Below are 72089 nucleotides of genomic sequence, written 5' to 3' on the forward strand. Positions count from 1 at the left end.
AACCCTATACCATATACCTTGTTTGATGGAACTGAATAGAATATATATATCAGTCATATAGCTCCATCAATAGAATTATGAGCAAGTGACTCAAATTTCCCAGGATATACTATTGCCCTTTTCTAGAAATTCCTGTTTTGTTTCTTCATGTTTCCTCTTCCATCCAGTTAGATTCACCATACCATCCGCTATTTTATTAATTCATTTAATTAATATTTATTGTTTACCCAGACTACTTATTTTAAACAAATTTTCAAAGACTGGCAAAAATGTCCCGATTTTTGTATGGAGATAAATTTTAAAAATTAAGGTGAAAGTATTAATCCATATAGTGAAAAAAACAGGTACCAATGAATAGCTGAAATAGATTGTTATGGTAGACAAATTTTTTCTTAAATTCACTTCCACAGGGAGAAGATTTTTTTGATCTAAGGTTGGTACCAGGCTTAAAATTTTGTTATTTAGAGTACATTAAATTTAATAACTCAAACTTCATTTTTTTATAGTGGAATTATGACAGTAACATGCACATACATATATTCTTTATATGTATATTTGTAGGTTAATTTCAATAAAACTAACAGTTTCTGTGAGTTTTCAATCATTCACATTCCAGTGTGAATTAAATTTTCTCTTGCCTTCTCAACTGGGAGTAAACTAGAGTATAGAGTTCTCATAGATATGCAACAGTGGTTCATAAACTGTAACCAGCATCATGAAACATCACCTAGAAATGTATTAGGTCTATTGAATCAGAAACTCTGTAGTAGGGAAATCCAGAAATCTGAGTTTTATAAAGTCCTGCAGGTGATTCTAATGTTAAAGTTTGAGAACCACTCTCCAATAAGCTAATTGGGCAGGCTCTTTTTCTTTTCTCAACTCACTGTCTTTAGTAAACCAATTCCAAAACTTTTCTGACTAGGCCATTGTTTTCCATCCATTGATCCTTCTACTAACTGAAAGTTAATATATGTGAAACACATAGAAGAATGCCTGGACTATGTGTATCCAACTCTGTTATAATTTTTGTCTTATTTTTCACTTGTTCTTACATAACTCCTTATCTAGCTTTAACTCCATGGTTAATCTTGACAAACATTATTTTGCTACTTGTTCTACTCTCTTGGCACTTTCTTACTTCATTTTACTAGCTTGACAAAGCTATGAATACAATTCTCCAAGTGCTCTGAATAGGTATCTGCAGAGCTAAATGGAAGAAGAGACAGCCAGGTGACTGGTCTCACTCAAAATTCATGATCACTAAACTCAAGTGGGACATTATCTGAGCCCAATAATCAAACTACTATTTCCAAATCCCCCCCTCTCCCATTCCTCTGGCTAAATACTTCATAAAAGTTCATCTTTCAAATTTCTAACATCTCTTCCACTATTGCCAATCAAATCTGATAACTGTATTTCACTAAGATAATTCAAGCAATAAGAGAAATTTCCAGAAAATCCTACCTCATCTACTTATCCCATCTAGTGCAGTATTCAGTATGCTCTAAAAGCATTATGGATGGACTATCCATGATCCCACCTAGGGCCACCTCCCTATTGGTGTTAGATCCCATCCCTTCTGACCTACTAAAGACATTGCTTCAATAATTCTCCCATCTCCAACCTCTCCAGAAACAGTAAATTTTCCCTCTTTAGTGAATCATTCTCATCACTATACAAACAAACCATTATTTTTCCCATCTTAAAAAAAAAAAAAAAAACTGTATTCATCTCACCTTCCCTCTTTATTTCTTTTTGTTTTTCTTTCTCTTTACCTCAAACTTCTTAAAAGAGTTGTGTATACTGGTTCTCTTTCACGTAAATTGGATCCACTCTGATGAGACTTCCCCCTGCTCCTAATACCCTACAAAAACTATACTTAACATTACCAATTACATGTACGTTGCTAGATCCAATCGTAATTTTTTGGGCATTTTCTTTTCTTTTTTCCATTTTTTTTTTTTTTTGAGACAGAGTCTCTCTCTGTTGCCCAGGCTGGAGTGCAATGCAGTGATCTCCACTCACTGAAACCTCTGTCTCCTGGGTTCAAGAGATTCTCCTACCTCAGCCTCCCAAATAGCTGGGATTACAGGCACGTGCCACCATGCCAGGCTAATTTTTTGTATTTTTAATAGAGACAGGGTTTCACCATGTTGTTCAGGCTGGTCTCCAACTCCTGACCTCATGATCTGCCTGCCTCACCCTCCCAAAGTGCTGGGATTACAGGCGTGAACCACAGCGCCTGGCCATTTTCATACTTTGTTCTCCCTAAAGAACGTATTGCACTTGACTCAAATGACCCTCTATGGGCCTAGTTTACCTGTTACTTTCTGGCTTCCTCCTCTTTATCTCTTACAAGCTTCTTTTCATTTTCCTGAACTTTAAATTGCAGAGTGGCCTAAGACTCTGTTTTCGTACTGGTATTTATACTCATTATTGATATTATCAAGTAGATGACTCCCTTAGACTCCCGAGTCAAATATCCAAATGCTTACTGACATCTTCACTTGGATGACTAAAAGGCATCCTAAAATTAATATATTCAGGAGCTTTCACTTCTGGTCATAGTGAAGCATTAGGAACTAGATTTATCCACTTAATGATAAAATTAACAAACAATACAAAAATATATATAAGCAATGATTTTTAAATATTGACCTTCCTGTAGTACAGGACAGAGATTTCTGAGAAAAGTGAAACCAATGAGTTGAGTCTTATGGTTGCCCCAAGTTATTGTCCAGGGACTGTTCCAGGATGCAGCACATACAGGAGGAATCTAAGTGGAATCTAAATTTCCTTGTGTTGAAGAGACAGAAATCCAGGAGGGCTAAGGTAGACTGAATTCACAGTGCAGAGTGCCAGACAGAAGACAACCACACATAGAGGGATTCTAGAGATTTGAAGAGGGTCTCCTCAAGTTTCCAACTGAGTATTGATCATTGTATTTGTGTATGCAAACTACTTCAGACCCAGGGGTGTGGGAGGCACCCAAAAGGAGCAAAAAGAACATTATCTTTGGCATTTTCATAAGACCAGTAATGGTTTGTGTTCTCACAAGCCAGAGTAGAAAAACTTCATAATTCATCAAATATTGGATAAAGTACTCAGAATAGTGCTGACTTAATAGTGGAACAAAATGAGTCCTGAAGAAACATTGTCCCAAATCAGCCTCACAAAGCACAAAAGGAAGCATTACAAAGATCAAAACATTTCTAAATAACATAATTGCACCCTAGAACAATGCTCAAGAATATTTATAGTAATGTCAAAAAATCCAGAACACAAAAAATAAAAGTCACTATGCCCGACATCCATTCATAAATTATCAGCATGAAGAAAGATGAAAAATCAATCAACAGAAATAAGTTTAAAAATAATTTAGATAATAGAATTAGTAGACAAAGGTTTAAAAACAGTTATCATAAGTTGCATTCCACATGTTTAAGAAAGAAAAGATTAAGCATATTAAAAAAGTGAGAGAAGAAATAAAGATACAAATTTGATTCTAAAGAGGAAAACTACTTGTCTAAGTTAAAAAAAAAAACACAATGAATTAGAGTTTGAAGAGAAAAAATCAAACTTAAAGGCATAGCAATAGAAGCTGCAAAACAACAATAAAACCTCGAGTGACAACCAAGGAAACCCCAAAGTATTAGTGAGCAGTAATACAGCATCAGGTGGCCTAATATATGTATAAATGAAGTTTCCAAAGAAGGTTGTAACACTAAGAGAAAAAAATAGGAAATAAGGCAATAGTTTTTAAATTTAATAAGTAATCTAAACCTACAAAGTCAAGAGGCTCAACAAAACCCGAGCACAAAAAAGTGGAAAAAATGTATACCAAAGCACATCCTAATCAAATTGCTTAAAACAAATGATAAAGAAAAATACCTTAAAAGTAGCCAGAGGGGGGAAAACACATATTCAGAGAGGAATAGATAATGACAGCAGACTTCCCATTGGAAATAATAGAAGTGAAAAATCAAGAAAGTAGTATAGATAATTTACTAGGGGAAAAATTATCTAATTTTCAGTGAATATTAAGATTTCTGCTGGTAGCGGTGGCTCACACCTGTAATCCCAACACTTTGGGAGGCCGAAGTGGGTAGATCCCAAGGTCACGAGTTCCAGACCAGCCTGGCCAACATAGTGAAACCCCGTCTCTACTAAAAAATACAACAATTAGCTGGGCGTGGTGGCGTATGCCTATAATTCCAACTTCTTGGGAGGCTTAGGCAGGAGAATCACTTCAACCTGGGAGGCAGAGGTTGCAGTGAGCCAAGATTCAACCACTGCACTCCAGCTTGGGTGACAGAACAAGACTCTGTCTCAAAAAAAAAAAAAAAAAGGTTCCTTTACAAAACCCTCTTTAGTCAACCTTCTTCTACAGACAGGACTTAAGTATTAATATTCATTTATATAATGAATCAAGCTTAGTACATCTCTGTCCACTATAGCATATACATTTCTAATATTCTTTTTTCTTTCATGGATCTTTTCATCAAATCTGTGTACTTCTTAAAGATGGAATCTATTTATCAATCATCTTGACCAGTACTTGGTATAAACTGGAATTTACTAAATCATAAAAAGGAGCAGAAGGTAAATTACTTTCATGTTGTAATTATAAAGATAATAGTTCACATTTATTGAATATTTACTATTTGTATATGAAATACTTTGCACATTTTTACACAAAATATCTAATTTAATAATGCTACCAAAGCTATAATGAAGTCTTATGGTTTGGCTTTGTGTCCCCACCAAAATCTCATCTTAAGTTGTAATCCCCAGAATCCCCATACTTTGAGAGAGGAACCAGGTGGGAGATGATTGTATTATGGGGGCAGCTTCTCCCCATGCTGTTCTCCTGATAGTGAGTTCTCATGAGATCTTATGGTTTTATAAATCAGTTTTCCCTGCTCTTGCTTGCTCTCTCTTGCCTACTGCCATATAAGATGTGCTTCTTCCCCTTCTGCCATGATTGTTTCCTGAGGTCTCCTCAGCCATGTGGAACTGTGAGTCAATTTAACCTCCTTTGTTTATAAATTACCTAGTCTAGGGTAGGGGTAGTATCTTCATAACAGTGTGATAATGTTAAAAGTATGTAGGTACTTTTAACATTCATCTGTTTTTAGTGTGCCTTTATTATTGTTAAAGAAACAAAGCTTTGAGATGTAGCAAAGTAGATATTCACAGCCAAATGTTTTCTATAACAAAGCATCCCTTTCAGAATTTGGGTCCTAAAACCTAAATTCGAGGGTATTATCTGCCCCTTAATAGTTCTGTGATTTTTTAGGAAGCTATTTATCTTTCAGCTTTAGTTTCTTCACTTACAAAAATAGGATAATAATATATTACAAAGTTTCTTCTAATGATTAAATAAGATCACAAGTTTTAGAGTGCCTAGTATAGGACAAGTAGCTAACAAATATCATTTACGTATTACATCATAGTTACAGAAAGCTCTAATGTGGGACGGCCCTCAGCAGGCCATCAAAGGAAAGGAACTCGTGTAAATACAAGTGCAAAATGGATGGGCAAAACACAACCCTCTCTGTGGTGTCAGTGCTGAACTTACTTATTCTATCTTCAATAGTTCCATGTTGTTTTGTTTTACTTGTGTTTATTTTATTTATTTATTTATTTATATTTTTTGAGACAGAGTCGCGGAGGCTGGGGTGCAGTGGTGCGATCTTGGCTCACCGCAACCTCTACCTCCCGGGTTCAAGTGATTCTCCTGCCTCAGCCCCCCGAGTATGTGGGATTACAGGTGTGTGCCACCACGCCTGGCTAATTTTTGTATTTTTAGTAGAGATGGGGTTTCACCATGTTGGCCAGGCTGGTCTTGAGCGCCTTACCTTGAGTGATCCACCCGCCTCCAGCTCCCAAAGTGCTGGGATTACAGGCATGAGCTGCTGCGCCCAGCTCCATGTTGTTTTAATAAATTGATGCTCTTTGAAACATGGGGAGATAAATACTCTTTTTAAATATATGTCTTTTCTACAGAGAAAGAGTTAAGAGAAGCCGGCATCTGTTGAAATTTCTGGTCTGCTATGATGAAGGGCTCATAAGGCATAGGAAGACCATTTGGCAACTATGGCTAATGGTGCCATAGCCACAGGACCACAATCTCAAAGAAAAGAAAGTCTACCTTTTGGGGCTGGTTGAAAGGAGGATTTAGCACTTAAACACTTTTATAGGCCAATATTTTATGGGAATCAGTGCTCCTTTCCTGCTGATCTCTTTGGTGTGCATTCTTGGCCTAACCTTAAATAAAATTGTCTTAGAATTAAACCACCTCAAATACACAACCTTGTGTTCAGTAACTTTTGAATGAAAATTGAACAAAAGCCAATTAAGAGCTTGGTTTTTACCTATCCGGATAATACCTCAATTAGTTGCATTTGTGACATGAATTTCCTTGGATAATTAGTCTCATGGACTTTTGCCAGAAGGCATATTTCCCTTTTCCCTCCGCACTTTCTAGCAGTGGCTGAGATATTAGATGAGCATTCTTACCACAAATTATATTAAGAAGTTTAATTAGTAGGAAATAAATATTACACTGATATTAATCATTAAGTGGTTAGGCTGCATCTAGACACTAACAACTACTTGATCTGTGAAACCCTTTTAACAAACCGGCAATTGTGGCCTCTTTGTTCCACTGCTGGTTTGTCAAAATAATCTCCATCGAGTGGCTTCGCTTCTTTGTTCAGTCTTGCTAAATTTCTAGTGATTCTTTTGCATTTGTTGGCTTCTGTGTCCTAAAAGGCACATGAGTCTTCATAGTCATTAAGATACAAAACTGATTTATTTTTGAATGCTCTCATTAACATACACTAGACATCAATATCTTTTAGCCACTTAGAAATCTTCTTGTAGCAACTTCAACTGAGCACCATATTTTCTCTTTACCATAAGTGGCTCAGATCTGATCTTCCTCTAATCTATAAACCTTGTAGTCCTTCCTCCTTTCTAAACTACATTTCAACTGAATTAAACAAGGCTGAGATACTTTCTGATGTTTCCTATAGGAGGAGAAGGATTTCTTTCACTGGCTGATGCAATCAAATTTCTCTCTGCCTATCCCTCATCCTTTGATAGTCTTGTGTTTTGCTTTGTCCTTTCAGCTTTGTATCAGGCTTTTTTCTTTTCTTTTTCTTTTTCTTTTTTTTTTTGCTTGAATATACCCATAGATTCCTTCTTAGAAAGCGCTTAGTGTTTTTAATTTATATTTTAGGTTTTCAGCTGCCCATTGTGTAATCAATGATTGGAATTACTGTTAATATCTTTCAGGTCTTTATATAATATAAATATTTTAAATGTTAGAATCTTATTATTTATATGATATGTGCAATCTACCCAAATCTGGAAGAATCTAGAGGTTTGCCATTATGTTGGCAAGACACACTTGTAGCTCAAATTTTAGTGTGTGTGTATACACACACACACACACACACACATACACTTCGTGTCATTGCAAAACAACTTAATTTCTTCCTTCAGATGATAATTTTTATTAGTAAAGGGTAAGTTTCCTGGTAAATTTCTCATCAAGCTGACAAGCAATACACTTCAATTTATTTGAAATTCTTACTTTTATATCAACATTAAGCAGATTGACCAGTATACACCTGTCTTTATCAGTTAAAAATTATTATTAAAATAGACAAGAGTGAAGCATGCTTTTCTCTACTGAGACTGATTTTTTACATTATTACATATATGTGCTCTAATGTTAACCAAATTCATAACAATAAAAAAATTAAAAAGCTAATGGAATGTTGAGTTGCTCAATCAATTGTATTGGAAAAAAGATGACAAAAATTTATTTGACTGTGTAAAGGTAGTATTTTGAACATAAGCCTATAAAATTGAATAACAGAAAGGACATAGGAGAAGGAGTAAAAAAATATTGTGTTTTATCTTCCTCTGCATTCATCATACATTTGGTTTGGGTAAGTTTACTCACCTTATTCAGTCTTCTTAATTATTCATTTGGAAAGATAAACAGAAATATCTGTGGGTATTTTGTCTGTTCTAATAAGGACATTCAAGAGTGCATTCAATGTGCATTAAAAGTTAGATTAAATCAATCACAAAAAATCAGAAAATATATTAAGACACCATTTTTAATATAACATGAAGTAAATATCTAAAATGATGAATGTTGTATTAAGCCCTTGAGACAATCTCATAAGTAGTTGTAGTATGCTGAGATGTATTATATGGCCCACCTATTCTAAAACACTCCACCTACTGGGTCCTCAGAGGGGAAACAACCTAGAATAATCTAAGCTGAATCACAGAAGCACGGCAGGCAACCTCTAGAAGCTGAAAAAGGCAAGAAAACAGATTCTCCCCTAGGACCTCTAGAAGGGAACACAGCCCTGCTGACAGCTTGATTTCAGCCAAGTGGGACTGTGTTAGTCCAGTAGGACCTGTGTTGGACTTCTAACCTGTAGAACTGTAAGATAATCAATGTGTTATTTTAAGCCACTGAGTTTTTGGTAAGTTTTTATGGCAGCCAAAGAAAATTAATACAGATAGTTACAAAATAATATTTAATATTAATTAACATTTTTCTATTAGAGAGGGTAAACATACTTTTTTATACATGGTTGGCCATTTATAGTTTTTCTTATGTACATTTCTTGTTCATAATTATTACAATACTTCTGGTTTCGCCAAGATTCCTTTTTTGTTGTTGTTTTTTTTCTTTTTTTTTGAGATGGAGTCTCACTCTGTCACCCAGGCTGGAGTTCAGTGGCGTGATCTCGGCTCACTGCAACCTCCACCTCCCTGGTTCAAGCAATTCTTCTGCCTCAGCCTCCCAAGTAGCTGGGACTACAGGCACCCACCACCATGCCTGGCTAATTTTTTTTTGTTTTGTTTTGTTTTGTACTTTTAGTAGAGATGGGGTTTCACTATGTTAGCCAGGCTAGTCTCGAACTTCTGACCTTGTGATCCACCAGCCTCGGCCTCCCAAAGTGATGGGATTACAGGCGTGAGCCACTGCACCTAGCTGATTCCTTTTTTGTCTTATCCTCGGTAGTCTTTTGCATAATTTTGGAGCAATTATATTTTCTTACATCTTATGTCTCTGTGTAGCTAATGCAGTCTGCCGTCTGATTTTCAGAAATTCCTTAAAATGTGTGATTTTCTGATGGTACTCTTTTTTCTTCCCTTGCTACTCTTTCATTGTGTAAAATGTGTTTTTTGCCATTTGATGGGAATTTAGATGGCAGGCAAAATAGAAATATCAGCTTAGCCTGCCTTCTTGACCCAACTACTATCATTTAATTTTTATAACAAATCTGTGATAAAGCTTGTAGAATTCTCGTTATACAGATGAGAAAACTGAGACTCAGAGAATTTAAATAACTTGTGCAAACAGACATATATCAACATGGAATCTGGGTGTGAAATCAGAAGTGTTTACCTCAAAGTCATTTTTTTACGTTCACTTCAATGTAATGTAATGCCTGATGAAACTGATATATGATCTAGGTACTCTTGCTTTGAGGTATTTATACTTGTTGGCAGAGATGGGACTTTTTGAAGCTCTTTTCTGTCTAGTTTATTCTAGCAATGTCTAAATGAATAAGAGTAACATTTATTGGAAGTACTATTAATACACAAGAAATCATGGGTTCAAGAGATAAGCATGCATTTTGGAGTATAGCGGATTCCTATTTAAATTGTGGTTTTCAGTTCCAGTTATTAGCTATGTAACCTTGGACATGTAACAATTCTTTTCAATTTTCTTTTATTTTACCATCTTCATTTGCAAATTATATATAGTAATGTCTATTTCAAGGACTTATGTAAGGATTAATTGAGAGGCATATTTAAGAGCATAGAAGAGGGTGGAGCATATGATAAACACTGACCAAAAGTTAGCTTTTTTTATAATCCTATACATTATATTTAATTTTAAGAACAACCCAGAAGTTGTGTACTATCATTATATTATAGCCGAAAACGTTTTGGCTTAGAGAGGTGAAGCATGACTTGCACTAAGTCATGTATCTAATAAATGGTGTAGCCAAATTTAGCATGGAAGTCTGTGGGACACTACACTTTTTGTTTTCTCCAGGGATTTTTCTAATTCACATTCTGAACTTGGTACCACATGAACACTTCCTTTGATCTAAGCAGTCCCTTCCATTGGAATCCCTGAGTTTACTTCTTCTCTTTGGTGTTTCAAGCCACTGGATTTAATTAAAGAGAATGGTGTTTCTGTTTGTTGGAAAACCTTCAGGAAAGGAACCTATTTTTTTGTTTGTTTGTTTGTTTCATTTTTTTTTAAAATTTATTTATTATTATTATACTTTAAGTTGTAGGGTACATGTGCATAACGTGCAGGTTTGTTACATATGTATACTTGTGCCATGTTGCTGTGCTGCACCCATCAACTCGTCATTTACATCAGGTATAACTCCCAATGCAATCCCTCCCCCCTCCCCCCTCCCCATGATAGGCCCCGGTGTGTGATGTTCCCCCTATGAGTCCGAGTGATCTCATTGTTCAGTTCCCACCTATGAGTGAGAACATGCGGTGTTTGGTTTTCTGTTCTTGTGATAGTTTGCTAAGAATGATGGATTCCAGCTGCATTCAAGTCCCTACAAAGGACTCAAACTCATCCTTTTTTATGGCTGCATAGTATTCCATGGTGTATATGTGCTACATTTTCTTAATCCAGTCTGTCACTGATGGACATTTGGGTTGATTCCAATTCTTTGCTATTGTGAATAGTGCCGCAATAAACATACGTGTGTATGTGTCTTTATAGCTGCATAATTTATAATCCTTTGGGTATATACCCAGTAATGGGATGGCTGGGTCATATGGTACATCTAGTTCTAGATCCTTGAGGAATCGCCATACTGTTTTCCATAATGGTTGAACTAGTTTACAATCCCACCAACAGTGTAAAAGTGTTCCTATTTCTCCACATCCTCTCCGGCACCTGTTGTTTCCTGACTTTTTAATGATTGCCATTCTAACTGGTGTGAGATGGTATCTCATTGTGGTTTTGATTTGCATTTCTCTGATGGCCAGTGATGATGAGCATTTTTTCATGTGTCTGTTGGCTGTATGAATGTCTTCTTTTGAGAAGTGTCTGTTCATATCATTTGCCCACTTTTTGATGGGGCTGTTTGTTTTTTTCTTGTAAATTTGATTGAGTTCTTTATAGGTTCTGGATATTAGCCCTTTGTCAGATGAGTAGATTACAAAAATTTCCTCCCATTCTATAGGTTGCCTGTTCACTCTGATGGTAGTTTCTTTTGCTGTGCAGAAGCTCTTTAGTTTAATGAGATCCCATTTGTCAATTTTGGCTTTTGCTGCCGTTGCTTTTGGTGTTTTAGACATGAAGTCTTTGCCCATGCCTATGTCCTGAATGGTACTACCTAGGTTTTCCTCTAGGATTTTTATGGTATTAGGTCTAACATTTAAGTCTCTAATCCATCTTGAATTAATTTTCGTATAAGGAGTAAGGAAAGGATCCAGTTTCAGCTTTCTATTTATGGCTAGCCAATTTTCCCAGAACCATTTATTAAATAGGGAATCCTTTCCCCATTTCTTGTTTCTCTCAGGTTTGTCAAAGATCAGATGGCTGTAGATGTGTGGTATTATTTCTGAGGACTCTGTTCTGTTCCATTGGTCTATATCTCTGTTTTGGTACCAGTACCATGCTGTTTTGGTTACTGTAGCCTTGGAGTATAGTTTGAAGTCAGATAGCGTGATGCCTCCAGCTTTGTTCTTTTGACTTAGGATTGTCTTGGAGATGCGGGCTCTTTTTTGGTTCCATATGAACTTTAAAGCAGTTTTTTCCAATTCTGTGAAGAAACTCATTGGTAGCTTGATGGGGATGGCATTGAATCTATAAATTACCTTGGGCAGTATGGCCATTTTCACGATATTGATTCTTCCTATCCATGAGCATGGTATGTTCTTCCATTTGTTTATGTCCTCTTTTATTTCACTGAGCAGTCGTTTGTAGTTCTCCTTGAAGAGGTCCTTTACATCCCTTGTAAGTTGGATTCCTAGGTATTTGATTCTCTTTGAAGCAATTGTGAATGGAAGTTCATTCCTGATTTGGCTCTCTGTTTGTCTGTTACTGGTGTATAAGAATGCTTGTGATTTTTGCACATTAATTTTGTATCCTGAGACTTTGCTGAAGTTGCTTATCAGCTTAAGGAGATTTTGGGCTGAGACAATGGGGTTTTCTAAATATACAATCATGTCATCTGCAAACGGACAATTTAACTTCTTCTTTTCCTAACTGAATACCCTTGATTTCTTTCTCTTGCCTGATTGCCCTAGCCAGAACTTCCAACACTATGTTGAATAGGAGTGGTGAGAGAGGGCATCCCTGTCTTGTGCCAGTTTTCAAAGGGAATTTTTCCAGTTTTTACCCATTCAGTATGATATTGGCTGTGGGTTTGTCATAAATAGCTCTTATGATTTTGAGGTACGTTCCATCAATACCGAATTTATTGAGCGTTTTTAGCATGAAGGGCTGTTGAATTTTGTCAAAAGCCTTTTCTGCATCTATTGAGATAATCATGTGGTTCTTGTCTTTGGTTCTGTTTATATGCTGGATTATGTTTATTGATTTGCGAATGTTGAACCAGCCTTGCACCCCAGGGATGAAGCCCACTTGATCATGGTGGATCAGCTTTTTGATGTGTTGCTGAATCCGGTTTGCCAGTATTTTATTGAGGATTTTTGCATCGATGTTCATCAGGGATATTGGTCTAAAATTCTCTTTTTTTGTTGTGTCTCTGCCAGGCTTTGGTATCAGGATGATGTTGGCCTCATAAAATGAGTTAGGGAGGATTCCCTCTTTTTCTATTGATTGGAATAGTTTCAGAAGGAATGGTACCAACTCCTCCTTGTACCTCTGGTAGAATTCAGCTGTGAATCCATCTGGTCCTGGACTTTTTTTGGTTGGTAGGCTATTAATTGTTGCCTCAATTTCAGAGCCTGCTATTGGTCTTTTCAGGGATTCAACTTCTTCCTGGTTTAGTCTTGGAAGAGTGTAAGTGTCCAGGAAATTATCCATTTCTTCTAGATTTTCCAGTTTATTTGCGTAGAGGTGTTTATAGTATTCTCTGATGGTAGTTTGTATTTCTGTGGGGTCGGTGGTGATATCCCCTTTATCATTTTTTATTGCGTCTATTTGATTCTTCTCTCTTTTCTTCTTTATTAGTCTGGCTAGTGGTCTGTCAATTTTGTTGATCTTTTCAAAAAACCAACTCCTGGATTCATTGATTTTTTGGAGGGTTTTTTGTGTCTCTATCTCCTTCAGTTCTGCTCTGATCTTAGTTATTTCTTGCCTTCTGCTAGCTTTCGAATGTGTTTGCTCTTGCTTCTCTAGTTCTTTTAATTGCGATGTTAGAGTGTCAATTTTAGATCTTTCCTGCTTTCTCTTGTGGGCATTTAGTGCTATAAATTTCCCTCTACACACTGCTTTAAATGTGTCCCAGAGATTCTAGTATGTTGTATCTTTGTTCTCACTGGTTTCAAAGAACATCTTTATTTCTGCCTTCATTTCGTTATGTACCCAGTAGTCATTCAGGAGCAGGTTGTTCAGTTTCCATGTAGTTGAGCGGTTTTGATTGAGTTTCTTAGTCCTGAGTTCTAGTTTGATTGCACTGTGGTCTGAGAGACAGTTTGTTATAATTTCTGTTCTTGTACATTTGCTGAGGAGTGCTTTACTTCCAATTACATGGTCAAGTTTGGAGTAAGTACGATGTGGTGCTGAGAAGAATGTATATTCTGTTGATTTGGGGTGGAGAGTTCTATAGATGTCTATTAGGTCTGCTTGCTGCAGAGATGAGTTCAATTCCTGGATATCCTTGTTAACTTTCTGTCTCGTTGATCTGTCTAATGTTGACAGTGGAGTGTTGAAGTCTCCCATTATTATTGGATGGGAGTCTAAGTCTCTTTGTAAGTCTCTAAGGACTTGCTTTATGAATCTGGGTGCTCCTGTATTGGGTGCATATATATTTAGGATAGTTAGCTCTTCCTGTTGAATTGATCCCTTTACCATTATGTAATGGCCTTCTTTGTCTCTTTTGATCTTTGATGGTTTAAAGTCTGTTTTATCAGACACTAGTATTGCAACCCCTGCTTTTTTTTGTTCTCCATTTGCTTGGTAAATCTTCCTCCATCCCTTTATTTTGAGCCTATGTATGTCTCTGCGTGTGAGATGGGTCTCCTGAATACAGCAGACTGATGGGTCTTGACTCTTTATCCAGTTTGCCAGTCTGTGTCTTTTAATTGGAGCATTTAGTCCATTTACATTTAAGGTTAAGATTGTTATGTGTGAACTTGATCCTGCCATTATGATATTAACTGGTTATTTTGCTCGTTAGTTGATGCAGTTTCTTCCTAGCCTCGATGGTCTTTACATTTTGGCATGTTTTTGCAATGGCTGGTACCGGTTGTTCCTTTCCATGTTTAGTGCTTCCTTCAGGGTCTCTTGTAAGGCAGGCCTAGTGGTGACAAAATCTCTAAGCATTTGCTTATCTGTAAAGGATTTTATTTCTCCTTCACTTATGAAACTTAGTTTGGCTGGATATGAAATTCTGGGTTTAAAATTCTTTTCTTTAAGAATGTTGAATATTGGCCCCCACTCTCTTCTGGCTTGTAGAGTTTCTGCGGAGAGATCTGCTGTTAGTCTCATGGGCTTCCCTTTGTGGGTAACCCGACCTTTCTCTCTGGCTGCCCTTCAGATTTTTTCCTTTATTTCAACTTTGGTGAATCTGGCAATTATGTGTCTTGGAGTTGCTCTTCTTGAGGAGTATCTTTGTGGCGTTCTCTGTATTTCCTGGATTTGAATGTTCGCCTGGCCTACTAGGTTGGGGAAGTTCTCCTGGATGATATCCTGAAGAGTGTTTTCCAACTTGGTTCCATTTTCCCCCTCACTTTCAGGCACCCCAATCAGACATAGATTTGGTCTTTTTACATAATCCCATACTTCTTGCAGGCTTTGTTCATTTCTTTTTCTTCTTTTTTCTTTTGGTTTCTCTTCTCACTTCATTTCATTCATTTGATCCTCAATCGCTGATACTCTTTCTTCCAGTTGATCGAGTCGGTTACTGAAGCTTGTGCATTTGTCACGTATTTCTCGTGTCATGGTTTTCATCTCTTTCATTTCGTTTAGGACCTTCTCTGCATTAATTATTCTAGCCATCAATTCTTCCACTTTTTTTTCAAGATTTTTAGTTTCTTTGCACTGGGTACGTAATTCCTCCTTTAGCTCTGAGAAATTTGATGGACTGAAGCCTTCTTCTCTCATCTCGTCAAAGTCATTCTCCGTCCAGCTTTGATCCGTTGCTGGCGATGAGCTGCGCTCCTTTGCCGGGGGAGATGCGCTCTTATTTTTTGAATTTCCAGCTTTTCTGCCCTGCTTTTTCCCCATCTTTGTGGTTTTATCTGCCTCTGGTCTTTGATGATGGTGATGTACTGATGGGGTTTTGGTGTAGGTGTCCTTCCTGTTTGATAGTTTTCCTTCTAACAGTCAGAACCCTCAGCTGTAGGTCTGTTGGAGATTGCTTGAGGTCCACTCCAGACCCTGTTCCAAACCTATTTTTAATGATTTGGAAAATGAAGAACTAAACAAATCTGAGCCTGTAGCTGCAATTATTAGCAAATAGTTTGGGCGATAGTTAGGACTATGGACGGAGAGGAACAAATGTTCCACAGCAGAGCAAAACCATCGCAAAGGGAAAAGACTCTTCCCCCACTCATGTAAATAAAAAGGTCTAGGTTTAACAGGAAGTTGCCCAGATGCCTATATTTACCTCAAAAATGTGTAAGTCAGCCTGGATTTGGCTTTCTGCAATGAAAAATTGTACAAAGAGTTTGCAAAAGTTTTGTTTGTGTTTGTTTTTGTTTTGTTGTTATTGTGAAAATCAGTTCTTTGTCCACCCCAAAACATGCTAACAGACATATTTCCAGTTATTTTGTTGTTGTAGTAATACATAGGGCCCTAGTTTTTATTCAACTTTTACCCCCAAAGAATAATGAAAATTGCTGAAAGAGGAAAGACTAATTCACAAAATGAAAGAAGGGAGCTTAACAAGTTGGTTCTTTTGTGTTTTCTTTTGAGGAAAAAAAAGTCTTTTTCTTCACATGGACTAATGCACTTTGACAGAGGAACCCAGCAAGCATGATTCTACCAAAGGCACAATTTAAATCTGTAGCATAAACCAGTAGATCTCAAGGGAACCCTATAAATTAACCTCTGCAAGCGCTTCAGTTTACAGAGGTGGCAACAGAGGCACAGACAGCAGAAGTAACTTACCCTAAGTCACTTCGTCAATGAGGCATAGATTTGAAATTCAAGTTTGTCTTCTGGTGCCAGCTACCTTGGCCTACTTAACATTTTAACTTGTTATTTTGTGTATGAAAATAAACACAAGTAATTTTCAAACAACCTCAGATTCAACCATTAATTTAGAGATGCTTTCTTCTATATGGCTATTAACATTACAAACTCTGTTTTTTTTTTTTTTTTTTTTTTTTTTTAACTTTTAAGTTCAAGGGTACATGTGCAGGTTTGTTTATATAGGTGAACTTGTGTCATGAGTTTTCTTTGTACAGATTGTTGCATCACCTGAGTACACTCGTTTGATGATCAAAAGAACAAGTAAATAAAAACATGTGCACAATATAGACAACTTAGCCAGTAACCCCCTTAATGTCTTTGCATAGACAAATATTGAAAATTTCAAGCCCCATTTTCTCAAATATAAAACAGTAAGGTTGAATTACCTTCTTAAAGCATATGAGCATAAGTACCAAATGCAAATTCATAACAAATAAGTACATTGAAGATGGTACAGAGTAAGACAAAGTCTCTTCTGAATACCAAAGGCAGAAAATGCTTTGTTTTGGTATCTCTTGCCTGAAGGAAACTTTTTTTCTCCCCTTTGTTAACTGTAGCTGATTTTCTTCTGCAGATTTGAAACATCTATGACATCCATCAACATGATTATATATACTAGAAGAACGCTAAATCTTTGTTCGTCTATTTTGGCATATACAGATTCTGATTTAAAGTAAGCAAGAAAAATAAGACATATAGTATCAAAAAGTCTGATCTCCACATTCAAATTATCTGGCTGATCTGTGTGTGCCAACACACACACACACACACACACACACACACAAACGATACCATTTACACATGGACTTATCGCAGAGAAAGCACCACTTTCCACAGCATTATTCCCTATCTAATTAGAATGCAGTTATTTGTTCAAAGTCACAAAACTTTGCTGGCAGCCCTACAAAACAAGATTTATTGAAATTCCCACCTAAATCTTGCTATGAATTCACCAATTAATATGACGAAACAATAATCATTAGAATGGAAAAAACAGTGCAAATATGAACAAAAATATAAGTGATAATTTGGTACCAAATAATTTTGAAGAAATCCTTGTTTATAACAAATGAACCAAAAACTTGTTTCAGAAATGTTTTTAAATAGTTTTTATGATTTGTTTACTTTTGAAATGTATGAAGCTTGTTCCTGGAAACTCTGGTTAAAAATCGCTAGGGCAGAGTTTAAAGTTAACAGCATGGACCATAGAACATTAGTTACCCAATAAACCTTAATATTATTTCCTTCTGAAGAGAACTGCTTCTTCATTAACTTTTGAAATAAACAACACACTCAAACGATTACTCATTCTTTTGTTGACTTCAGCGCAGTGTTCTTACATGTTCACACTAAAAAGTTCCATGAAGTTTATTTCAAGCAACAGGGGGCTGAGAAAGCTGATTTCACTTATAGTTTGAGGTTTCTTCCTCTGTCTTTAAATATTTATACTTCCAGTAAACAAACACAGATGTTTAAAAAGAAAAAAACTAACTAAAAACCTTGCCCTGTGAAAACAGGCATATGGCAGAGGTTTTTCAGTATGGTTTGATTTGGAATATACTAGAAATGATGCAATTATTTAATGGTTTTACATAACTAACACAAAAATTCTTTGGCTTATGTAGACAATAAAGTTTTTACAAGTCATCTAAACTTTTTACAAATAGATAAATGATTACATTTAGATAGATGTGGCAGAGCTGTCTGTAAGATGGAAAATATCTGGCATGATTTGAGTACATTAATCAAATACAGACAACTGGATAAGAATCATGAATAGATATTCTGTCTCTAGCTACAACATAAATTAATATATCAGCAGGGAAGAATAATTAGGAAAGTCCTCAGTTACATTTATATTTATACTTTATTATTGAAAGCTAATAGCTTCTGTAGCTAAAATATTACTTATTGATTATAGGCAATAGAAAGTTATTTATAATGAAAATATGCTTGATTATTCAAAGTATTGATTTTCACAAATGAGAGCTAAAACCACTCAGTGATGTTGTGATAACCTGTGACCAAGGCATCAGCCATATTTGAAAATTTAACATTTAGCACAGGAGTTGAACCATAAACAAAAGGAAAATAAATGAGGCCATGCTCTGGTCTTATCTTGCACAGGTGTTAGCCTGGATTTAGTCTTGGCTAGATTTGGGAATATTTTTACATAAATAAAGATGTATTTACTCATTTTGATAAGCTGTTTCCCTAGCAATAAATTAAAATAACCATATCACAATTTTCTTGAATATCAAGTCAAATAATGAATATAAAGTTGTTGTGGGAAGTCAGGGGCCCCAAACGGAGGGACCGGCTGGAGCCATGGCAGAGGAACATAAATTGTGAAGATTTCATTTTAATATGGACATATATCAGTTCCCAAATAATGCTTTTATAATTTCTTATGCCTGTCTTTACTTCAATCTCTGAACGTAAATTGTGAGATTTCATTTTAACATGGACATTTATCAGTTTACAAAATTAATACTTTTATAGTTTCCTATGCCTGTCTTTACTTAATCCTGTTATCTTTGTAAGCGGAGAATATATGTTACCTCAGGACCACTATTGTGTTAACTGCACAAATTGATTGTAAAACATGTGGGTTTGGACAATATGAAATCAGTGCACTTTAAAAAAGAACAGAATAACAGCGATTTTCAGGGAACAAGAGAAGACAACCATAAGGTCTGACTGCCTGTGGGGTCGGGCAGAATACAGCCATATTTTTCTTCTTGCAGAGAGCCTATAAACGGACATGCAGGTAGGGAAGATATTGTTAAATTCTTTTCCTAGCAAGGAATATTAATAATTAAGACCCTGGGAAAGGCATGCATTCCTGGGGGGAGGTCTATGTACGGCCACTTTGGGAGTGTCTGTCTTATCTGGTTGAGATAAGGACTGAAATATGCCCTAGTCTCCCGCAGTGCCCTCAGGCTTATTAGGGTGAGGAAAAACCCCGACCCTGGTAAATCTGAGGTCAGACTGGTTCTCTGCTCTAGAACCCTGTTTTCATGTTTATGAAGACAATACCTGCACAGCTGAATATAGACCCTTACCAGTAGTTCTGAATTTGCCCTTGTCCTGTTTCCTCAGAAGCATGTGATCTTTGTTCTCCTTTTTGCTGTTTGAAGCAAGTGATCTTGTGACCTACTATGTGTTCTTGCACTCCCTCCCCTTTTGAAATCCTTGATAAAACTTGCTGGCTTTAAGACTCACGTGGGCATCACAGTCCTACTGATATGTGATGTCACTCCAGGCGGCCAGGTGTAAAATTTCTCTCTTTGTACCCTTTCTCTTTATTTCTCAGACCAGTTGACACTTATGGAAAATAGAAAGAACCTACATTGAAACACTGGGGGCAGGTTCCCCTGATATAAAATATACATAATAGGCATATAATAGTTTTTTCCTTTGTTTCTCATTTTACAGTATTTCTGCTCTTTCCTGGTGTTTTGACATCATAGAGAGACACCATTTCTCTCTTAACCTTTCTATTGAAAAGGCATTTTCCTGGGCTGGGGAAACCAGAGTATGGCACAGTAAAACATTCAATAAAATTATAGTGTCCCCAGTTTTCATCTTCTGGCATATTATTTCAGAGAATCTTGAGGGAAAAACAATGAGAGTGATATTGTTTGAATATTGTAGATGATTAGTCAGAATGAAATAATTGAATAATCAAAAAAGTCTGAATTCAAATTTTAGCTCTGTGACTTTCTAGGTGCATGACTAGATGAATTAATCCCTCTGAGTTTTAGTTCTTCATGTATAAACTGTAAAAAATTACTCATCAGAGTTATTGGAGGAGTTAGAAACAATATATATATAGTATATTCAATTTATTAGGTGCCACATAAAATAGAGAACCTGGATTTATGTTCCCCTGCAGAGGATTTCTGTTGTGTTGTGACTTCTGCGCTGGAGTTTAAGGAGATAGCTACTCTTCAGCTTTGAGAGGATCCCTACTATTAATGCCTCACAAGGACCCCAAAAAAGAAGATGAGAACAGATTTCTCTCTCTTTCAAAATGACTTTTATCTGCTTTTGCTTTTCTTTCATGTCCTGTTGAAAAGACTGTGATTTGAGAGAAACTACAACATTTTGACTGAAATTAGAGATAGAAAGGAATAAAATAGTCATATGGTTTGGCTCTGTGTTCCCACCCAAATCTCACATTGAATTGTGATCTTGAGTGTTAAAGGCGGAGCCTGGAGCAAAGTGATTGAATCATGGGGGTGGTTTCTAATGGTTTAGCACCATCCCCCTAGTGCTGTCTTGTCATAGAGCTCTCACAAGATCTGGTTGTTTGAAAGTATGTAGCACCTCTGCCTTTGTGTGCTTTCTTTCTCTCTTGTTTCCAAGTGAAAACGTGTTTGCTTCTCCTTTGCCCTTCTGCCATGATTGTAAGTTTCATGAGGCCTCCGAGCCATGCTTCCTGTACAGCCTGCAGGACTGAGTCTATTAAAGCTCTTTTCTTCATAAATTACCCAGTCTCAAGTAGTTCTTTACAGCAGTGTGAGAATTAATTTAATATAAAGAAAAAATAAGTGGATGAAATGAGAGCAAACTAAAATTAAAATAATTCTTATTAAAAGATTCAGAAGGCCAGGCACATTGGCTCATGCCCGCAATCCCAGCACTTTGGGAGGCCAAGGTATGTGGATCATTTGAGGTCCGGAGTTCAAGACCAGCCTGGCCAACATGGTGAAACTCCATCTTTACTAAAAATACAAAATTAGCCAGGCACAATGGCTTGCACCTGTAATCCCAGTTACTGGGGAGGCTGAGACAGGATAATCACTTGAACCTGGGAGGAGGAGGTTGCAGTGAGTCAAGACTGTGTCACTGCACTCCTACCTGGGTGACAGAGTGAGACTCTGTCTCAAAAAAAAAAAAAAAAAAAAAAAGAGTTTCAGAGGCTGTGAACTTTGGTAGGACTCATGATATATGAGGGAAAATGCCTGAAAGAATAAATGTGGATATTTTGAACTTCATTCTGGTATTTACAAGACAGATATTTTCAATAGATGAATTGATTTTAATGTGAAAAATAGTAGAAGAGAACAATTATCTTTTAATGGAAGAAATTTAAACAAAAGCATTAATTGCACATTGGTTATATAATCATAAGTGGTAGTTATTTATTTCAATCATTCATTCATTTACTCAATCAAAATTTATTTATTATGTACTGAGTGTAGGCTGGAGGATAATGAAGGAAAAAAGTAAACTCACTACTGGAACACCAACCTGACTGCTACTATTTACTTTTCAGCAGTAAGAGCAGATTGGGTGCTTTGTGCATCACCAGGTTTCCTAGCTACATTCAGTGGGATAAACAGGGTAGCCTATGCTTACTCTGTCTTCACCAGAACTGAAACTACATTCTTTTCTAAATTCAGTGAAGTTTTTGCCTCCTACAGTCCTCTGAAAATGCTCCCATGAGGTCATCAGGATTCTCCGTGGTTCTAAATCCAGTGTTTAATCTCTGTCTTTAACTTTGTTAAAATTTAAGCCTTCAATCAAATTTCACCTTCTCAGGGAGGTTAATTCTAACTGCTTTATTTAATGCTATAAACTTCTCTTATACAGCTCAGCTTTTCTGTGCCTTGCTTTACATTTTTTTCCATAGCACTTTCATGTTCTCATATTTTAGACAATTCAGTCGTTTATTTTATTCATTTCTTTACTGTACTAAAATGTAATAATCATGATGTCAGCGGTCTTTTATTTCCACATGCCTAAGATACTGGTAAGCCTAGAAAGCCTTCTGCCAACATTTGTGGAATAAATGAATGTGCTTTAAGAATTTTTTATTTCTTTGAAAATTTATTTTATTTTCTATGTAAGTACATTTTGTAAAAAAAGTTTTAATGTAACAGATTGCTATGTTTAGAAGGCTTTTTGCCAGATTGGCCCTTGACTGGAATCTAGGAAACTGGATTTCAGAAAGGCCCCCACCACACCCAGAAATGATGAGTAGCATTTATTACATGTTTTTACGACTTATTGGTTGGGGAATTAAATACATCCTGTATGATTCCACTGGGAGAGTCTTTTGCAAGTCTGCATCTGGTTTCATCCAGACTTTGTGTACCTTCCCTTGCTGATTTTGTTATGTATCCTTTCACTCTAATAAGTCATAACCATGAGAAAGCCTGTATTCAGAGTCCTGTGAGTTATCCTAGACCTGGGAATTGTTTTGGGGAACACTGATGCACACACCACACATAAATGTATATATATATACACACACACACAAACATATTTATTTATCTAATTAGCACATATATGTGGCATTAATTTGTCAGATAAAAATATAATTCATTATTGCCTTCTTGCCTTATTTCCATTATTTCTGTGTTTTCTGTTTATTTTATCCTCTATTGCTTATATTGGAAAATTACCTCAACTGGGCAGACATAGTTGATTGTAAATTGACATTTAAAAGCAATGCCTCTAACATAGATTGGCAGTTTTGTTTGTATTGATGGGAGTCTTTGCTTAAGAGTGACCAGTAATATGCCAGCAATTATATTGGAGATTTCTGAATATAAAACTTCAGATGCCTTTTTTTTCTGGAAATATTTAACATGAGACTATTTCTCATGTTTATTTCCCAGAAGACAAAGTCTTCCTACTGCTATTCTCTGTGTTTGATGTGGTAATAGTAGTCATGGTGTATTCTACCTTACCCCCATTTTTTCAGTTCTGTGCCTCAGTTCAGATCTCTACTTGCTCTAAGGCCCTAGTCTCTGCTGTGTTTTGAGGGCACATTGGCTGCCTTACCATCGACATCCTGCTCTGTTGGCACACAAGGCCTAAGGGTCTCTCAGCGCTGCTTCATCAGTTATCACTCTCCCACCCCATCTGCTTTTAATTTTGAAAAAAGATGTTGAAATCTCTTATTATTGTGGCTTCTTTTCTGCTTCTTCTGTTTTCTTTAATACTGTGGATTTATACATTTTCATTATTTTTACTATCGTGTTAATAAGGTCTTGAAACAGATAGACGATGGAAACCTGTATTAGAGCCCAATTATAAACATCTTATTAACTATTTTACAAAATGATCTGTAGACATAATCCCTGAGAAGGATGTTACACTGTCTACATGGTGTGATTTCAGCAGTCACAATGCCTCTTCCCCCACAATCTCTGGTTTACCTGCTTCTTCACATATGAAATCCTTGTTCTATTAAATAAACACTTTAATTCCACCGATAGAGACAGCATTGAACAGGTAAATGCCTATGAAATGTTGGCATAATTCAAACTCATTTTTAAACATAGACTTTAGATTTTTTACCGAGAGCAAAGTTTGAAAAGGAAAAAGTAAACCATAGTGTTAAGACTCCATACCTAAAAGTAGGAATTTGAGCAGCAAAATTAACACTGAAGCAATGTACACAAGATGGGATACTCAGTTATTAAAACCACTTCACTTCTGATAAGGTTTTGTAAAACACAATGTGAGCTGGACTGGGAAGCAGACTTATAAACATACTCTTAGCATCACCGAAGGGTTCAGTAGTTTTTTGCTATGCCTGAAAGGGATTACACTAGTGGTACTTCCTCTTCACCTCTATAATCTTGTAATGCTTTAAAAATGTTTGTCCTGGAACTACAATTATGTTTGCTGATCTCAATTTAGCATTATTATTGATCTTTAAATATTAGTATTTTTAAAGTATTTGAACATATATCATTTTCTTGGATTTCCTTTTGTTGTTCCACAGTTAATGTTTCTCAAGTTTAAAGAATTTGTTTAAGAAAATCTTTATTTTGTCTTAATTTTGAGTAATTTACTACCCCTTATTGATACAAAACCCCTTCATCTTGCAGATTTTTCCTCTCCAGATTGCTGTGAACAGCACTGCCATTAGGCCTTGACAAGAAGAGACCTACCTCAGGATTCAAGCTTTAGGAGTCCATACAAGGGGAGTGCCTTCCTTAAATTTTTGAAGTCCCACTTTGATGGCCAGGAGTGGCCTGATCTGATAGTGTTGTAGGAACAGGGCCAGTAAGCCTGGATTCAGACCTTTTGAGATCTCATTCTTGGGTTCCACTAGATGTCCCTATCAGAAACTCATATCCATAGTCATCCCAGGACCTGTGGCCAGTTCTCAGTTCTAAGAGGAAAGTCTGGAACCTCCCAGATTGTCAGTGTAGTATTTTCTTTAAAAGACCATGTGAGATCCATCCACCAAAATGGCGTGAAGAAGATGATTTTTTCTCACTCATATATGTTATGCAATAAAAACCTCTCCATAATAAGAAAGGTTCAAGGCTCTGAGCTTGGTCCACTCTTCATGTAGTATGGACCAATGTTTCAGCTTTCATTAATCTGTGCTAGCACATCTAGTCTATAGCCCTCTAAGGCAGCAATTTTTGTGGCAGATATTATTTATGCTGTGTTTCCCCTACTTCTGACATATAGGTGGTCATTCCACTCTTCTGTTAATGTCATGTTCGGTTCAGGGAGTCCTCCATGGATGGCCATGCCTTTCTCTCCAAGAGCTTTGGTGAACTCTACCCAATCTGAACAGGTCTTTCGATTCTTGCACTTTTTTGCCCCTAATCAAGAGAGTACTAATGTACTCTCTCTGATGTTATAAATGGAATAGATATTCCTTACACAGATGTAACACTTTCACTCTGACCATGGACTTCTCATCTTTCCTCCCTACTAGTGGCAATATGTGGAAGACAGGGGTGCATCATTTATATTTTTCTGCACACCCTGGGTAAAACTTGCATTCAAAGTCATTATCAACAAAGAACAGTGACAATACTTGAGACAGTCATTAGAAACCAGTGCTCATGGGTGGCTCAGTGGATGGTGCAGTATCATGAGCCATGAGGTAACCAGCATTAAGTAAACGGTACTAGAGAAATGCAGAGGCAAAAATGTCCAGAGTTATGGCATTGTGATTTATAACAGTGTTGCTGCCTCTTATTGCCGTTAGTGAAATTAGCTAGAAACAGTGCATTATTTTGATTATTATTACAGATAGAGATGGTTCCTGGACACTATGAAGAGTCATCATTGACTGGTCAATAATGAATAATGTAAGCTTTCTTTCTTTTTTAATTATAAATAATAATCAATAAGTCACTATACCTTACATGAGCCCATGAATTTTATAAGTCCCTTTTAAATCAAATTATATATATATATAGGAATCCCATACACACACAAAAATATTTGCCCTGAGCCCCACATACCCTAGGAATAGCTCAGGCTATGAAAGCTAGTTCATATATTTTATCAAATGGTTTGAATTGGAAGAATCTATTGAACAATGATATTAGGGTTTCAATTTTCTGTATTTGACATAGTATATTTATAGATTAATAATTAAAGAGATCAGTTAAAAGAAAGATTTTAAAAGACATTGATATATAATTAAATATTATTTTTCTAATTTATATGACCTTAGAATTTATTTTACAATTATGTGTTAATATGAAATTTAGATAATTTTTGAAATTTCTAAAATCCAGGTAAATAAAACTTGATTAGTGTCTTGTCTATAATATCATAGATTCAGTTTGAATATAACTAGTTTAATTATTGCTGCTAGAATTTAAAAGGAAACTATATGTCCTAAAATATCAACATTTTATACATTGATACTAGGTAGCTTCATGTAATATTTTTGGAGTACTACATGTGTTATCACAAAAAGCTTCTTATAATATTGAAAATTTTTACCTGTTAAGAAGTATGTCTCTCCATTTATTTATCTTATTTATCTCAGTAATATTTGACAGCTTACAGTGTACTGGTCTTGTACATCTTCTGTCAGGTTAATGAATATAGTTCTTTTATTTTTTATTGTACATATCTTTTATCAAAATTTTAATTTGCAATTGTTTGTTGCTAATAGACAGGATTACAATTATTTTTATATTAATCTATAATCCTATAGTCTTGCTAAAAACACTTAATACTTCTTGTAGCTTTGTATATAGGAAATTATGTCATGTGTCAATACAGTTTCGCTTCTTCCTTTACAATTAGGACAGTTTTAATTTCTTTGTTTTGCTTTATTGCTTAGCTAGAATGTCCAGTACATGTTCCAGAACCTCTGATTCTAGGGGGAAAGACATTTAGTTTTTAATTATTAAATATCACATTGAGTAAAGGTTTCTGTAATTTTTCATTTATCAGGTGAAGAAAGTTTCTTTTTTTTTCTTAGTTTACTGAGAGTTTTTATAATAAAGACAGTGCTTCCTGTTGGAGTATAGCACCATCATACTTACCATCCATTTTAAAGAATTATTGTTGTCTAAACTTAATAATCATTTTTGGTAATTTAATTCTTTTTGTGCTCTGGTATCTTCTGGTCCTATTTGTGTCACTTGTGAAAATTAGATCTTTGTGAATTCGCTGAAAATTGGTGCTACTCTGTAATTAGTGCTATAAGTAATAAACTGTCTTTCATCTCTGACCCAGGAGTTTTGTGTCTTCTATAAACATCCATGAAAATATGGCAGACTGTTTCAAGCTAAGTAAAATATTGAACCCCGAAGAGCTCTTGAGAGCACTAAGCTCTGTTTTCTTTAGGTCTAAAAGTGAGATTTCAAAAAAGAAAGTTTTACAGTGAAGATGACTAAAAGGAACACATATTTCATCATGACTATGAAGCCCAAGAGCATGAAGTCAGAAGTTGTCTCTCAAGGGTTCTGGCTAAGCCCATAGTCCAATACATAGAAAGGTCTGAGAGTCTTAACTTAAAAAAAATTATCATGAAATTCAGTAAACTGAATAATTTCATTTAATTTATCAAACACCAGGTGCTAAATTCCTTGAAATTATTAACTAATTTAATTATTATAATAACTCCATCCTTTTGTTATGTGTCAGCATTTTCACAGCATTTCACTCAAATCATCTTACAACATTTTACTGGAATTTTAAGGTCTGCTTGGTAGCAGTGCAATGAGAGGAAACAGATAATCTGTTTTTGCTTGCTTGTTTGCTTTTTTTGTTTTAAATCTGGCACTCTCAACTTCAACATGGCTTCCAGGAAATGGTAATCATGTTTTATCAGTAATTAGTATTCTAAAGAAAGGTACTCACCCTCTTCTGTACACATTCCACATGCCAAGTGGTATGTTACTCAAACATCACAGCTGCACAAACATATGTGGGCTATGTACACAATGTATCACTCCCATGCCCACACACACATGCACACACACTCTCTCTCTCACACACACACAGATACACACACATGCACCCAGATTTTTTGGCAGTTGCTTTGTGTTGTATTTCTACATAACAGGCTTATGGCTTCCAAGAGTGATAAGATAAGAAAATTATGCTGAATAGGCACCATTTGCTACCATTACAATACTAAGTTATAGGAATAAACTATTGTGACTACTGATTTGTCAGAGTAATGTACTTGCTCAAATACAAATGAATGACAACACAGCTTAAAATGCTATTGTCTCACTAGAGTATCAATGGTAGAGCAAGCATGTATTCCAGTGTTCTGAATTATTGAGATGCTTAAGCTTATATGAACAGTTGAAGCACATAAATTTCCTGAAGCTTGTTTCTAATCAGTACTTTAGCTAATTGTGCCTATCCTGACACTTCTCTTCTCCACCTTTTGTAAAATTGTACACAATGAAGGTCTTAACATGCCAAAGAGTGACAAAACGTCAACAATTATTCTTGGAAGTAAATACATCAGCACAAGTTTCCGCCCCATCTTTTTTTTTTTTTTCTCTCAATAAACACCATATTTGATATAGAAGGATGGTGTAAGGATGCTAAGTCACAAAGTCAGAAAGACTTTGAAACGCAAATAATACCATCTTCTTAATCTTATATTGTATTCTACTTTTTACTTCGTACATTTGTTGTAAAGACACAATACGACAAAGTATATAAAATGCCCACAAAATTGCTCTAATTTGTCTTGGTGCAGTGGCTCATGCCTGTAATCCCAGCACTTTGGGAGGCTGAGGTGGGCAGGTCACCTGAGTTCAGGAGTTCAAGACCAGTCTGGTCAACATGGTGAAACCCTATCTCTACTAAAAATACAAAAATTAGCCAAGCGTGATGACAAGTACCTGTAATCCCAGCTACTCTGGAGGCTGAGGCAGGACAATCGCTTGAACCCAGGAGGTGGAAGTTGCAGTGAGCTGAGATCGAGTCATTGCACTCCAGCCTGGGCAACAAGAGCGAGACTTCATCTCAAAAACAAATTGCTGGAATTTAATGATTAGTAAGTCTTTCTTATACTCCTTTTTCAAGTAGCTCCCATGACTTACACATGGCAGCAAGTGTAAGAAATTTGAACAGAAAAAAAAAAAAATAACTCTTAATAATAAATTTTTAAAAAGACATTAACAATCTACCAATTTTTTTTGATCAATGAATGATAGAATCTCCAAATATTACTGTGAAAAATATTTCTACTAAAGGAGATCAGGAAATGCCACCACAAAATATGCTGCTTGAGTTTGCTGACTAATGGAAACTGAGGGCACTTGGGGAACAGCAAATGCAGGAAGGAACTTTCTCTGAACTCCTTTAATTTGCCTAAAGACAGATTGCCCAAAAGGAGCACAATTGTCATGAAACCCCTCCCCAGGAACCTCATCCACCCAGATGGTTAGGAAATGTTAACTCAGATAAAAGAGGAGAAGAAACTGGAGGTGACGTCATGCCTAGACAGAATTTGTCACAGGCTGTCACCTGTTCTTTTGAGGGCTCCTTCATCTTTCTCAAAAATCATTTACTCTCGTCTAAATTGCCTACCTCTCCCTTCCACTCTCCCTAATGAAGAGGGGATGTAAGCTTCTAGATCTCACTGAGTTTTTCTATACATACTTTTCTTTCATGTGAGGCTCCCGTGTATGAATAAAAGGGTATACCTTTTTTCCTGTCAATCTGCCTACTGTCAGTTTATTTCATAGACTCAATTATCAAACTCTCAGAGAGTAGAGTTTCCCTCCTCTATAATCCTATGATCTTTCATATTTGAAGATTATGCTCTCTCATCTTAATTCTGGATTATGTGGCTGAAGGTGTACATACTATAACCAATTCCACTTTTTCTCATTAACATAACCCCAGTTTCCTTGAAGAGGAAATGGGTACCTGTAAGAAACAAGTTTCAGCCACATTGCGGCAATGCGTGACTAAGTTATACAGTGATGATTAGCAAGATGAGACCAAAAGTGCAATGAGAATTTCTGGTTACTTTTTTTTGTTTTCTTGATTCAGGCAACCTTTTTTCTCTCTTGTTCTTTCTCTTCCTGAGAATTCAAATATGACATCTTGTATTCAATGCCGATTGTGAATAGTAATGATACTGTGATGTTAAGGGAAATAGTTACCTTCCTGATATTATATTTTACATCTTCAGTTCTAAACTTCTATTATGTCATTTTCTTTATCTCATTTTTTCACAGATTATATAGCATGTTTTAAGTTACAGGTTTTTGAAGTTTAGTGATCATAAGTTCCAAGTTTGTCATTTTTTAGCTAGAAAGCATAAAAATATTGAAAAAATTGAATGTCGCCAACTCTGCAGGGGTAGAAGTTGTATAGACAGGCAAATAATTCTTTTACTCAATAATACATATTAATTTGTCCAGTTGATTTGCATCCTAAAGAAAAGATTACCTCAAATAATACATTTATTTCCCTATAGGATGTTCATTAGTTTGCTTCTATTAGCAAATTTATTTTGGCATTACTACTTGTCTAGATATGTGTACAGTTTTCAAATTCATCTTTTACTGATTACCTTATTCAATTAATGAGTTAAATGAAATTGATATCTGATTATTTACATGAGTGATGTTTTTAACTTTTTGACAAGTTATACTTCAGTGTTGCCACTAATTCAATTTATAAGTGAAGGAAATATGATTCTGCAGGATAAAATAGTTGCCCAATTTGATTAGCTGACTACTAGCAAATCGCAGACCAGAGTCCAGTTTTTCCTTTTTATTCTGTCTACTAATCCTAAAACTTCAGCTTATATTTTTGACTTTTACTTCTCCACAATTCTGTTTTTACTTCTGATTACCTACTCCCATCAACATACACGTGAACTCACAATCCAAACAAGAGAGACCTAAAAGTATCATGAAATTCAAGAAACATTGCCAAAGTAGTCTATTTCATTGATTTCTTCATTAGTTTTACTTTCAACAGTCGGAAGATGGGGAACTACAAGACAAACAGGGACAGCCACATGTTAGTGAATAGAAGCGTGCAACCAACATTTTAGCTTGTTTCTAGTCACTAAATTGCTACAGCTCTTAGTAAACAATGGTTATTTAAGTATGAAGGGATGGTGAGGGTTATTTATTTTTTAATCGTATTTTATTATGTTGCTTATGTGTACAAGATTACCATATTTGCAACCTTCTACCCATTATGTTTTCTTTTCATTATGTCAGTTTAAGCATAATGTTTTCCTTCTGGACTGAAAGATGTTTCCACTTAAAACAATGGTGGACATGTCAAAGAAACAGAGAATTTTTTTTCAAAAAATAGCATGTTTGCTTTTTAAAGAAAATTTAAGGGAGAAAAGGATATGCAGTTTAAGAACAGCACATGAATGGAATGATGTGTCTAATTAGACGTACTGTTTCTCCATCAGAGACTGAAAGCTTTGCAGAAAAGTAAACAATGCTTTTCACTCCCTGGGTAGAAATATTCCGTCAGGTTTATTTTCCTCTTTGAATAGCATAGTAAGGAGAGAAGAAGGAGAGAGAAAACTCTGGTTTTGGTAGGGATTTCAAAATAATTCTCTGCACAATATTTCTTTCTGAAATAACAGCATATGCATAAAATAGCTAATTAGCTCTGCTCAACACTGACTCAAAGCTAGCTTTGATATCTCTTAGTGTTCTTTATGCCAACAATCCTTAGCTACTGAAGACCTTAGTTCAAACCAGTGTTTCCAAAACTGTGCTGTGGGAAAGCTTCACGGGGTGTTAGCAGTCACTGGATGAGAAGCGGGAGGGGAGCAGGTGGGTAGTTTACAATTAAATATGCTTGTGAAACTCTGGGCTAATTAAAGTTAAATAGGTTTCTTTCTTTACAGGATGTTTAAGAGATTTTGTTAAGCTAATTTAACATTTTACAATTTATATTTATTATTTATTTTAAGTTAGCTTTTTGAGATTGTGTGATGGAAGACTGGTGGGTACCTCTTAGCATCTTGCTGTCTGGAAAGGGCAGCTCTAGAGAAAAGATAATCCTTAACACTAAACTGAAAGCTCTGTGATGAAAATACCCTATCTTCCTTGTTCATCACTGCCTTCCCTTTGACAAGCACTGGAGACATTCAATAGATATTTTCAACTACAATGCTATGTCTTTTTTAACCAACCATATTAACCATATGTCTTCTACCTTAAACAGTCATTTAATACCCTCTTTGTCTATAAATGAAGTTTTGAAGATCAAAGTGAATCATAGAGATAAAGTATTTTTTTAAAATTTATTTATTATTATTATACTTTAAGTTGTAGGGTACATGTGCATAACGTGCAGGTTTGTTACATATGTATACTTGTGCCATGTTGGTGTGCTGCACCCATCAACTCGTCATTTACATCAGGTATAAGTCCCAATGCAATCCCTCCCCCCTCCCCCCTCAACATGATAGGCCCCGGTGTGTGATGTTCCCCTTCCTGAGTCCAAGTGATCTCATTGTTCAGTTCCCACCTATGAGTGAGAACATGCGGTGTTTGGTTTTCTGTTCTTGTGATAGTTTGCTAAGAATGATGGTTTCCAGCTGCATCCATGTCCCTACAAAGGACACAAACTCATCCTTTTTGATGGCTGCATAGTATTCCATGGTGTATATGTGCCACATTTTCTTAATCCAATCTGTCACTGATGGACATTTGGGTTGATTCCAAGTCTTTGCTATTGTGAATAGTGCTGCAATAAACATACGTGTGCATGTGTCTTTATAGCAGCATAATTTATAATCCTTTGGGTATACACCCAGTAATGGGATGGCTGGGTCATATGGTACATCTAGTTCTAGATCCTTGAGGAATCGCCATACTGTTTTCCATAATGGTTGAACTAGTTTACAATCCCACCAACAGTGTAAAAGTGTTCCTATTTCTCCACATCCTCTCCGGCACCTGTTGTTTCCTGACTTTTTAATGATCGCAATTCTAACTGGTGTGAGATGGTATCTCATTGTGGTTTTGATTTGCATTTCTCTGATGGCCAGTGATGATGAGCATTTTTTCATGTGTCTGTTGGCTGTATGAATGTCTTCTTTGGAGAAATGTCTGTTCATATCCTTTGCCCACTTTTTGATGGGGTTGTTTGTTTTTTTCTTGTAAATTTGTTTGAGTTCTTTGTAGGTTCTGGATATTAGCCCTTTGTCAGATGAGTAGATTGCCAAAATTTTCTCCCATTCTGTAGGTTGCCTGTTCACTCTGATGGTAGTTTCTTTTGCTGTGCAGAAGCTGTTTAGTTTAATGAGATCCCATTTGTCAATTTTGGCTTTTGCTGCCGTTGCTTTTGGTGTTTTAGACATGAAGTCTTTGCCCATGCCTATGTCCTGAATGGTACTACCTAGGTTTTCCTCTAGGATTTTTATGGTATTAGGTCTAACATTTAAGTCTCTAATCCATCTTGAATTAATTTTCGTATAAGGAGTAAGGAAAGGATCCAGTTTCAGCTTTCTACTTATGGCTAGCCAATTTTCCCAGCACCATTTATTAAATAGGGAATCCTTTCCCCATTTCTTGTTTCTCTCAGGTTTGTCAAAGATCAGATGGCTGTAGATGTGTGGCATTATTTCTGAGAACTCTGTTCTGTTCCATTGGTCTATATCTCTGTTTTGGTACCAGTACCATGCTGTTTTGGTTACTGTAGCCTTGGAGTATAGTTTGAAGTCAGGTAGCGTGATGCCTCCAGCTTTGTTCTTTTGACTTAGGATTGTCTTGGAGATGTGGGCTCTTTTTTGGTTCCATATGAACTTTAAAGCAGTTTTTTCCAATTCTGTGAAGAAACTCATTGGTAGCTTGATGGGGATGGCATTGAATCTATAAATTACCTTGGGCAGTATGGCCATTTTCACGATATTGATTCTTCCTATCCATGAGCATGGTATGTTCTTCCATTTGTTTGTGTCCTCTTTGATTTCACTGAGCAGTGGTTTGTAGTTCTCCTTGAAGAGGTCCTTTACATCCCTTGTAAGTTGGATTCCTAGGTATTTGATTCTCTTTGAAGCAATTGTGAATGGAAGTTCATTCCTGATTTGGCTCTCTGTTTGTCTGTTACTGGTGTATAAGAATGCTTGTGATTTTTGCACATTAATTTTGTATCCTGAGACTTTGCTGAAGTTGCTTATCAGCTTAAGGAGATTTGGGGCTGAGACAATGGGGTTTTCTAAATATACAATCATGTCATCTGCAAACAGGGACAATTTGACTACTTCTTTTCCTAACTGAATACCCTTGATTTCTTTCTCTTGCCTAATTGCCCTAGCCAGAACTTCCAACACTATGTTGAATAGGAGTGGTGAGAGAGGGAATCCCTGTCTTGTGCCAGTTTTCAAAGGGAATTTTTCCAGTTTTTGCCCATTCAGTATGATATTGGCTATGGGTTTGTCATAAATAGCTCTTATGATTTTGAGGTACGTTCCATCAATACCGAATTTATTGAGCGTTTTTAGCATGAAGGGCTGTTGAATTTTGTCAAAAGCCTTTTCTGCATCTATTGAGATAATCATGTGGTTCTTGTCTTTGGTTCTGTTTATATGCTGGATTATGTTTATTGATTTGCGAATGTTGAACCAGCCTTGCATCCCAGGGATGAAGCCCACTTGATCATGGTGGATCAGCTTTTTGATGTGTTGCTGAATCCGGTTTGCCAGTATTTTATTGAGGATTTTTGCATCGATGTTCATCAGGGATATTGGTCTAAAGTTCTCTTTTTTTGTTGTGTCTCTGCCAGGCTTTGGTATCAGGATGATGTTGGCCTCATAAAATGAGTTAGGGAGGATTCCCTCTTTTTCTATTGATTGGAATAGTTTCAGAAGGAATGGTACCAACTCCTCCTTGTACCTCTGGTAGAATTCAGCTGTGAATCCATCTGGTCCTGGACTTTTTTTGGTTGGTAGGCTATTAATTATTGCCTCAATTTCAGAGCCTGCTATTGGTCTATTCAGGGATTCAACTTCTTCCTGGTTTAGTCTTGGAAGAGTGTAAGTGTCCAGGAAATTATCCATTTCTTCTAGATTTTCCAGTTTATTTGTGTAGAGGTGTTTATAGTATTCTCTGATGGTAGTTTGTATTTCTATGGGGTCGGTGGTGATATCCCCTTTATCATTTTTAATTGCGTCGATTTGATTCCTCTCTCTTTTCTTCTTTATTAGTCTTGCTAGTGGTCTGTCAATTTTGTTGATCTTTTCAGAAAACCAACTCCTGGATTCATTGATTTTTTGGAGAGTTTTTTGTGTCTCTATCTCCTTCAGTTCTGCTCTGATCTTAGTTATTTCTTGCCTTCTGCTAGCTTTCGAATGTGTTTGCTCCTGCTTCTCTAGTTCTTTTAATTGCGATGTTAGAGTGTCAATTTTAGATCTTTCCTGCTTTCTCTTGTGGGCATTTAGTGCTATAAATTTCCCTCTACACACTGCTTTAAATGTGTCCCAGAGATTCTGGTATGTTGTATCTTTGTTCTCATTGGTTTCAAAGAACATCTTTATTTCTGCCTTCATTTCGTTATGTACCCAGTAGTCATTCAGGAGCAGGTTGTTCAGTTTCCATGTAGTTGAGCGGTTTTGATTGAGTTTCTTAGTCCTGAGTTCTAGTTTGATTGCACTGTGGTCTGAGAGACAGTTTGTTATAATTTCTGTTCTTGTACATTTGCTGAGGAGTGCTTTATTTCCAATTACGTGGTCAATTTTGGAGTAAGTACGATGTGGTGCTGAGAAGAATGTATATTCTGTTGATTTGGGGTGGAGAGTTCTATAGATGTCTATTAGGTCTGCTTGCTGCAGAGATGAGTTCAATTCCTGGATATCCTTGTTAACTTTCTGTCTCGTTGATCTGTCTAATGTTGACAGTGGAGTGTTGAAGTCTCCCATTATTATTGGATGGGAGTCTAAGTCTCTTTGTAAGTCTCTAAGGACTTGCTTTATGAATCTGGGTGCTCCTGTATTGGGTGCATATATATTTAGGATAGTTAGCTCTTCCTGTTGAATTGATCCCTTTACCATTATGTAATGGCCTTCTTTGTCTCTTTTGATCTTTGATGGTTTAAAGTCTGTTTTATCAGAGACTAGTATTGCAACCCCTGCTTTTTTTTGTTCTCCATTTGCTTGGTAAATCTTCCTCCATCCCTTTATTTTGAGCCTATGTATGTCTCTGCGTGTGAGATGGGTCTCCTGAATACAGCAGACTGATGGGTCTTGACTCTTTATCCAGTTTGCCAGTCTGTGTCTTTTAATTGGAGCATTTAGTCCATTTACATTTAAGGTTAAGATTGTTATGTGTGAACTTGATCCTGCCATTATGATATTAACTGGTTATTTTGCTCGTTAGTTGATGCAGTTTCTTCCTAGCCTCAATGGTCTTTACAATTTGGCATGTTTTTGCAATGGCTGGTACCGGTTGTTCCTTTCCATGTTTAGTGCTTCCTTCAGGGTCTCTTGTAAGCAGGCCTAGTGGTGACAAAATCTCTAAGCATTTGCTTATCTGTAAAGGATTTTATTTCTCCTTCACTTATGAAACTTAGTTTGGCTGGATAAGAAATTCTGGGTTTAAAATTCTTTTCTTTAAGAATGTTGAATATTGGCCCCCACTCTCTTCTGGCTTGGAGAGTTTCTGCCGAGAGATCTGCTGTTAGTCTGATGGGCTTCCCTTTGTGGGTAACCCGACCTTTCTCTCTGGCTGCCCTTAAGATTTTTTCCTTCATTTCAACTTTGATGAATCTGGCAATTATGTGTCTTGGAGTTGCTCTTCTCGAGGAGTATCTTTGTGGCGTTCTCTGTATTTCCTGGATTTGAATGTTGGCCTTCCCTACCAGGTTGGGGAAGTTCTCCTGGATGATATCCTGAAGAGTGTTTTCCAACTTGGTTCCATTTTCCCCCTCACTTTCAGGCACCCCAATCAGACGTAGATTTGGTCTTTTTACATAATCCCATACTTCTTGCAGGCTTTGTTCATTTCTTTTTCTTCTTTTTTCTTTTGGTTTCTCTTCTCGCTTCATTTCATTCATTTGATCCTCAATCGCAGATACTCTTTCTTCCAGTTGATCGAGTCGGTTACTGAAGCTTGTGCATTTGTCACGTATTTCTCGTGTCATGGTTTTCATCTCTTTCATTTCATTTAGGACCTTCTCTGCATTAATTACTCTAGCCATCAATTCTTCCACTTTTTTTTTTCAAGATTTTTAGTTTCTTTGCGCTGGGTACGTAATTCCTCCTTTAGCTCTGAGAAATTTGATGGACTGAAGCCTTCTTCTCTCATCTCGTCAAAGTCATTCTCCGTCCAGCTTTGATCCGTTGCTGGCGATGAGCTGCGCTCCTTTGCCGGGGGAGATGCACTCTTATGTTTTGAATTTCCAGCTTTTCTGCCCTGCTTTTTCCCCATCTTTGTGGTTTTATCTGCCTCTGGTCTTTGATGATGGTGATGTACTGATGGGGTTTTGGTGTAGGTGTCCTTCCTGTTTGATAGTTTTCCTTCTAACAGTCAGGACCCTCAGCTGTAGGTCTGTTGGAGATTGCTTGAGGTCCACTCCAGACCCTGTTTGCCTGGGTATCAGCAGCAGAGGCTGCAGAAGATAGAATATTTCTGAACAGCGAGTGTACCTGTCTGATTCTTGCTTTGGAAGCTTCCTCTCAGGGGTGTACTCCACCCTGTGAGGTGTGGGGTGTCAGACTGCCCCTAGTGGGGGATGTCTCCCAGTTAGGCTACTCAGGGGTCAGGGACCCACTTGAGCAGGGAGTCTGTCCCTTCTCAGATCTCAACCTCCCTGTTGGGAGATCCACTGCTCTCTTCAAAGCTGTCAGACAGAGTCGTTTGCGTCTGCAGAGGTTTCGGCTGCGTTTGTTATTGCCTTGTCCCCAGAGGTGGAGTCTACAGAGACAGGCAGGTTTCCTTGAGCTGCTGTGAGCTCCACCCAGTTCGAGCTTCCCAGCAGCTTTGTTTACCTACTTAAGCCTCAGCAATGGCGGGCGCCCCTCCCCCAGCCTCGCTGCTACCTTGCCCGTAGATCCCAGACTGCTATGCTAGCAATGAGGGAGGCTCCGTGGGTGTGGGACCCTCCCGGCCAGGTGTGGGATATGATCTCCTGGTGTGCCTGTTTGCTTAAAGCGCAGTATTGGGGTGGGAGTTACCCGATTTTCCAGGTGTTGTGTGTCTCAGTTCCCCTGGCTAGGAAAAGGGATTCCCTTCCCCCTTGCGCTTCCCGGTGAGGGTGAGGCAATGCCTCGCCCTGCTTCAGCTCTCGCTGGTCGGGCTGCAGCAGCTGACCAGCACCGATCGTCCGGCACTCCCCAGTGAGATGAACCCAGTACCTCAGTTGAAAATGCAGAAATCACCGGTCTTCTGTGTCGCTCGCGCTGGGAGTTAGAGACTGGAGCTGTTCCTATTCGGCCATCTTACTCTGCCCCCGAGATAAAGTATTTTTGATCACTGTAAACACTATTTATTTACAGCATCATGGGATGTTGCAACAGGTACTGTTCTTGAAGATTATATGGTTGAAATTATTTATGTGATAGTCAAGAAAATTGAAGTTACTTGGACAAGTTCACACATCTTATTATTGTTAAACTACATACAATTAGAATCCAGGTCTTATAACTTCTAGCTCAATGCCCTTGATACTATGATTATTATTCCTATTTAATATGGGTTTAAGAATATTTATTAAGTAATAAATCTAGTGATAGGGTTAAATCATATTTACTATCAGTATAGTCGAGGTTAAGTTGGAGAAAATAACTTAGTAATTGTCAGATACAATAGTGTGTCTGTACTAAAACTGTGCATGGTTATAAAAACTAACAGACAAATAAAAATATAAAAGAAAAATCCCTAAAAGGCTGTCTGATCATGGATCATTTTGTGGTTTCAGACTCACAGTTAGCCTCAAACATTTTTATCAAGAATTATGTAAAAGAGTAGATTAACTTGACTTAACTGCCAAAGAGATGAAGATTTGGACTGACAGTGTTTATGATGTCCATAGCTTTCTCTGTCGTTCTCTTTCCCTTAACATAATTGGCTTTGACTGGGCAAATCATGTTGTTTTCATTGTAATGTCATTGCAATTTATGATTCCATAAGGCACATGAATAGATTTTTTATTTCATTTGCTTTGCATTTCATTTTAATGCTACCTAAGAAAATTACCTACACAACTATGCATGCTACCTTTTATTAGCTTTACCATGTTTCCATTTTCATATTTTCAATCACTATCATATTTTGTTTTAGCTGTATTATAAAATTAATTCTGCTTTCACAGTTACATCATTTACCTTTAGACTCTTTTCTTGTGAATTCTCTATCGGTAACATTATGTTAAATGGAAGCCTATACTCAGTAAAACAAAACTATGCCAATAATCTAATTATTATAATGCAACACTTATGATAGAATTTTATTTCCAAACAAGAATCTTGCTTTAGATTTTATCAGAGTCATTATTTTAATAATCTTTAAGAAGCAGGCAGAGATATAAAACCCTAATGTAAATATATTTTTGGGGGGTTAAGAGATTAGTTGTATCAGCCTTTTATTATATGTAAATGCACAGTTTCTATTCATAAGACTAAACACAAACACAATCAGGATAATGCTATTTTCATACACTTTAAAATGGCACATGAAGTCTCAGTGATGGGACTGGTAAGTATTGAGGAATTAATGTGACCCTGGGAATTTTATGTTTCACAAAGATAAACAATTTCCTTTGTGTATTTTTCTCTTACATTTGGAAATAAATTATTTTCTCTCTACATTCTGCTATCTATTCACAAGCTTACATTTGTCCATTTGTATTTGGCACTAGCTTATATTTGAAACTCTGTGTGTGTGTGGTTTTTTTTTTTTTTTTTTTTTTAGTTTTAGTTTTAGTTATAAATTAATGTGTTTCACAAGATCCTTAGGGTTACAATCTCTCTTTTACACACCAGGGGAAGATCCAGGGAGCACATGAGAAACTACCAAAGATTATATCGTTTAAATTATTAAGTATAGTTTCAATTATAGAGTATAGTCTCAATTATTATTGATAATTGAGTATAGTGAACTTTGGGCATTCTCTCTCAAATGTCACACTAGAAATTTCAGTCAAACCTAAATCTTAATGGAGTAGAGAGTTGGTTGTATGCAGTGATGAAGAAAGACTGTATGTATTTCAAATTTTTATGTGTCTGTTATTCTTTAAGCTATTAACATCCATTTTCCATCAGGTATGGGTCTCAAAGATTTCATAAAGTAGACCTGTTGAGGCAGTTATGTAATATGGCTTGTCAATAATCAGGGGAAATATTATGCATTTTAATATTAATCCAGTCATCTGTTAATCAGCACACATTTCATAAGAATCTACCATGACTGGAACACTATATTAGTCTAGAAAAACAGAGAAGAATCAAAGGGTAGAGTTCCTCCTCTTACAGAGTGAAAAAATAAAGCTTAAAACAATCTTGTATAAAATAACTTAAAATGAACAATATCGTGTAGAATGTATTTCAGACTAAAGAGTTTCATTAGATAATGCACATCTCTGAGTTGTCTAGCCTGTTGTGTTAAACATTATCAGCTCAACTTAAAAAATAAAGTCAACTTTCTTTTACTATATAACCATGATGAGCTTTCCCCCCCCCCCTTTGGGGATCTTCTCTCCCCAGATAAAACAATAAGAATTAAAAATAGTGTTAAGAATAATTTTTATTCAAAAAATATTTATTGAGTGCTTACCAAATATTTTGAACTCTGGAAGGCAACGATTACAGAATTAAACAAAACCATAAAACAACAACAACAAAAATAAACCAACAGACAAAAATACCAGTTTTCACAGATCTTATGCTCTAGTAGGAGAAAAAAGAGGAAAAATTAGGTTAAATATATACCATGTTAAATAGTGATGCTAATAATAAGAAGTGCAATTGAGAAAAATCAAGAAGTTGGGATGACAGGATGGTCTATAGGTTTGCAATTTCAGATGGGAATGATCTTGGAGCAAAGGCCTTGTGGAAGTGAGAGAGAGAGAGAGCCAGGAAGATATGAGAGGGAAAAATAAGTACAAACACCCTGGTGGAGAAGTGCATCTGGAGTGTTTGAAGAACAGCTGAAAGAGTGTTATAAGGTTTATTGAGCAAGATGGGAAGAAACAGAAGATGAAAAGAGCAGTAGGCAGAGTCACCTTGGCTGCTGCAAGGACTGGGTTTTATTTGGCATGGGTTAGAGAGCCATATGGGTTTTCTTTAGAACAGGGGCATGATTTGATTTGAGTTTCAAAGAATAATGTTTGCTACTCTGTTGACAACAGATAATAAGGAAGTAGGAGATTTGGTAGCAGGCTACTGCAATTGTCCAGGTAAAATCTGATTTTTAACTTGACAGGAAAGTTTAATAGGATAGCTGATTTTAGGGTGATAGAAGGGGAATAAGGGATAAGTAGTAAAATGTTTAATATGTCATTATGACAAAAGTAACAATTTGCTGACAAATTAGATATAGGGTGGAAGAAAATTGAGAGTTTAGAGCAAATACTGGAGAAATAGCTGGAGGACCTTCCAGTGCAAAGATCTGTTTTATTTTTCAAATAATGGAATAGATGCATTGCAGAGAAAATGATAATAGATAATGAAGAAAAAGAAATAAAGAATGGAAGCAATAAACTAGGACAAAAGAGATGTGGTTTAGTGGATAAGTGAAGAGATTAGCCTTGGGAGCAAATGGGGGCTTATCCCTAGTAGCAGTTGGGAAGAAGGAGTATTTGGGTGCAGGTGTGGACAGAAAATAAGCTTCAGCATGTTAGCAAGTCCTACAAATTCACCCTAGTTGTCATATTCCTTTCTGCCATTGATCTATATTTGCACAATTTGTATTTCTGAACTCTATTCATGTGTCATATTCCTTTCTTCTGCTGCATAATCTTAAACAATTTTTTAATAGGAAAAACAAGAGGAAAAAGTAGAGAGAACGAGGGAAAAGAGAATGAAGAGAGAACAAAAAAAAAAGAGAGAGAGAGAGAGCAAGAAATGAAAAACACACAAAAGAAGAAACTAGAGAGAAAGTAAAAAGAAAAAGTAAAGACTAATCCAGTGTCTGCATTTTAGGATCCAAGATGAGAACAAATATTTGATTAGAAATAATAAATTAAAAGCATGGTAGTGATAGAAATTATTATTTATTTTTTAATCTAGCTAACAGTACGTTTCCATAGCCATCACTCAAAAATATTTGCATAACTAATTAAGTGCTCAAAGTGGCAGAGAGTTTTTGAAAGAGGAGGATTTAATTTATATTTATGTATTTAAAGCTTAACCTGGAAATGAAGGGATCTAGAGCTGTGTAAAAGGCCTAATTCCTAAAGAAGTCTGAAATAGAGTGAGCATAAACTTTTGTTTCAAACAGAAGTTGAATTTATAACAGAGGAATTAATACTTCACTTTGTTTATTTTTTCCCAGATATCTCTTTTTCTCTAAAGAATGTTACCATCTAAAATTCACATAATACATGGTTTTGAAATTTACATGTGAGGATATTGAGTTACAAGACGTGATGTCTTTTATGTGTATGCCACTCAATTGAGCAGTTTTAGTTGTATTAAAGGGAAATAGTTGAGATAAGGAAAATGTTTCTCTCTTCAGTATTGAAGAGCACTTAAAATATGTTTGCTTTATGAAAGCTGAATTGGTAATATTTATACACATTGTATTTTATTATAATAAATAAAATATAAATCAAGAAACTCTAAATATATGATTAGTTTGGATAGATGTGTATCTCCATTCTATTTATATTGTTTGTTACCTTGAGAAAGTAAAACAAAATTGTGCTTTATTAGGTAGATACCTAATAATCTAATATATCGTACTCAGTGTAGAAGGAAACAGAGAATAGACAGAGAATCCGAAAGAATACAAAGTGGTCAAAGACCATGTAAAGCACTGATCAGAGAAAGGTGCCCTACATCCCAGACCCAGAGACTATTATCCCCGTGGCCAGAAAAGACTTGGTTTAGAATACTCAAAATGTTCTGATTCCATGTCTTCCAAAAAAACTTCCAATTAAGATGCAGCATATTGTGCAGCATACTTACATAGTGAGAAGAAAGTGATGCCCCATCTCAGCGTTCAGTTTGCATCACAGATTTAGTCTCATAGAAATTGAAAATTTACTTCCTGATTTCTGTATCATCTTTCGTAAACTTAGAAAATGATCATCCACCCTTGAGAGTGGGGTCTAATCTTGATGGGCACACAAAATCAAATATCTGAGTATAAAATGTCAACAAGTAGTTTGTACTATGGTCATCTCCTCTTATTCACAGTTTTACTTTCTGTGGTTTCAGTTACATGTAGTTAACCACAGTCAGAAAATATCCAATGGAAAATTTCAGAAATAAACAACTTATACATTTTCGACTGCATGTTGTCTGAGTAGCTGATGAAATCTCATGCTGTACAGCTCACCCCCAGCAAGACAAGAATCATCCCTTTGACCAGCACATCCATGCTGTATACACTACCACTCTTAGTTTCTTAGTAGCCATCTCAGTTATCAGATTGACTGTCACAATATCACAGTGCCTGCATTCAAGGTCAATAGAAACCTAATGTTGCGTCATGATACCTACTTCATTCACATCACTTCACCTCTTTATGTAGGGATTTTATCATCCCACATCATCACAAAGAGATGAGTGGGTACAGTACAATAATATATTTTGAGAGAGAGTAAGAGAGACCACATTTACATAACTCCTATTGTAGTATATTGTTATAATTGTTCTGTTTCATTATTTGTTTTTGTTGTTAATCTTACTGTGTCTAATATATAAGTTAAACTTTATCATAGGTATGTATGTATAGAAGCTAACATTATGAATATAGGGTTAGCTACTGTCCATGGTTTTGACATCCACCCAGGTCATGAAACACATCCCCCAAACATAAGTAGGGGGGACTACTGTATTACAGTTTTGGTGATGGTTACTGTGAAAGGCCAGAATGTCTTATTCCAAAATATTCCTCATAAGCATAAGGATTATTTTGAGCTGATTGAGAAACACCAGCCATGGGAGAAACTCTGAAAAAAGAGTAGAATGTACCTTTTTTGTAAGGGAAATTTGTGTTTATAAAGGAATAATCTCCATTTGTAAAGTTCTCTCTCTCTCTCTCTCTCTCTCTCTCTCTCTCTCTCTCTCTCTCTCTTTCTCTCTCTCTCTCTTTCTCTCTCCCTCTTCTCTCTTTCAGGAAAAGAAGGATATTCTAAATCACTACAAAATACTATGAATGGAGAAGGCATCAATGTAAATCTGTATAATAAATCTTATTCTTGTTTACTCCACTTTCTCTGGATATCTCTCTATAACCAACCTTCCCGATCTGTCTTTGTTTCATCAAATGATGACATTTAAGCTTGTTTAAAGCCACCTTTTCTCATTTTTTCTGTAGATATTCCCATGTATACATGCGGTATACATGTTATTAAATGTCTATTTTTCTTTTGTTAATTTCTTTTGTTACAGGGGTCTGTCCCAGCTAAGAACTATGAAGCTTAGAGAGAAAATTGTATTTCCCTTTCCTTATGGAAGCATGATAATTAAATATATACTTTACTTTATGATGACAGAAAGCCAGCTTCACAAGAAAGTATAATACAATTTCAGAATGGTGTAAAAGGAAACAATCTTGCCTACTTCTTAGTTGAGCAGGGTCTAGACAGCTAAAAAACTTCTTTATTCATCCTAAGGTACATGCCAATAAGCTATATCAGTTTAATTGCTGGCCCTGGTTATGGGTATAAAATTAAATAATTCAGAATCAAAGCTGGTGGAACTTTAAATTACTCTGGGCCTTAAGAGGTATGTGGCTATGCAGTCTGAGTTATGTGGCAGGCAGATACAAATTCTGTCATTTTTTTTCTCCCTGTAAATAATTAGGAAGACCAAATGGGGCCAGAGATAAGACTTTCTCAGACCACTCCTCCTCCTCACAGAGTAATAACGTCTTTCTTGGAATGTAGCATTCAGTAACCAATCAAATTACTATAACCTGTACACTGGTCTCATATAGAAAAATGTTTTAATCCTGCTAAAATTTCTCTTTCTCTGCCTGTATAAAAGAAACCTTAACTTTGGACCACTGACTCCATCCACTTGGAGTTGCTGTTTTCCAGGTGGTTATCCTCAAGCTTTGTGCTCAAATAAACTCTATACGTAATCATATTTTCTGGGTCTCATTATTTAAAATTGACATGAGTCACTTGGCAAACTATCAAAAAAAATTTAAATTACTCAATACCCACTTAATTTTAGAGTGAATGAGAGGAGATGAAGATCCACAAGTACAATTTGAGGAATTCCACGTGAGAAGTAACTTTATGTGAGCAGAATTTTCTGTGAGCAGAATTTAGCACTTTTAAAATATTTTCCCATAGTATGTAAACATTTACATTTACATTTTCCCCTGGGCTTTAGTTTTTAATAGTTTAAGAGGAGAATGAAGAGAAATTGATATTCCCTCATCCCTACTCCAATGTAAGTGATCAGAAAGTAAAAGGCAAACAATATTTATTAAGACTAATGTTACATTATATGGTGTGCTTGGTAATTTTGGTGATAGGATAACACTTAAGCCTCACAACGGCTCTGTGGATTATGCATTATTTCTCCCATTTGGTAGAAGATGCAATGGAGACACAAGACGAGAAATGGTTTGTCAAGCAGCTTGTAAAATACAGGCCATTAGTTAGAACTCAGAATGAATAACTACCAAGTTGATTCTCTTCCACCCTCTTCCTTCAATAGACATAGTAAGAGTAGAACATTTCAAATGGGTAAGGGTGGGGAGATTTTCAAAATCTTCATTCTACTTATAGATTTTTTTCATCATGTGCTCTCAGTATTTGTATTCTAGTTTATATCATGAAATTTAAATCACACATGAATAGAGAGAGATGGAATATAGTAAAAACATTTCAATTAGAAATGTACTTATAAAACACTTGTTACATGCAAATTATCTTCTTAAAGTTCCTCCTGGGACAACGAAAAAAGAAGAAATAAGGGAAAATATATTGCCTCCCTCATCTCTGCTTGACTACTGAGAGCTGTGTTTTTACGGTGCTTTCGTAGTTTTGTTAATCATAGTGTGCTTTTGCTAACTCTAATCTTGTGTCAACACGAGCCAAGGAGATTGAACAACTGTCACATTATTTGTAATGGCTGATTACCAGATATAGCCACTGAGGCCGGAAATCTTAACATTTTTTTCCTGCTTGTTTAAATACAAATTTTGCTCTGCGTTTTATTGATTGCCTTAATTATTTACATGATTGATGTAGTTTAAGCTTAAGAATGCACCATAATGTCAAAATTCATAGAGAATTATTGGTCCTTGGCACTGAAATTTTCATACAAGCCTAGGTAATCAGGTGGAATCTCAGTAGAAGAAGGTAAAGGTGAGGCTGTTCTCAACCAAATTAAAACTTCAATACTTCTCTAAAGTGGGAAAAAGGCCTTCTAGACTATGTAATCTTTTGAAACTTTTTGAACATCAAAGAGGTCTCAGAAAATGTCTTGATGGATCAAGTAGACAAAAGTCAGAAAAAATATGCTCTATTTCCTTGACATATACTCTGTTTTCCATGGAAAAGAAAGGAACAACATCTTTAATTTGAACATTGCCACATCCTTCACCTGCAAACGATATCTGGAAAGTTCCAAACAAGCTTAACAAGCTTTAGAAAATTGACTAAAGAGAGAAAAGGATATATATTAAACATGAAAGAAAGGTCACATGGTCAGAGTGTTTCAAGTATTCTATTTTTTCCATAGCAACCTAAGATTCATAAGTGCAAAATATTGTCTCTTTCTAAGAGAAGGTGAATAGATTAATAGATAAATCTGAGCATTATATTTTACTTTCATGCTAATAACAAAATTAATCATTCACATTAATGACAAATATGATAGTTCTCAAACATTTCAATCTGTGTCAAATTATATCGTAGACTTTTTTTTTTATATTTCTACATGAATGTTTATAGCAGAACTGATTAGAATATACGCCTGTCACACATTTTCACCATGTCTTCTATAGGCACTTTGTCTGTAATATTAACAACGTCATCTTCATTGTCCTGTCAGCACTGAAAGAGTTTCAGACTTTGGAACATTTTTGATTTTGAATTTCTGGATAAGGAATGCTCACCCTGTATAGCCTTAAAATAGAATATTATTCATCAATGAAAAGGAATGGAGTGCTGATATGTACTACAGTGTGGATGAGCCTCAGAAACCTTATGCTACTTGAAAGAATCCAGACACAAAATACCACATATTATATAAGTTCATTTATATAATATATCCTGAACAAGTAAATTCATAGAGACAGAAAGCAGATTAATGGTTGCCAGCAACTAAGGAGAGAGAAGAATGAGGACTAACTGATTAATGGGTATGACATTTCCTTGAGGGAGATGAAAATGTTTTGAATCCAGATAGTGGTGATGGTTGCAAAATATTGTGACTATCCTACACACCACTGAATTGTACATTTTGAAATGGTTAATTTTGTGTTATATAGATTTCAATTCAATTTTTAAACGAATAATATATAACCTTTTAAAACACATGTTCACCCAGTGACACACACTCCTGTTGACTCATTTTATTATAATTTTACTTAATTAGCTACAAGCATAAAACTCCTTATGCATATAACTTCTATGCCACTATAAAACCAAAATAAATTTACAAATAAAGTACTAAGAAGCTCTAAAAAACTAATAGAATACAAATTAGCAGCATAATTTAATGTGACAGATAATCTTGTGCTGCAACTAAATTGTTTCTCCCAATGTGCACAGGGTATTTAATGTGATGGCACAGGTTCTATTGTATGGAGCCTTTTGCTACCACTGTGCACACTGAGATGACTCAATGTTCCAACTACATTTTGTTTTCTTTTAAAGCATTGGAGAATCTTCATTTGTAGGATATGGCATACTATCAAATGGTCTATCATTCAGAGGCATATTTGCAAAAACCAGAGACTTGGACACTGAAATCTTATGGCAACATTCAATTATAAATAAGGTGACCATATACCTGATCTTTCAAATAATGGAAATAAGAAAATAAAGAAGAATGCTACCAAAAGTTACTCTGGAACAGCAAGTAAAAACCAGTACAGTTTATCTTTGAACAATGTAGGGGTTAGGTGCACCAACCTCCATGCAGTGGAAATATCTGCGTATAAATTTTAACTCTCTTAAAACTTAATTACTAATATCCTACTGTTTAACAGAAGCCTTACCTATAACGTAAACATTTAACATATATTCCATGTTATATGTATTTATTGTATTCTTACAATAAATTAAGCTAAAAATATAAAATGTTATAAGAAAAGCTTAAGGAAGAGAAAATATATTTACTATTTATTAAATGGATTTGGATCATCATACAGGTCTTCATCTTTATTGTGTTCACATTAAGAAGGCTAAGAGGAGGAAGGGGAAGGGTTGCTTTGCTGTCTCTGGGATGGCAGAGGCAAGAAAAAATCTGCATATAAGTGTACCTCTGAAGTTCAAACTATGCTGTTCAAAGGTCAAGTGTACTATTCCAGGCCACTCAGAATATACCGTCTTCTCATTTATAAAGCAGTCATTCCAAACCACCAAATTTGACTTTGCTTGCATGATATTTCTTGTTAATAAAATTTCTTAAGTCAAACATTTAAAACATTTTTAAAACTTAAATCTTCTTTATTGCTTTCTCCTGACTGGTTGGAGGAATTCATTTTCATTCACTATTATCACTTTCTATACCTCCCTATTTCTAAATTGGGTAAGGATTGAGGTCTTTTTAAAGCATAGAACTATTTGGATTTAAAGAGGGCCAACTCATCTTCATTTTTATATAAATACTATCACTCATAATCAGTCTAGGTGAGCCTTTGAAGTCCTGCGTATCTGCTTCTCTTATGCCATTGCCATCCGTGCTGCACTTGGGCCCAGGAACACTCAGATGGAGCCCTGGCATCTTCAGGACTACCTCCTTCATGCTCTATTCTGTCATTCCCCTGAGACATCTCCTACATTCAAGTGATACTGTTTCCACGAGTTATAGAACCTCAAAGTCATATCTTATTTTGAATCTTGGAAAACTTTCCTCACTCTTCCATAATCCCAAGACAAGGGAGAAGCCTCTGGAAAGAGAATTCAGAATGTATTCTTAACTTTTTTTTTTTTAATCATTGTTATCCTTGAAAAATGAGGAATAAGTATAAAGATGTACACTACAACACCATAAAATGAGGTAATTCACTGCAATATTTCAGTCATTATGAAACACGGTGCTTGTGCTACAAAGACTTTCTAAGGACTCTCTAGAGAAATGAATAACTAGAAGACTAGTGAAGAGTCAAACTTCAGATCACCTTAAAAAACAACAACAAAACACTCATCAAATTCAGCAGGCTCTTGCTTGTGTTCCTGCCACAAGTCTTGCAGAGTACAAACACAATCTGAGAAAGACTGCAGACATGAGAGAAGAGGAAAACTGTCAGCAAGACTAAGTAACAGTGACCTGAAACCACTGCCAGAAATATGAAATCTACGATTTATGTGAAATATCACCACAATGTCCTGGTAGACCAGAGTATACTACCAGGGAGGGAGATAAAGGTATTCACGTGATCAGAGAATACCATCTTGGAATGGCCACCTTTCAGCAGCAATTTCAAAAAATTTCAGGAAGAAAAGTATCAAACAGTAACATTATATCTAGCCAAACTGCATTTAACTCTCAAGACTATAGAAAAATAGCTTTCAAACATGCAAGAGTTCAGATGATTTTGTGTCCTTGGTTCATTCTCAAGCAACTACTAGAGCAGCAGTTAGTAAACGATGTCGGTATGGTTTTTTAAGCAAAGTTTTATTGGAACATACTTCTACTCCTACTTTTATGTTATGTACTGCCTATGGCTGCTTTTGCTTCACCATAGCTACAACATATGACTGGCAAAGCCTAGAATATTTACTATCTGTCTCTTTGCAGAAAAAAAAAAATCTGCTTCTGGACTAGAGGAAGCACTTCATTCAACCAAAAGGTAGTCAGGGAAACTTTAGAAAAATGGTTAACAGTGAATATGCATACAATTGTAGATGAAAGTCTAAAACAACAGTGGGAATAAGGGTGGAAAAACATGTTCTATATTATGTGTTATGAAAAAGGAAAGACAAAAAGTAGAAAAGAGAAAGTAAGAATAAACTTATTGATTGGTGTAAAGTCCTTGGTAAAACTTAAAGACACCAAGAACAGCTGACACTGGACAATAAAAGTTTAAGTAAGGAAATAGTGGACTAAGGAAATTAAAATAATAAAAATATAATTTAAATATAACAGAAAACGTGACTACAAGAACAAAACTACAGACCTTCCAAAATATAAACACGTTTCTTAAAAAGAGCAAAGAAGACACATGGCATAAATAGAGCAAATTTCATATAACACAAATTGAAATTGCAACATAAAATATGATGTAGTTGAGTCTAAACATACCAGTCATATTAATAGTCATAAATGTACTTTGCTTACCTATACACACATAATTAAACAATATATACGAGGGGCACACCCAAACTGAGTGATATAGAATGATTATAACTAAAGGGAATAAGAAACTTATGTATAAGAAGAAGGAAATAATAAGATATCAAGAATGGGGATCCTCTTACACCGTAAGAAAATTCTAACCAACCAAAAAGCATTAAATATGACAAAGAAAGACCTAAGTCAAATTATATTCTTTTGCACTTGACATAATAGTATAGCTAGAGTTCCTAATCAATAATAAAAATAGCTAAAATGATAAGATAATTCAGTAGGTTAGTGGAACATAAAATTTAACATGCAGAAATTAACAGCTGTCATATAATCAAAAACCACTTAGGGGATATAATCATAGAGAGAATATCATTAAATGACAAAAAACAGGATAAAATTCTTCCAAATAAACTTCAGAAAAAATGTATAACACATATGCAATATAAATCATAACACATTTTTGAAAGCATGCTTTAATTAATGGAAAGACAGCTCTTGCTCCTAAATAGAATAATGCACCATTATAGGTGTTCAGTTTTCCCTGACATAAATTACGAATGCAATGCAACTTTAATAAAAATACCAATAATCATTCTTACGGAGTAATAGAATTTGGTACTCAAGTTTATATGGAAGCATACCAGTATATCCAGACAAATGATGGAAAAAAATGCAATGGGGCATAGCCATTCCAGAAAGTAAAACAGACTATAAAGTTTCTATAACTAAAATTGTGATGTCAAGACTGACTGATAAGCATAGCAGTGAAATATAATAGAAAGTCAAGAAGTGAGAACTTTATGATGAAGGGGAATTTCAAATAACTGGAATAAACAGAATTTTGTGTTTTTGTTTATAAATAAATGGTGATACAATAACTGCTTAAACATTTGGAAAAAGGAGACAGAGTTAGGTCCCTGTTCATCACAGTAAACATAAGAATGGGCTCCAACGGATCAGGGATCTAACTGTAAAGCATATATTTCCAACAATGAATTTCAGCATTGATACAATTGGAAACTAATGGAAACAGTCTAAATGTCAGGATAGAGATAAGTTGTTGAAAAACAGTGGAATGTCTGCCCAATAAAGTACCATGTTGCAAAAACTAGAATGAAGACTGTATCTGTGAACCATATCAAGTGATTTCTAGGACACATGGTTAAATGGAAAAAAAAAAAAACAAACAAAGTACAAAAATATGTCTATAAAACGCTACATTTTGGACAAGAAAAATGGGAAAATAAGAAAAAACACTTACGTTATCTCCCATCCTACAGGAAAAAAAGGAAAAGAAGAAAGATAAATAAAAAAGAAATAAGATTGGATAGTTATGTGGGGGCAAAAAGTATGGGGTAACAAGGCTGGAGGGATGGGAACAAGAAGAAGGGGTGAGAAGAGGAGTGATATTTCTTTGAGTTTAATTTCAACTTTTAGAATTACATCATAGTTCATATTCTCAATTAGAAAAAGAAATCAACAAGGATGGGGCAAAAGGCAATACAAACAAAATCAGATAAATTTGACTGCAATGAGAAGGAAACAAAACAAAATAAAAACAAAAGAACCTAACTCGAAGAAGATAAAAAAGTTTATTCAAAACATTCTTGAACTAATTAGTTGAACTACATAGTCCAAAGACAAAAACAATTACAAATATTGAACTCTAGTGAGTAGTCTTGTTGTCATAGTGGTATCTGTTTGCAGTGTTCAAACTACTTCATCTGTATTCAATGATTGAGCAAATAAGTAAATTTACTGTGGATAACAGGCTCCAGAGAGAAGGTGAGTCCTCTTGGAAGTCATAAGTCTGGATTCCCAATCCAATAACAATCGTGGCCATAGAGGAAGAAAGAAAAATCTTTCTTTCTCTTTTCCTGCTGTAGGCTTCCATTTCAAGCCAGGGAGAGAACACTCAGCAGAAACCAAAGTAGCCAGCACCTTGATCTTAGACTTCTCAGCCTCCAGAACTGTGAAAAGCAAATTTCAGCTGTTTAAGCCACCAGTCCATGGTATTTTGTTATGGCATCCCAAGCCAACTAATGTGTGAGTTAAAATACGAAAAGGGGAAGACTAGAATGAGCACTATAGTCCTGAGTTATAATTCAGATATTAGTATAAATTCATAGCTTTAATATATAAGTAGATAAGATTAGAAATAGATATGTATGTATATGGCTTGTGTGTGTATATGTAAACATCACATATGTTTACTAGTTCTGTCTGCTGAAAAAGACAAGAAACAATGGGATACCAATAACATCTGATAGCCAGATCTTGATTTCTAAATATTATTATCCACTAAAAGGAGTCAGAACTCCTTTGAAAAATGGCTGATTTCAGAGCTGGAGTAGAAGAAATACTTGAAATGTCTTGCAGTCTCAGGAATAAAAGAAATACTAAAAGTAAACAAACATTTTTAAAAGATAGTGCATTCCAGAGGGACTCTGGAGTCCCCTTGGAGTTGTTGGGACTTCCACTTGTAAAATATGAGGTAATTCAACCATCAAAATTAACAGTAATATCGAAAGAAATATAACCCAAAGAATAAAACAAGAATTCATGAGTCTATGCTGATATAAATAAGTGAATAGAAAATTAATGGGGGAAAAGGTCAAACTCTTTCCTACAACACAGTAATCAAACAATACATGTAAAAGAAATAATCGAGTTAGAAAATTACCATTTGGCAGCCTCCATAGTAATAAATTGTTTCTGGTAAGGGACTCCAAATGAACTACTTGTCCAAAAAGAGAAAAATCGTTACTTTTCAGTAAAGAAATCAGGCAGATACCACCTTAACCAAGAAATCAAAGTTAACATCACTAGTAATGAAACAAATAGATTTCTTGTGTCTTTTTGATTTGATAAACTGACAAGGACATAACATTGCTGCTGTGATATTCTTGCCAAATATTATAACTTGAACTCATCATGAGAAAACATCAAACCCAAATTGAGGGAAACTCTGGAAAAAGAAACACAAAATCATACTCTTCAAACATGCCAAGGTCAAGAAAGACAGACTAAAGAGCTGTTCCACATTAAAGGAGATTTAGTCATGACAATTAATTGTAATACGTGTTCTTGGAATGGGTTCTGGACCAGAAATATTTTTATTAGTTTAGTTTCCATGTAAAAGACATTAATGGGACAATTGACAAAAACATACATAAATTTTATAGATAAGGTCATAATTTATCAATGTTAATTTTTTTTTTATTTTCGTAATTTTGCCACAGTTAGCTATAGATTATAATTGTTTTCTGAAAATGTACACAGAATGGTTTAGGGATAAAAAAAATTTGTATACAATATCCTCTAAAATTATTTAGAAAAAGAAAACTAACATCTCTCTCTTTTACCTCTCTTTCTCCTGCCTCTCAGCCTGTTATCTATTTATATGTATGTATAGAGAGAGAGAGAGAGAGAGAGAGAGAGAGAGAGAGAGAGAGAGAGAAGAAATAATAAAGCAACAGAGGACATGGAAAATTTTAATATTAAGAGAATCCGAGTAAATAGTATGTGGGAAATCCTTATACTGTTTAACTTTTGTAAATTTAAACTTATCTCAAAATCATTTAAAAAATTATTTTATTTAGAATAAGGAAAAAATGTTTCAATATAATATTGGGCACCTAGAAATTCTGTATGCCCTGCCTTTATGTATATGAACTGTAAGGGAATTAAGAGACACAGTAGTTGTAATTGTCAATATCCAATGAAATGTAAGTTAATTGAGATGGGCTTATGATACCCTATGTATTACAAATGACAGATATTATGAATTTATTAAATATGTGTTATGATGTATTTGTTATTACCCTCCCACCCCTGACTACCAAAGCCTGACTACCTTTATGATTTTCTTATTTCAAGACTAGTACAATCCATTAAAACTGCAAAAACAAGCGGGAATTATATCAAAGTAGATTCTGCAGGATGGGTCCCCAAGACACAGACTCAGAGACATATTTACACGTATGGAGTTTATATTAGGGAGTGCCACAAAAATCAACACCTAAGGGGAAAGAAGTAAACTAGATTGGGCACAGAAAAAAGATGAATTATAAGTCACAATAAAGGAGCAGGTGGGATAGTGTTCTCAAGCTGAGCTAGGCACTCAGAGTTGTCATGAAGAGAGAAAAGGAGGCTAAATTTTATACCCACATCAACTAGTCATTGGATGTGGGCTTCTCCTATGACCTTGGATGAGGTGGTTCTCTTCAACCACGGCTGTTCTGGAGAAAGGCAAAGCTGAGAACTTTCAGCTGTCACTAATCCCAGCAGCTGGGGAAATGAGCACTGAAGCCTTGTGGGTTGGGATTTGGGCTGTGTACATGCATTTATCACATCATTAGTTCTCAAAACACCTGTGACCCTCCCACAACAAGGTCAGGGATAAATGATATATCTCACATGCTTAACATGGCCTGAAGGAGTCACTTAAATATGTGTCTTTTGAATTAATGTAGAAACAGGAATTTGAACTTCCAATGGGAAGAGCATATTCAAATACTAGTTGGTGAGGGACTGGGAGAGAGGGGGCACAACTGATTGTAGGAAAAGGAAAATATTGAGGAATAGTTGTAGATAAGACATAGGAGAGTTGGTGCCACACTTTGTTTGCCCTTGGGAGCCAAATAACAATAATGCTATAAATGTTAGAAATACTATCTTATTTCTCAAGTGAAAGTATGGTAGAAGGGCAAAGATATTTGAGGATATTTATTTATAAAAGGAAACGTATATGCAAAGATTGTGGCCTGAAGGACCAGTTAGCAGGGCTGCTAGAAATAATCTTAACAAAAATTGAGTAAGTACTTGTTCTGGAGACACCATCAGGAAGGTGCAGAGAAAGCAGCGGTGTTGTGGTTGGGTATGTGCTGACTAGTGAATATCAAAGAGAAATGTACGTCAGAGACTACCCAGCCTTCTCAGTATGCAGCCTGGAGAATACTATAGTTGATGGAAAGTAGAAGCAAGAAAACTTGGGTTTGAGGAAGTCCTTTTCTAGATATACTAAGATTGAGGTAAGACAGGATCCATTTATTAGAACCTCAGATATGTCAACACTAAATGAGAAGCCCCAAAGGGGTCTCATGCTGGGATTTTTCACTTCCATCATCAACCTATATGTCCCCCTTCAAGGCTATTCCTACTTTAATTAGATCCCTGCATCTAAGGAAAAAGTGATCTCTTTTTGCTTCTGTCCCAACATCTGTAGCTGCAACAATGACCAATTACAATGCCCTTAACAGGACTTCAGTTCCAAGGTTTTACTGAGTCAGGCCACATGCCTGGCTGATCAAATTGCAACCCTCACAGACAGGATGGCTGCACTTCACTGAAGGCCAAACTGATTAATGGATGGCCTTTACTTTGCCAACCTTTGAGGGACCAGACAAGAAAAGGAACCACTTATGTATTAAATAAATGATAAAGATATTATTTTTTTGCCAAGCATTAGATCCCTAAATAGAAATGCATTAAGCTTGACTGGGATTTCCAAATTATTCTCCTCAGGGGCTAGGAGATTCTAGGAAATAGATATCAGGGTGCCTGGAAATAGACATTCCAGGGACACATCAGCTTACTGGGCTGAATTTCTATTCTTGATCAGCGTGATTAGTCAGCACACAAAGTTAATAAAGTCAAGGTCAGAGGTTGGATCTTTCTCTGGATCCGTTAATTCTTCTCCTTCCCTGAAAGTGGAATCAGAAGCCAAACGACTCACACACTGGGGAGACTTACAGTAAGAGAGTGTTTGGAGCTTTGGCAGAGCATATCTATGTCACTAAAAAAGCAAGAAGATGACACATCTTGTTAATGTGGTCAAAAGTGCTACAATGGTGTATAAGTGTCTGTAATGTGTAAAACTTATGGTTTCTAAAAGATTATATGAATAACTCTATATTGTCCTGCACATCTGGCAATTACTAAGCATTATCTGTGTACCTACAACATGCAAAGATTTTTATATACATGCTCTGTGTTAGGCGAATGACCATTTATCTCTGTTACTGGGAATAAAGCCTCACCCCCAGTATACACTCAATAGATATTTTCTGAATGTATAGCATACACATTTGAACCATTGCCGCTATCTATGTTATAGGTGGGTCAACCAAGCCATGAAGACGATATATATTTTGCCCAAAGTCACACAGTTGGAAAGCACCAGAACCAAGATTCAACTAAGATTTTCTGAATCCAAAGTCAGCACGTTGCCTGATTGTCTAGTGAAACCAAAATATAATGTAGGAAAAAAGAATATAATATGAAAATTCATAATCAGTCCAAGAGGATTTTGAATTTGTAGAAAAGAGATGGCAAGAAGTTTTACCTGACTCATAAATGGGAATGAGCTTGAGAAGGAAGAGACTCAACTGAATACATGAGAGAGAATAATAACATTTCAGAGTTCATGAGAAAAAGAAAAAAGATAATGGCCAATAAAGAATAAAAATATGTAAGTTTGCTGATAATAAAGTCATGCAAACTAAAGTAGTGATGAGATTGCTTGCTTTTTAAATTAATTTAACCAATATTCAAGAGAGCTTATTATGTGCCAGCTGTAAAAAAATAAGACGTTTATAATTTTTAATTTGGGAGATGATATTGGTAAAATTTTATCATCGGGGTGTAGAATGTCAATCACTGTCTAGCCTTGAACTTGTGGACTCAAGCAGCTCTCCTACCTAGGCCTCCTAAAATGTTAGGATTACAGGCAGAAGCCACCATACTCGTCCTTAACATTTTCTAGGAAGCAATTTGGTGACATATTTCAATAGCCATTTAAGTTGTTTATACTCTTATCAAGGAGTCATCCTTACCCTCTTCATAGTCCTCTATTCCTAATAAAAAGATGAAGAACTAGAAAAATATTTATACACTAGGATATTTGCAACAACATTATTTATTATGACAAAACACAAATATAACCTAGGGTATAGGACAGTTAATTACCAAATCAAAATAGTTATGTTATTGAGTATAATAAAGCTATTAAAATGCTATTTTGATGCCCATAAGTAACTACAAGATAGAAAATGCTGATGATATAGTGATACAGAAAAAATGAGTATCCCATGTCTTTGATTTTTTAAATTGCACAGATATATAATTCTGCTATATGCATATATACATTTCATATGCATATAGCATAATTAATTTATTCATACTGCACTATACAAACACAGGTGGTTTCTTTATTTTCTATCACTAATACAATATCTTACCTAAGGCCTATTACCACACTGGAAAGTAATAAAGATAAATTACTTCAAACTTGGCAGAAGTCAGTATCTCAGTTGTCTGTTGGACATGAAAGCTCTTTCACTCCCATAGTGCTCTTATTCAAGATAGTGCTGGGTAAATAAGGAGAAGTAGGAGGGTGAGAGGCTTCATGTCTTTGTAGACATGACTTCTGACCTTCACTGGTCCATTCTGTGGAATAACTGGTCTCCTAGAAGGAACCCCATGAGGTCCAACTGCTGCTTTTTGCTTTTCAGGGGAACCTGCTGGTCATATCATTAATGGTTGTGGTCCCAACCGTTGCTTAAGTTGTAAGTTCACCAGCCATGGCAATCACCTTGTTCTTACTCTAGATGGATGCTCATCTATCCCCCCTCTCTCTCCAGCTCCTCTTTACCTTTTCAAAAGAACAGATTAAACTTCTGGATTCCATGAATATTATGTAAGGCAAAGTCAAGGATGATGGGATCTGATTCAGCTTCATTACCTAAATGCCCACTGCCATCACTTCATAGTCCATGCTATGTTAGATGTGCTCTGAGACAAAATCCTTGTTCTTGTTTAGCTTTCCCATATAACTCATAAGTGTGCTACTTACACTAATATTCTGTGGTTCCTTCATAACTCTTTAGATGTTTCAAGTCCCCCTTTTCCCAATACCTTATGGTTGGGCCTGAGGCAGGGGTGGAGAATGACTAGAATGTTTGTTTTTAGCTTTCTAGTTCTATCTCCTTCTCGCTTCTTCTCATAGTCAGTAGACCCAAAAGAGGTGATCTGACCAGGACTCCAATTCATATCCTGAGTTCTCCTGGAATATGTGGGAAGCATTTGATCTACTTTACCAGGACTAGGTCATAAATAATTAGTACCTACGGAAATTTGAAAAATCTCCTTGTTTCCTATGAACTATACTTTCTGGAATCCTTGGCAAGTCCAAACCAAATGTCAGATTTTTAAGACAATTTGTTTCATGTCTTTTTATGCTATAAATCAGCATTGAAACTGCTAATTACTTTTTTCATAGTGGACTCAAACTTGTTTTTCCCTAGGACAGTAAAACTCATGGTTCAGCTTTGGAGGAGGATGGCTAAAAGGAAAAGTGAATTAAAGACAAAATCCCATGATTTTAATATCTTAAAAAATTCAAAACTGTTTCATTATAAACATAGGCATACAAAATGACTAAAAGACATATAAAAATGTTAAGGATGGTTAATTTTGTCTATTAAGATAATGAGCAATTTTTATTTTCATCTTTACAGCTCTGAAGTTCTCAAATAATCTAAAAGAAGTATGTGTAATTTTTATAATGACATAAATAATGCTAAAAGAATCTTATTGATGCAATCTCTTCTTTAAAATTCCCTTCTCCCTGGGGAAAAAAAAGCAGAAAACAAAATCATATTTTACAACGTTTTGGCCACAATGTCTAAACTTGTTAGAGCACTGGGGAAAGAACCCACTGCTTTCCTGAGAAGCAGAGTCTTTGCAAATATATATTTTTACTTTTTCATTTGATTTTCAAAATAAACATTTTTCAAGTAGACACATCTGACTCAGTGGAGTTCTTCATTACTTTATGTTGGGTCTTGCATTGCACAACATCTGGTTATGCCTCATTTTGCCAGTAATATTTCATCCAAGACATTTTGTTCCCATTAATTATCATACATAAGAAGACATCTTTGTTTTATTTTTATGGTTCCAATTCTCACATAAGGCAGGCGATGGGGTTTTTGTGGGGTGGGGAATGGAGAGTGAAGAGAGACATATCCCAGTGCAATGGAATGTGAACAGCCAAGAGGATGCTGCATCCCTGCAAGCAGATGTTGGGGACAAAACACAGATCAAATTATGGAGCCATTGTGTATGACCCAGTGTTTGTCTGTAGATATTTTATTGATAGGGGACTCTAGCAAGTGGAAGTTGAACTTCTGTGTTTCATAAAATCATTCGATCTCTGCTTCATTCGATCATTCCATAAGAATGTATGAAATATGCATACGTTACATGCCAAGTGTGATATAGAATATAGTGACAAAAAAGACAAACAAAAGACAAAGACAAGCAACAAAACAAGGTAATGCCTGCCCTCAGAGATGTTATAATGCACTGAGAAAGACAAAAGTGTGAGCAACTAACTATACTAAAGAGTAGAAACAAAAAGAGCCCAAGCTTTAAATAATGTTTAATGAAATGACTCATTTTTTGAGGAACTTGTAAGGCAGCTCAAAAGTGTAGAATTGGAGCCTATTCTAGACACTTCTCAAAAGAAGACATTTATGCAACCAACAGACACATGAAAAAATGCTCATCATCACTGGCCATCAGAGAAGTGCAAATCAAAACCACAATGAGATACCATCTCACACCAGGTAGAATGGCGATCATTAAAAAGTCAGGAAACAACAGGTGCTGGAGAGGATATGGAGAAATAGGAACACTTTTACACTGTTGGTGGGACTGTAAACTAGTTCAACCATTGCGGAAGACAGTGTGGCAATTCCTCATGGATCTAGAACTAGAAATACCACTTGACCATCCATCCCATTACTGGGTCTATACCCAAAGGATTAGAAATCATGCTGCTATAAAGACACATGCACACGTATGTTTATTGTGGCACTATTCACAATACAAAGACTTGGAACCAACCCAAATGCCCATCAATGATAGACTGGATTAAGAAAATGTGGCACATATACACCATGGAATACTATGCAGCCATAAAAAAGGATGAGTTCATATCTTTTGTAGGGACATGCATAAAGCTGGAAACCATCATTCTCAGCAAACTATCGCAAGAACAGAAAACCAAATACCGCATGTTCTCACTCATAGGTGGGAATTGAACAACGAGATCACTTGGACACAGGAAGGGGAACATCACACACCAGGGCCTGTCATGGGGTGGGGGGAGGGGGAAGGGATAGCATTAGAAGATATACCTAATGTAAATGATGAGTTAATGGATGCAGAAAGCCAAAATAGCACGTGTATACATATATAACAAACCTGCACATTGTGAACATGTACCCTAGAACTTAAAGTATAACAATAAAAAATAAAAATAAAAAATAAAAGCATATCTGCCTCAAAAAAAAAAAAGAGTTGGAGCTTGTTCTTAAAGAATGAAAAGGATAGAAGAGAGGGGAAGAAACATAGAAAAAGAGAATAAGCACAGAAATTGGGTAGGGTGTTCAAAGCTGAACAACTAATGATCCAAGGATATCACTGTCATTAACACATGCTTTAGTCACCAGGAACTGCCAATTTTACTTCTCAAATCTCTTAATTACATCTGCTTCTCCATTTGTATTTCCATTGCCATCATTGCTTGTCATTGAATTTATTGTAATAACTTCTTCATAAGAATTTATTGTTAGATGAGTTTATTGTCTGTTGCTATATTTCAAGCACAGAATTAAGCACCTTTTGTACAGCCTCGCTTAATTCTAAGTTATGGCATATTCTATTATTAGCCCTATTTGATAGAAAAGGATTCTGAGGCTTGAAGATGTTGGTGGAAGAAACAGAACTTGCCTCCAGCTAGCATAACTTCTAAGAATGTGTTGTCAATGGCGTAAGTGACTCACTCACCTTGCTCTGCAGCAGGGGGTCACTTTGCTCCATCCCCAGGCCAAATCCAGTTGCTGCCTGTTATTGTAAATGAAATTTGTTTCAACGCATTTACATCCTTATGGTGACATATTGTTTATGGGTGCTTTTTGTGTTACAATGAGAGAAATGGTGCAGAGTTGCAAAAGAAACCATCTGTCCCACAAAGATGAAAATTATTTACTATCTGGCCCTTGACAGAGAGAGTTTGTACCCCCCGAAGCATCCTGATATTTTGTAGTTTTGAAATTCTCTAGTATATCTTCTTGCTATTGCAAACAATTGTTTCATTTTAAAAAATATATTGGTTAAATATTATTAGATACCAGGTACTGTTCTAGGTGCTAGGACAAAAGCAGAACAAATCAGGTATAGCTGCTTCTTTGTGGAGCTCATATCTTAAAACTCTGAGAAGAAAGAGGAGAAAGAATGAGCAAGATAAGCAAACATATAAACGCATAAGATACTATTAAATATTAGCAAAAATGCTGTGAAGGGAATGAGTTCAAGTGATGGGATGGAATGAGGCTGATGTGTGTGGGTGATACTTTTCGCTTTTATGAATGGCCCGGCTAACCAAGTGTTTCATGAATGGGAACCTGATACATATGAAGGATCATCTGTGCGTAGATTGAGATTAGAATGTTTCTTACAGAATTGAAAGTGCAAAAGCTTTGTGTAGAAATAAGCTTGGAATGTTCAAGGAACTTGAAGAAAGAAAGTGAAGTTTACAAGGTAAGAATCGAAGTTAAAAAAGTGGGGGCTGGAGCCAGAGCAGACTGAAATTTGTTAACTGTCAAGCTGAGATAATATTAAATATTTTAGTGCATTTGGAAAATGTTTGAGAACATTAGTAGAGAAATGGTGTGGTCTGATTTATATACGAGGAGATATAATTATAAAGTAAAGCCAACAGATTTGTTGTTAGACAGTAGAAACATACACCGACACTGTGATTAACATTGTGCTGTTTACCAATGTATGATTCTCTGCTCCTTTTAGGCAAATGAGACACTGTATGCCCTCACCACCTTTCAACTAGACTCAGCCATTTGGCTTGCTGTAGGTAAAAAATAAAAGAGACTAAACCTGAGTAAAAGATTTTTACACTTTTACACTTTTACAGAATTGCAGTTGAGCAACTCTCCGCACAATTCTCCCTGCTACACAATGATGAAAGCACATGTCTATAAGTGGGTGGCATGAGCTCTAACCAGACATTCAAACTGAGCCAACATATATTGAACAGCTGCCCTGGCGAGTCAGCTAGACCTGCATCAAACTTGGTCAAAAGGGAGAAAAAGCTTTATTTTTATTTTTAATTGATGGTAAACAAACCAAAATATTGGGGTTTCTTGTTCCTGAAACATATATTAGCCTCTCCTGACTAATATAAATACCTACTATCCTTGGTTTTCCTCCACTTGAATTTCAATGTACAATGTAAATCCCACTTGTTATGGAACATGTTCAACAAGCATTTATTGAGTACCCAGCATGTGCCAAGTACTGTGTCAACCGTCACATGACTATAGGAATAAATACTTCATCTCCCCCACAACCTGCCAGAAACTCAAAGACTAAAAAAAAAAAAAAGCATACATTATTAATCGTAATATAATGTGGTAAGTATTGTATAAGAAGGAAAAACTGGTCGAGCGTGGTGGCTCACACCTGTAATCCTAGCACTTTGGGAGGCAGAGGCAGGCAGATCACAAGGTCAGGAGTTCCACACCAGCCTGGCTAACATGGTGAAACCCTGTCTCTACTAAAAAATACAAAAGTTAGCTGGGTGTGGTTAGCATGCGCTTGTAGTCCTAGGTACTCAGGAGGCTGAGGCAGAAGAATCTTTTGAACCCGGGAGGCGAAGGTTGCAGTGAGCCGAGATTGTACCACTGCACTCCAGCCTGGGAGACAGAGAAAGAATCTGTCTTTAAAAAATAATAATAAAAAAAAGGAAAAACAGCATATCATGGCCCATAGAAGAACAATCCAAAAAGAGCTGAGAGTGTAACATTTAAGCAGGACCTTTCTGTCCACATGTAGCCCTATTTACATTGCTGCATTTCACATTCCCAATAATCCTGAAAGATACGTTAAGCAACTATCATTACTCTCATTTTATAGCTAAAAACAATGAAGCTTGAAGATTATAAAGAGCTTATCTGTGGTGCCCTAGTCATAGTTATCCAAAATCAAGCCTTGTCTCTGATTCAAAATTTAGTCTATATTTTGCTTAAAACAACAATGGTGAATAGAGTGACCCTAGATTCCCTAAGTTAACAAGAACAGACAAGAAGCTTTGAAAGCAAAATTCAGTTTTGCAAAACTTTCCATTTAGTAACCTCATTGATTTGGACTGAATCGCTTTGGAATCTCTAACATTTTAATCCAAAGTTTACTTTGGTTAAAATTGTTTTATTAAAAAATAAGACTAGTTGGATAAAGAAGCTCACAGGGGGCATGTTTAAAATAATCACAAGCACAATATAGTTTCAAATACTACACAATAATTAGGAAAAATTTATTTACATATGAATGATCAACAATCTCATCATGACCATAGCAACTTAGAGATGAAACAGATTCTTAGATATTATTTAGCTTAATTATCTTGCCTGAAAATTTGAGGCAACTTATACTCAAGTTAAGAAACAAAATATATTAGACAATTCATTGTAAGCCTATCTATAGCTACTGTAGGAACAAAAGCAGCATTCTTTGCAACCCATTCATAGTTAGTACTAGTGTCTATGTGGGTATTATTGGCTTGGCATCTTCAGACTGAAGATGACTTGGAAACCAGGCAGAGCCATAGGATCAAGACCAGGACATGCAGTTAGGAAAGATACCACCTAGGACACAGATGACTCTAGTTGGCTACATAGACATCTTCAAGTGAATCCAAAAGAAGAAATTGGAGGCCACAGCAAGCAGTGAGGACACAGATGATAAGCTTGTACAGGTCATAAGGAGTCAATAGGTCAATATTCAGATAACAGGCAGCATGAGCAGGAGAAAGAAGACCTGCATTTCTACTGCTGGTCAGAGTGAACTAACTTGTGAGGCTTGTTTTTCTTGTCTCCATGTGGTCTTCTATTTATATAACCTGTCAATGTTCTCCATTTTTGAGCCCTTATAGTATTATATACCTCTCATTAGCCATTTAACACATATACTTTAAAAAAAATTTATTGAATGCTTTATGCATAAATGACTTACAAATTACTTGTTAATTATAGTGTCTTAGAAGAGAATATATTTATTTCACATAGCTTTTTGAATAGTTTATACTCGTTATTTGTTTAATTGATTCATTTACATTCAATTTCTTTATTGCTTCTTACCATTCTCATAAAGAGTCAGGATGTCTCAGGTAATGTTTCACTGAAGTCATTTCATCACAGCACCTTCTGGATTGAAGCCCTAGTATCCAGCGGGAACAGGTAGGTAATCAGTGATCTTTTCTAGCCCAAGGCTCCAGCGCAAGAGGTAGCTGTTTGCCCCTTCCCCTATGTGAGCTGTACTCATGTGTAACTTTTGACATCTGGAGGCAAAGACAGGATATTTTCTGGGAAGAAATTCAGACTTCATCAGATTCTATTTTTGTCCTCAAATCAGCAGCTTCTGTGTTTAATTAAGAAGAAAATAGAGGCATTGCAAATATGAGACTGAGCTGACATATCCTGGTATTATATTAAGAAACATTCATGGAAACTTGCTCCAAAATGACAAAACTGCTCCTAAAATGTGAAATAAAGCAAGCTCATTCTTCATTTAGAGATATTAATTATTAATTGGTAATGCATTACAGACAAACATAATCCAGCAAAATCTCTGTATTCCACAATTTTAAAATCAGAAATCAGATCATAACGCCTTTCTCACATGCACTTCACATGCCTTCAATACATGCTTATAATTATGCTTTGCATACCTTTTTGTTAGAATACAGACATCTAAAAAATCTAGATAGAAGACCTAGATAGTAGTTTACATCACCTTACTTAACTAGGTGTGTGACTTCCAATGTGCTGCTTTACTTCTCTCAGCCTCAACATTTTATTCCAAGAAAAAACTTATTGGGCATGATGAGCCCTAAAACTGCAAGCTGTAATGTTCCACAGTGTAGATGTCAATTAACACCCTGAAATAGGAATTTTCTTCTTTTTCCTCCATGAAATATATGATTATATACAACAAGCACTCTGTTCTGGTATTCTTATTCCTCTCCTTCCTACCATCCAAGTTCAACCTCTTTCTGAAAAGTTACTGGTTTGATACATGAAAGAAATAAGCAAAGCCATTTATCCTGAAAATATCCAGCTGGTGTGAGATTTTGGTCTACAGTACATACTAATTAAATAGAGAAGCATTTGAGATTTTATTTAAAAAAACTTTAATTTACTAATTAAATGACTAGTACTGTTCTCAAATTGTCCCTTTGGCTTACTGTGCATTTCAAGAATTAATTAAGAATGCAATCAGGCTACAGTTGTGAAATGCCAATATGGATGTGATTTGAGGATGCAGCTTCTGTTTTCCATGCTGACTTCCTGTTGATGCTGTTGTTGTCGTTGTTGTTGTTGCTGTTGTTGTGTTTAAATTGGAACTGCACCCTAATGAAGATATTGGGTCTTTCAATTTGTCTGTGTAAAATTAAAATGAGTTCGTAGCGTCTTGCAAGCTCTGCACACAACTCAATGAGACATTTAATGGTGCACTGCCTAGCCCCTGACACAGGCATGTGTCTTGATTAGATTTCTTTAATCGTTTACTAGAAATGAGGAGCATAAAGTCAGTTTGGGTTTTGATGATGTCCATATGTTGAACACTTTTGAACTCGGTGATAATAATGCCTCTTGGGTGTGGAATCAGCTCATCTGATAGACTGAGTTCAAAGTAGGTTAATGCCCTAAAGTAATGAGGAAAGGAAAAACAGTAATGTGCCTTCTCTTTTATTCTGCCTTGAAATTTGAGGTGGCCAAAAGAGCTGCATTAAAAAGTAGAATGTGAATGTTGTTATACTTGGATTTGGTAACTTGGTTTTTCTTCATTCTTCCACATGCTGTCCTGCTGTCACCCCACCACTCACCCTGCCTGAAAAAAACACCTAACAGTTTGCACATACCACACACAGCCCTGGCCTCAGCTGTGACTGGAAGAGAGTGAAGTGCTGCCAGTGGGCCCCGCAGAGGGCAGGGAGGTGGGAGGAGGTAGCAGTGAGAAGAGGAAGGCTGATGGCAAGGTGGTCCTGTTGGGTATTCTCTTGTCCTGCAAGGAAGTTCAAGTGTGAAAAAGTGAATCTCTAAGTTCTGGAAGAGCCTTGGGCAAGAGTTCAGGTCTCTCTCTCTCTTTTATCAAAATTGCTTTGAGAGTCATTTTGAAAGTAGCCATGTTTTCCTCACGATAATTCTTTGTGAGTTATTTTCCACATTTTTGTACTTTGAGCTGGCTATTTAATGTATGGCACATGGCTTTTTCCCTCCTTAAAAAAGAATCTTAGACTTCAGGTCAGTTGATCATGGTTACTCCTTCAGAGAAGGAGTAGAAAACATTCTTCCTGGAATCTCATCGTTTATTTTCCACGGGGCCATTGGAGAAAGTTGAACACTGGGGTGATGTAGTACTTTCAAAATAAATGCTGTCTATTTCATTGCAAAAACCAGGCTTCAGTCACACAGTGATATGTATCATTTCTTCCAGATATCAGGCATCTAGTTTCCGTGATAGCTCTAGACACCATTACCTTGACAGCAATGCCTTGAGTTTCTGGACATTGAAAGAAATAGATAATCAGTGAACTAACTGTCTTTCAAAAAACACTAGTGATTAACCTTCCATAGCATCACGAACAGGAGTGAACTAAATTGTGAAGTCCAGAGAATGTTAAATTATATTATCTTATTTCTACTTTTCCTAGTGTTTTTCAAAATAATACCTTATTTATCTTGCTTGTTTTGGTGATTTTTCTGAATAATTTCATTTTATCTTGGTACTTGGAAAACAAACCTGTGAGGAAGGCATAGCATATATTTCAGTATCTGCCCCCCGTTATCATGTCCTGTTTTGCATTTATTTATTCATCCATCTATTCAAAAACATTTATTATAAACAGGATAATGACAACCATAATAGGTACAATTTCTGAGTAGCTAAATTGTTGCACTGTATTTGAAATTAGAGACACAAAGATGAATGATTCACAGTTTCTGTCCTTAAGAAATCTGAAGTCTAGTGGAAAAGACACCTGCATAAACAATAGTACTGAAATGTGTTTAATAAAAGAGAAATAACTGAGAAATATGGAAACACAGAGAAGAGTCATTTAACCCAGCCCCAGGATCTGGCAAGTTTTTCTGGAGTTGGGGGACTCTATTTAGTAACTTCTGCAGTGCCAAATTCAAGGTTTTAATATTTGAGACGACACAGTGATTAAAAGCTGACGTTCTCATGGACCCTGCAGACGATTTACAGAACTATACTAGTAATCAAGCCATTAAACCCCAGTTCTAAAGTGGCATACATGTAGCCCATTATAGAATACATCAAACCCAACTTCAAAGTGGAAGGTCCAGAATGTCTACCAAAGAAGACACCAAACTCAGCCCTGAAGAATCAATAGGACTCTAGGTTGAGCTGGAAGAGTGAACAGAATAACAGAAGGGAAGTTAATTGTAGTCTCAATAAGCAAGTGCCATGAAAGAACATGGCATTTTCAGGGAACTGCAAAGTCCTATTAGAATTATTCACAGCTGAAATCTGAAATGTAAGGCAATCCATAGGCTGAACTGGTAAACTGCTATAGTGGTTGGGCAGACTACAAAATAATTTGTACATTAGTTCAAGATGCTTAGACTGTATCCTGAGGACAAAGACAGTCATAGAAGGGTTTTTAAGAGACGAGTAACACAATCATTATGTTTTAGATTACTTTCACTTTTTGTGGCAAAACTTGAGCTAGAATCTAGGCCCCAGTTTCTTCCTAAGATTATGCTTTGAACTCACTATCCCAGCTTTCTTTGTCAGTGGTGGGCTCCTTATGGCACCTTCACAGAAGGGCTTCTTTGGGGAGAATGTATGATTATGAAGGTTTTTCTCTCCAGCTTTGATTATTATTTTTCTTGTACATCTAAAACAGAATATCTAGCTCCATTTTAGAACTTGTGTTCAGATAATTACTCTGTGACAGTTATCAGATGTTTAGTAAGTAAATAACCTTTAAGAATATTATTAGAGAGCTGCAAAAACCCTCTGAAGAAGATACGGGTTAGGGTGACATAATTTTCACATTCCCAAATAGCCGAACAAATTATATGCTGTGAGAGATTGCTCTAGAAAGAATAAAACAATGACGCTCTGAATTAACCATGTTTCTAGGTTCTGTAAACTTGATGTTTCAACATCTTCCCTGCCTGCATATGCCAGAAACACTTTGTTCTAGACAACCTGATAATCTGCCTGAGTCACCTCACCTTGGCCTTTGGCCTTCCTTATCCTACCCCTCTTCAGGTGGAGGTCCTCCTTCTGAGACTGCACTTTTCAAACACAAATCAACCAGTTCCGAGTTTACACTCCCAACCAATCAGGCTCTCACAATCCAGGCCACCATACATCTACCCTAGTCACCCTAGGTCCCGGTACAGAAAAACTAGGGCCATTCCGTACACATCTGAAGCACTGACATTACTCAAACCAGCTATTTCTAAGCCAGCTTTTCCCATTTCCCCTGTTACTTTCCATGGAAACCACAATAAAGGCTTTTGCCCACAGCTCCCCACCCTCCCTCTGCCTCATGACTGATCCTTCTCATTCCCTGGACCCACAAGGCGTGATGTGTATTCTCCCTCTCTTGAGATCTGTAACTATAATAAACTATCTTTTCAACAGCAGTTATCTCCTGATCTATTGGCCTAACCATACCTAAATAATAACAAAACTAATTAAAACATGCCCTCACCATGGAACTGTTAAACATGTTCAGAGCTTAGTTTGTCAGAATGCTTTAACATATGGAATCTCCTTTGATCATGTTGCTAATCCTCTGAGCGAAGTGGTTCAGCTATGACACCTCCCTATTTGCAGAGGAAGAAAGGACCAAAACCATTAATTTGTCCAGAGTCACGTGGCTATTAGATGGTAGAGCCAGAACTGGAAAGCAGATGCCCTGATCTCATACGAGGCTCTGGGTATTGTGCTCCGCCTGGCTGTCTCCTGATGAGACACAGCAAACAGAGATTTTTGTAGGATCAGCCCTTGAATATGGGAGCAAATTGGAGTGTGGGGCCATCTGAAATAGTGGCATATCTAATTAATCAAAATATGAACTAAATGGAATAAATCAAAGTAATTGGATAACAAATGTTTCCAAGTACAGTAAATGTATTTTTCAAGAATTTGTTAGTGAATAAAATGATTCACATGTTATTAATATCATCTAGACATATAATTTCTTGATTAAAAAAATCCTTAAAAATGCTTGTTCTCTGAAATAGTTAAATTCTGTCAGGCGATGTTATTAGTTTGATTTATTTTGTTAGTAAAACCTTTATTGTACACTAGATATAATCAAATCAATTTTTTTCTTCTTTTATATAGAAAGAGGGCCCTATTTTTCCGAAATTCTATATGCCAGTAAGTGATGGATTCAAAATCAGCTACAGTGGTTTGAATCATTTTTCATAAGCCATCATTTCCTCTCTGTGTTACAATTATACTTTTCTATCCTCTAGCATGAGACTTCGTGATACCATCTACCAGCGTGGGCAAAGCATAATATCCTGCTCCATTCATGTTGAGGTTGAATGTATGACTTTCACTGACCAATGTAATGTGGGAAGAAAAGAGTCAGTCTGTTCATTCTGTATGGAAATCTCAATATGCATCATGTATTTCTGTGCACCCTCTTGCACTCTTGTTATTCAATCAGAGAATACACCAGAACTAGCAACTGGCTCAAGTAGGATGGTGAAAAGCCTGACATGGTAATATGTGCCTGTAGCCTCAGCTACTTGAGGGGCTGAGAGGGGAAGATCACTTGAGCCCACAAATTCAAGGTTGTAGTGAGCTATGATTGTGCCACTATAGTTAGCTGCAATCATGCCACTGCACTTTAGCCTGGGTGACAGCAAGATCCCATTACAAAAAATAGAAAAAGGCAGATGGAAGAAAGAGACAAAGAAAGAAAGAGAGAGAGAGAAAGAAAGAAAGAAAGAAAGAAAGAAAGAAAGAAAGAAAGAAAGAAAGAAAGAAAGAAAGAAAGAAAGAAAGAGAAAGAAAGAAAGAAAGAAAGAAAGAAAGAAAGAAAGAAAGAAAGAGAAAGAAAGAAAGAAAGAAGGAAAGAAAGAAAGAAAGAAAGAAAGAAAGAAAGAAAGAAAGAAAGAAAGAAAGAAAGAAAGAAAGAAAGAAAGAAAGAAAAAATTAAGGAAGAAAAGGAAGGAAGGAGGGAAGGAAGAAAGGAAGGAGAAAATAAAAGAAAAGAAAAGGAAAGAGAAAAGAAAAGAAAAAAGAAAAGAAAAGAAAGGAAAAGAAAAAGAAATCAGGAAAAATCCTGTGGAAGAGCTATCAACCCAGCCTCCAGTCTGGAGTTAAGCCTAGTGGAGCTCCAGTCAAGCGCCAAAATGCCAACCTAAGAATTAGGCAAAACAAACATAAAACATGCTGAATTTTGCAGTACTTTCTTGCAAAGCATTATTGTAACAATAGTTGACTGGTACACTAAGCCATCTATTTTCTGTCTTCCATTCCATAGATCTTATTATTGCAAATATGTTCATCTTTATGAATTTGGTTTAACTTTATGTAATGTTTTCTAAAAAGGCATGAAATCCCTCAGAAAATGTAATCTCATTTACTTTATTTTAGGGTTCTTGATATACTACCCAGGCAAATAAAACCTGCCAAGCACAAAGTGTACTGGGAATAACCAAGAATCCTATGTTGAACTAAAAATATTTTTCTTTCTGTATCGTTTTAGGCAAGAGCAGCCTGTGTATATGCTGAGTAGCTCACTTCTCTACTCTGAGTTACTTGAGAACTAAGCCAGGCACCACATATCCTCCAAGTTATTCTTAAAGTAGCTTATATGGTTTTAAAATCTTATTTCGGTAACCTAATTATAATCCCCACTTTTAGTCCCTCGAAGAGTCAGTCCCCTTAGAAAAAATTTTTGCTTCTTAAAACATCCCAGATAAATGTATGCAATGTTTGAATATGTACGTATAGAAAGATTTGTAAAGCACCTCATGTACCTAATTAGCAAACGGATTTGTACAATTTAAGAAGTGATTCCACATCTATGATCTCCCATTAATTCATCAGGACAGATAACATTGCACCGTTTCAAGGGGAGAAAACTGAGGGCAGGAGGAATTGTTCAGGCCATGCAGCTAGGAAATGGACTGCTCCAAACATCACGCTAGAGCCATTTGCTAGAGGTGGGAGCTAGGAAGGGGGAATTGCCCTGAGAGAACAAGGGCCAGAAAGGAGATACGGCAACTTTCTGACAGGCCACCAGCAACCAAAATGAGGGACAAAACACCTTTGCTTTTCCCCTCTTCCTGTTCTATAGTTTCCTACCAGTACTTCCCAGGGCCAAAGCTAACCAGAAACAAGCAGCAAGAGAGTCTAAGAAACAGAATTTTCACGGGCCTGTGCTCTGCTACACAGAGCAAAGCACAACAGAATAAAGTCAGGAATCCATGAGCTGAGATTGTGTAGGCAAACGGCTGACACAGACCCCTCCTAGACTGCAAACATTTCAAAGAAGCAAGTGTTGAAGGCATTTCTTAACTGAGAGCAATGCCTGGTTTTCATGGGTCAGGTTAGCCTGACACGGTGGAAGGAGTAACTTGGAGGTGGGGGCCGGGGTGAAGAAGAGACTCTGAAACAGGATATATAGCCTGTCTAAAAGCAAACTTTGCATCCATAGGTATTTGTTGTTGCTGTCTAGCAAGCTCTGTATTTATG

The sequence above is a fragment of the Macaca mulatta genome, chromosome 18 (assembly GCF_049350105.2).
Source record: "Macaca mulatta isolate MMU2019108-1 chromosome 18, T2T-MMU8v2.0, whole genome shotgun sequence".
Lineage (NCBI taxonomy): Eukaryota > Metazoa > Chordata > Mammalia > Primates > Cercopithecidae > Macaca > Macaca mulatta.